A 72,089-nucleotide genomic window follows, 5' to 3' on the forward strand; every position below is an offset into this window, starting at 1 on the left:
CCAACAGACACACCACCGTACTATCAGGGGCCCTGTGCCAGTGCCGTCGCCAACGAGTGGGCCCCCCCTGCTTGCCCAGGATCACAGCACTTGCAAAGTTGAAATACTGTGCAGTGAGATGGAAGATGGGGACGACGAGGAGTCCAGACAAGTACAGGGATTCCCTAGCGAGGAGACTTATTTGATTGTTTTCAATGTTGGGACAGCAATTTTTGGGGAGCACTATACTCTGGAGAATGATAGATGGGGCCCACCATACACTGGAACATTCCAAAGGTGGACATCAGACACTGGAGCAGCATTTACAGGGCCCATTATACACTAGAGCATTAGAAATGAGGCCCATTATGTTTGGAGCATTATTTGGGCCCATAAGACAGTGAAGCTTCATCCATGGGGACCAACATATACTGTAGCATTATGTGGAGCTCATCATATACTGTTTCAAACATTATATGGGACAAATGATTCTGTATGGAGAAATAGATGGGCCTCGTCATGAGATGTAAAAAGTGAGGTATTTTTCATTGTACTATACCGCTATTTCTCTGCCGTATCGGAGCATGATGAGTTGTGGTATGTGTTAAAGGGGCGCTCTTTCGCCCAGGGCACATGAAAACCTGGAGCCAGCCCTCCCCCCCCCACAGTCTGTAGCCAAATAACCCCCATTTTTCAGTGCGTAACTTGTATTATGAAGTTAATTAAGGTTGACAAGCTTAAGTAAGAAGAATTGATGCTTTTGGCATTCAAATGGGCACTGTTGGTGTGTTTCCTGTCCTCCTCTCACTGCCGACTTTTATTCCCCATTGACTTACATTGGGTTTCGTGTTTCGGGACGACCCCGACTTTTCCCTATAATCGGACGATCTTGCTCGACCCGACTTTTGGAAAAGTCGGGTTTCACGAAACGAAACGCGACCCTAAAAAACCAAAAGTCGCTCAACTCTACAAATCATCCAAAATCGAAGGTGGCATGAAATTCAAAAAGAAAAATTTCCTGATTCTGAGATTAATCTGAAAGAGTTAAAACTATTCTCAAACGTACGTGAGGAATTATCAGTCACTGAAGAACACCTCATTCTTCTAGGTACCAAACTAGTTGTACCTAAGACTTTGCGTAACTTAGTCATACAGATAGCACATGAAGGTCATTTAGGAATTGTTGGCACAAAGAAGTTACTCAGAGAAAAAGTGTGGTTCTCAAATATGGATCACTTGGTGGAAGAAAAGATTAGACGCTGTTCTACTTGTCAATTAATCACTCCATCATCAAACTTAGAGCCTTTACAAATGTCTCCGTTACCCACTGCTGTCTGGGAGGAAGTGGCAGTCAATATATATGGACCATTGCCAAATGGCCAATACATTCTCGTAACAATTGATGAATATTCTCGATACCCTGTCATTTCATTTATCTCTTCAACATCTGCTAATAATGTCATACCAGAGCTGGACGACATTTTCTCGGCATATGGTATTCCAAAAGTGGTCAAAACAGACAATGGACCTCCATTCAATGGACATATGTTTACACAATTTTCTGAATACTTGGGATTCAATCACAGGAAAATCACACCTTGCTGGCCGCAAGCCAGTGGAATTGTGGAACGTTTTATGCGCACTCTGGGGAAACGTATCAAGGCAGCGAGTCTGGAGCACATCCCACTGAAACAGTCATTATACAAATTCATGCGTAATTACCGCAATACGCCACACTCCACTACTAATGCTGCTCCAGCTCATTTAATGTTCAGCAGAACCCTGCGTATACGTCTCCCTGATGTGACCAGCCATCCCCGACCGAGTGACTCCTCAGTGAGATCCACAGATTTCTCCAACAAACAAGCCATGAAACGTTATGCAGACAGAAGGCGAAGGACACAGTCAAGTGCCATCGAAAGAGGGGATGTCGTGGTGGTACGTCAAAGACCAACCAACAAGACCTCACCTGTATATGGTCCTGCAAAATATCATGTTACCAAAAGGAAAGACAGCATGATCACAGCTGAACGAGATGGACACTCCATAACGCGAAATTCTTCATATTTTAAAGTCATACCGCAGAATGATGACAATGAACTCTCTTTGGTGGAAGATTTGGTATCTGATGGTGGAGAGGACCAACAAGAGGTAGCTGGTCCATCAACAATGAACTCTCTCAATGAGCCCAGACGTTATCCTACACGAGAGAGAAGAGCTCCATCGAGGCTTATTGAAGAAGTGTAACTACAGCTTTATTTGTTTTTTTTTTGTTGTTTGTTTCTCTGGTTTTAGAATTGAACAAATAAGACAAAACGGACATATGATTTCTTTGGACGTTTTCATGTTGTTGCATTTATCAGTAATATAGATTATTTATAAAAAAAAAAAAAGAGAGGGGATGATGTAATGTATAATAATTAGATCTGTCTCTTTAAGCAAGCCAGACTTATGGGACTTGGAGGGTGGAGACAAGAGGGATGAGAAGGAAAGTTTCAGTTTCACTTCTGGTAGCATGGGAATGCAAGTGTTATGCTGTGTGCTGGAGGACAAAGAATAAAACATATCTAAAGTTTAATACCTTGAGTTCTTCATAACGTGTGGATATTACAGGCCTCCGAGACCAGCAGGTAGAGTTGAGCGATACCGTCCGATACTTCAAAGTATCGTATCGGATGGTATCGGCCGATCTTTAAAAAAAGTATCGGTATCGCCGATTCCGATACCGGAAGTCCCATTCAAGTCTATGGGACTTCCGGTATCGGAATAAGAAAAACCCTTTCCTGCCCTTGTACAGCCTCTCTGGGGTCTGTACGGGCCTTTCGGGGGGCTGTGCCGGCCTGCCAGGGGGTCTGTGCAGGCTCCGGTGGTCTGTGCCGGCCTGCCGGTGGTCTGTGCAGGCTCCGGGGGGCTGTGCCGGCCTGCCGGGGGGCTGTGCCGGCCTGCCGGGGGGCTGTGCCGGCCTGCCGGGGGGCTGTGCAGGCTCCGGGGGTCTGTGCAGGCATCGTCCGATGGGACTACAAGTCCCATCGGGCGATGCCTGCTACCATGACAGTGATTGACACATTAGCCAATGATGGGACAGTAGTAGTCCCATCATCCGGCTAATGTGTTAAATGTAAAAAAAAAAAAAAAAAAATTACATGCTACATACATACAACATGCATACTACATACATGCTACATTCATACTACATACTACATACATGCTACATTCATACTACATAAATACTACATGCAACATACATACTACATATATACTACATGCATGCTACATACATACTGCATGCTACATACATACCACATATATACTACATACATACTACATGCATGCTACATGCTACATACATAACACATATATACTACATGCATGCTACATACATACTACATGCTACATACTACATATATACTACATGCATGCTACATACATACTACATATATACTACATGCATGCTACATACTACATGCTACATACATACTACATATATACTACATGCATGCTACATACTACATGCTACATACATACTACATATATACTACATTCATACTACATACTACATATATACTACATACATACTACATACATACTACATGCATGCTACATACATACTACATGCATGCTACATACATACCACATACATACTACATGCTACATACATACCACATATATACTACATACATACAATACATTCATACAATACATACATAGACATACAGTACATATAACATAGAGTAACATACTTACCAATACTTGTCACATTGTTCCCCGAAGCCATTGTCTATTCCGGGATAAATATTAACATAACAAACCACAAAAATACTCACCCACGATCCGAAGCAGTCCACGAGTGTGTCCCACGACGATCTTGGGTAGAGAACGGCAGCATCAGATGATGCTGCCGTTCTCTACGGGCTGTAGGAATCCAATGACGGAAGGTAGGTATCCTTCCGCACTGTATTCCTCCGCCACTTAAAAAAAAAAAAGTCCCTAGTCTCACTTTATGCCATTGCTGTGTGGGAAATTCCCACACAGCAATGGCATAAAGTGAGACTAGGGACTTTTTTTTTTTAAGTGGCGGAGGAATACAGTGCGGAAGGATACCTACCTTCCGTCATTGGATTCCTACAGCCCGTAGAGAACGGCAGCATCATCTGATGCTGCCGTTCTCTACCCAAGATCGTCGTGGGACACACTCGTGGACTGCTTCGGATCGTGGGTGAGTATTTTTGTGGTTTGTTATGTTAATATTTATCCCGGAATAGACAATGGCTTCGGGGAACAATGTGACAAGTATTGGTAAGTATGTTACTCTATGTTATATGTACTGTATGTCTATGTATGTATTGTATGAATGTATTGTATGTATGTAGTATATATGTGGTATGTATGTAGCATGTAGTATGTATGTGGTATGCATGTAGCATGCATGTAGTATGTATGTAGCATGCATGTAGCATGCATGTAGCATGCATGTAGTATGTATGTAGCATGTATGTAGCATGCAGTATGTATGTAGTATATATGTAGTATGTATGTAGTATATATGTAGTATGTAGTATGTATGTAGCATGCATGTAGTATATATGTAGTATGTATGTAGCATGCATGTAGTATGTATGTAGCATGTAGTATATATGTAGCATGCAGCATGTATGTAGTATGTATGTAGTATATATGTAGTATGCATGTAGTATGTATGTAGTATGTATGTAGCATGCAGTATGTATGTAGCATGTATGTAGTATGTATGTAGTATATATGTAGTATGTATGTAGCATGCATGCAGTATGTATGTAGTATGTATGTAGCATGCAGTATGTAGCATGTATGTAGTATGTATGTAGTATGTATGTATGTAGTATGTATGTAGCATGCAGTATGTATGTAGCATGTATGTAGTATGTATGTAGTATATATGTAGTATGTATGTAGTATGTATGTAGTATGTATGTAGCATGCAGTATGTATGTAGCATGTATGTAGTATGTATGTAGTATATATGTAGCATGCATGTAGTATGTATGTAGCATGCATGTAGTATTTTTTTTTTTTTTTTTTTTTTTTAACATTTAACACATTAGCCGGATGATGGGACTACTACTGTCCCATCATTGGCTAATGTGTCAATCACTGTCATGGTAGCAGGCATCGCCCGATGGGACTTGTAGTCCCATCGGACGATGCTTGCACAGACCCCCGGACATCAGCACAGCCCCCCGGCAGGCCGGCACAGCCCCCCGGCAGGCCGGCACAGCCCCCCGGCAGGCCGGCACAGACCCCCACAGGGTGCACAGACCACCGGCAGGCCGGCACAGCCCCCCGGCAGGCCGGTACAGACCCCGGGCAGTCCACACAGCCCCCCGGCAGGCCGGCACAGCCCCCCGGCAGGCCGGCAGAGACCCCCGGAAGGCCCGAAATGACGGCGCATCATGATGCGCACACACCGCGCATCATGATGACGTCAGGCCGTCAATCAACTGAACTTCCGATTCCGATGCCGAATTCCGATATTGAAAAAATATCGGAAGTCGGTATCGGAATTCCGATACAGCAAGTATCGGCCGATACCCGATACTTGCGGTATCGGAATGCTCAACACTACCAGCAGGCTCCACTATTTTTTAGTCAACTACCCGTGTCCCTATACTTACATTTTTCTGACAATAGTAGTCTGCAAAACTGATATTTGTGCCACTTGAGCATAAAAGCAGGTTGAGCTGTTGTATGTGTTGTCAGGGCTCAAAGCACAGCAGGCCTACACGGATCCCATCCCTCACCCACCTTGTCTTTATTTGAAGTTCAATTCAAAGCTGTAAATGCTGTTCCAGACCCCGATACCTCATGCTTGGCTGATTGCTGCCATTGTTAAATTTGTACTGTGGGTGAATTGAGGCCACTTTCCTGGTGTCTGGCCATAATTTGATGTGTTTTGGCAGCTCGTGGGACCATTTGAATTGTTAGGAGTCAGATTTCGGCCATTACTAGGCAGGAATCTAGACCCTCACGTTCTGCAGTCTCCTGCTCTTTGTCTAATGCAGAGGACATTGCAGAGGAGATTGCTTTGCAGCAACTCTCTCCGGAGGCTAAGTCCTCATGGGACGATCTCCCATTGGAGTTCGGGAGTCAGGTGCTCAGGTCCTGCTCCAGATTCCATTGGCTCAGCTCAGAGATCTGGAAGCCTCTGGAAGGTCCCGTTTGCTATAAAAAGCGCGCATGGCTGTTCCGCCATGCGCTAGTATAGTCATACTTGCTGCTGTGTGTATGTTGATGGATGCATGATCTGGTGAATGACTCATTTGAAACCCCTTTCCTTGGATATTATGACTGTGTGTGGGATTGAGTTATTTAGCCAGTACCAGCGCCAGCGCGCCATTGCTCCAGGCACACTTGCTAGCATCAGACATTGCGCCTGCTGTTCAGCGGTGTCACTCATAACATGAAGTTGTTGTGCATGGGTTTGTTTTTGCCTCTCTTTGACTCCAATGGCGCTTGGCTATATTCAGCGAATATTTGTTGAATAATTCGTGAATATTGCAAATTCGGTGATCGTAATCCGAACCGAATATTAAAATATTCGCTCATCCCTAGTCAAAACCAAGCAGTTTCCTTCACAAAACGCTCCTTCTTTGAGGATCTTTTGGAGAAGTTTTTTTTTTCCTTAAACAGTTTTTAGGGTATATCCATAGAGAGTTGTTTAATGATGTTTTGGATCAAGACACTCTATAAATATTCCTCCAAAAGAAAACGTAAATCTCCAAAAAACTCAGCTAAAAGATGTGTGACATCTCACTTGCGATTTTTTTCCCATCCGAATTCGGACTGAGAAAAAAATTGCAGCATGCTGTGATTTTCCCTAGAAAATCACCAATGCAAGTCAATGGGTGCGTGCAAAAATCTGACAGCACTTGGACCATGCGAGTGCTGTCAGATTTATATGCACCAGTGTCTTTTGAAAAGCCGGCAATTCATATGCGGCTATACAGTATAATCACACTGACATCTCAGAAAAGAATAGAGAGAATAGATATATACACATAGAATACATAGATATATACATGTCAGTGACACACACACATATACACTCACTGGCCACTTTATTAGGTACACCTGTCCAACTGTGTGTTAAGACTTAATTTCTAATCAGCCAATCACATGGCGGCAACTCAGTGCATTTAGGCATGTAGACATGGTCAAGACAATCTCCTGCAGTTCAAACCGAGCATCAGTATGGGGAAGAAAGGTGATTTGAGTGCCTTTGAACGTGGCATGATTGTTGGTGCCAGAAGGGCTGGTCTGAGTATTTCAGAAACTGCTGATCTACTGGGATTTTCACGCACAACCATCTCTAGGGTTTACAGAGAATGGTCCGAAAAAGAAAAAAATCCAGTGAGCGGCAGTTCTGTGGCCGGAAATGCCTTGTTGATGCCAGAGGTCAGAGGAGAATGGGCAGACTGGTTCGAGCTGATAGAAAGGCAACAGTGACTCAAATTGCCACCCGTTACAACCAAGGTAGGCAGAAGAGCATCTCTGAACGCACAGTGCGTCGAACTTTGAGGCAGATGGGCTACAGCAGCAGAAGACCACACCGGGTACCACTCCTCTCAGCTAAGAACAGGAAACTGAGGCTACAATTTGCACAAGCTCATCGAAATTGGACAGTAGAAGATTGGAAAAACGTTGCCTGGTCTGATGAGTCTCGATTTCTGCTGCGACATTCGGATGGTAGGGTCAGAATTTGGCGTAAACAACATGAAAGCATGGATCCATCCTGCCTTGTATCAACGGTTCAGGCTGGTGGTGGTGGTGTCATGGTGTGGGGAATTTTTTCTTGGCACTCTTTGGGCCCCTTGGTACCAATTGAGCATCGTTGCAACGCCACAGCCTACCTGAGTATTGTTGCTGACCATGTCCATCCCTTTATGACCACAATGTACCCAACATCTGATGGCTACTTTCAGCAGGATAATGCGCCATGTCATAAAGCTCGAATCATCTCAGATTGGTTTCTTGAACATGACAATGAGTTCACTGTACTCAAATGGCCTCCTCAGTCACCAGATCTCAATCCAATAGAGCATCTTTGGGATGTGGTGGAACGGGAGATTCGCATCAGGGATGTGCAGCCGACAAATCTGCGCCAACTGTGTGATGCCATCATGTCAATATGGTCCAAAATCTCTGAGGAATGCTTCCAGCACCTTGTTGAATCTCTGCCACGAAGAATTGAGGCAGTTCTGAAGGCAAAAGGGGGTCCAACCCGTTACTAGCATGGTGTACCTAATAAAGTGGCCAGTGAGTGTATATGTGTTTATATTAGATAGATAGATAGATAGATAGATAGACGAAAAGGCGGTAATTCATATGCGGCTATACAGTAAAATGACACTGACATGTTAGAATACAAAAGATATAACACATGTATACACATAGAATAGGTGAATATATGTCAGTGAGACACACACATATATATATATACACATCTTTATATTTCATAGACAGATACATAGTAGATTAGGTGATAATTCATTTGTCAGCTTCTGTCAAATCACACTGACAGCTCACAAAAGACTAGATATATACACATAATACATACATATATATATATATACAGTGGGGCAAAAAAGTATTTAGTCAGTCAGCAATAGTGCAAGTTCCACCACTTAAAAAGATGAGAGGCGTCAGTAATTTACATCATAGGTAGACCTCAACTATGGGAGACAAACTGAGAAAAAAAAATCCAGAAAATCACATTGTCTGTTTTTTTTTCATTTTATTTGCATATTATGGTGGAAAATAAGTATTTGGTCAGAAACAAAATTTCATCTCAATACTTTGTGATATATCCTTTGTTGGCAATGACAGAGGTCAAACGTTTTCTGTAAGTCTTCACAAGGTTGCCACACACTGTTGTTGGTATGTTGGCCCATTCCTCCATGCAGATCTCCTCTAGAGCAGTGATGTTTTTGGCTTTTCGCTTGGCAACACGGACTTTCAACTCCCTCCAAAGGTTTTCTATAGGGTTGAGATCTGGAGACTCTCTAGGCCACTCCAGGACCTTGAAATCCTTCTTACGAAGCCACTCCTTTGTTGCCCTGGCGGTGTGCTTTGGATCATTGTCATGTTGAAAGACCCAGCCACGTTTCATATTCAATGCCCTTGCTGATGGAAGGAGGTTTGCACTCAAAATCTCACGATACATGGCCCTATTCATTCTTTCATGTACCCGGATCAGTCGTCCTGGCCCCTTTGCAGAGAAACAGCCCCAAAGCATGATGTTTCCACCACCATGCTTTACAGTAGGTATGGTGTTTGATGGATGCAACTCAGTATTCTTTTTCCTCCAAACACGACAAGTTGTGTTTCTACCAAACAGTTCCAGTTTGGTTTCATCAGACCATAGGACATTCTCCCAAAACTCCTCTGGATCATCCAAATGCTCTCTAGCAAACTTCAGATGGGCCCGGACATGTACAGGCTTAAGCAGTGGGACACGTCTGGCACTGCAGGATCTGAGTCCATGGTGGCGTAGTGTGTTACTTATGGTAGGCCTTGTTACATTGGTCCCAGCTCTCTGCAGTTCATTCACTAGGTCCCCCCGCGTGGTTCTGGGATTTTTGCTCACCGTTCTTGTGATCATTCTGACCCCACGGGGTGGGATTTTGCGTGGAGCACCAGATCGAGGGAGATTATCAGTGGTCTTGTATGTCTTCCATTTTCTAATTATTGCTCCCACAGTTGATTTCTTCACTCCAAGCTGGTTGGCTATTGCAGATTCAGTCTTCCCAGCCTGGTGCAGGGCTACAATTTTGTTTCTGGTGTCCTTTGACAGCTCTTTGGTCTTCACCATAGTGGAGTTTGGAGTCAGACTGTTTGAGGGTGTGCACAGGTGTCTTTTTATACTGATAACAAGTTTAAACAGGTGCCATTACTACAGGTAATGAGTGGAGGAAAGAGGAGACTCTTAAAGAAGAAGTTACAGGTCTGTGAGAGCCAGAAATCTTGATTGCTTGTTTCTGACCAAATACATATTTTCCACCATAATATGCAAATAAAATGAAATAAAAACAGACAATGTGATTTTCTGGATTTTTTTTTCTCAGTTTGTCTCCCATAGTTGAGGTCTACCTATGATGTAAATTACAGACGCCTCTCATCTTTTTAAATGGTGGAACTAGCACTATTGCTGACTGACTAAATACTTTTTTGCCCCACTGTATATATACACATGTCAGTGACACACACATATATATATGTAATATATATATGCATAATATATATATATGTAACATATCATATATATATATATATATATATATATATATATATATATATATATATATATATTGGGCGGCACGGTGACTCAGTGGTTAGTCTTGCAGCGCTGGGTTCGAATCCCACCAAGGACAACATCTGCAAGGAGTTTGTGTGTTTGCGTGGGTTTCCCCTGGGCACTTCGGTTTCCTCCCACATTCTAAAGACATACTGATAGGGAATTTAGATTGTGAGCCCCAGCGGGGACAGTGATGATGATGTGTGCAAACTGTAAAGTGCTGCAGAATATGTTGGCGCTATATAAAAATAAAGATTATATATATATAATATATATATATATATATATGTATATATACATATACATACATATATACATATATAATATATATAGTCACATATAATATATGTATATGTAATATATATAAAATATATATACATATCATAAATATAGGTTATATATAATATATATACTTACATAATTTATATACACACAGAATAAGATATAGATAATTTATATGCAATATAGATACAATATATATATATATATATATATTTATATAGCCATACTATATATATAATATATTATATTGAAAACATAGAGAATATATATATATATATATACATGTAATATATATATAGTAATATATATATATGTATCTCATATATTATATACAGTCATATGTAAAAGTTTGGGCACCCCTATTAATGTTAACCTTTTTTCTTTATAACAATTTTGTATTTTGCAACAGCTATTTCCGTTTCATATATCTAATAATGATGGACTCAGTTATATTTCTGGATTCAAATGAGGTTTATTGTACTAACAGAAAATGTGCAATCTGCATTTAAACAAAATTTGACCGGTGCAAAAGTATGGGCACCCTTATCATTTTCTTGATTTGAACACTCCTAACTCCTTTTTACTGACTTCCTGAAGCACTAAATTGGTTTTGTAACCTCATTGAGCTTTGAACTTCATAGCCAGGTGTATCAAATCATGAGAAAAGGTATTTAAAGTGGCCACTTGCAAGTAGTTCTCCTATTTGATTCTCCTATGAAGAGTGGCATCATGGGCTCCTCAAAACAACTCTCAAATGATCTGAAAACAAAGATTATTCAACATAGCTTTTCAGGGGAAGGATACAAAAAGTTGTCTCAGAGATTTAACCAGTCAGTTTCCACTATGAGGAACATAGTAAGGAAATGGAAGAACACAGGTACAGTTCTTGTTAAGCCCAGAAGTGGCAGGCCAAGAAAAATATCAGAAAGGCAGAGAAGAAGAATGGTGAGAACAGTCAAGGACAATCCACAGACCACCTCCAAAGACCGGCAGCATCATCTTGCTGCAGATGGTGTCACTGTGCATCGGTTAACAATACAGCGCATGCATAACGCCTTTTTGTATGACCAAACAACTCAATCTTTGTTTCATCAGTCCACAGGACCTTCTTCCAAAATGTAACTGGCTTGTCCAAATGTGCTTTTGCATACCTCAGGCGACTCTGTTTGTGGCGTGCTTGCAGAAACGGCTTCTTTCGCATCACTCTCCCATACAGCTTCTCCTTGTGCAAAGTGCGCTGTATTGTTGACCGATGCACAGTGACACCATCTGCAGCAAGATGATGCTGCAGGTCTTTGGAGGTGGTCTGTGGATTGTCCTTGACTGTTCTCACCATTCTTCTTCTCTGCCTTTCTGATATTTTTCTTGGCCTGCCACTTCTGGGCTTAACAAGAACTGTACCTGTGTTCTTCCATTTCCTTACTATGTTCCTCACAGTGGAAACTGACAGGTTAAATCTCTGAGACAACTTTTTGTATCCTTCCCCTGAAAAGCTATGTTGAATAATCTTTGTTTTCAGATCATTTGAGAGTTGTTTTGAGGAGCCCATGATGCCACTCTTCATAGGAGAATCAAATAGGAGAACTACTTGCAAATGGCCACCTTAAATACCTTTTCTCATGATTTGATACACCTGGCTACGAAGTTCAAAGATCAATGAGGTTACAAAACCAATTTAGTGCTTCATAAAGTCAGTAAAAAGTAGTTAGGAGTGTTCAAATCAAGAAAATGATAAGGGTGCCCATACTTTTGCACCGGTCAAATTTTGTTTAAATGCAGATTGCACATTTTCTGTTAGTACAATAAACCTCATTTGAATCCAGAAATATAACTGAGCCCATCAGTTATTAGATATATGAAACTGAAATAGCTGTTGCAAAAACCAAAATTGTTATAAAGAAAAAAGGTTAACATTAATAGGGGTGCCCAAACTTTTACATATGACTGTATATAATAGATATTATATATTTAAAATATAAATATATTATATATATACATATCATATATATATAATATTGATATAATCAAAATATTATATATATATATATATATATAGAGTATATATATATATGTTAGTGACAAATACAATTAGTCTAGTGTTGTTTCTAAATTGTGGATATGTAACCCCTTTCTGCCATGAGACGTACTATCCCGTCCATGTGCCCTGGGACTTAATTCCCAGGGACAGGATAGTACGTCATAGCGATCAGCGGCGCTCACGTGGTGAGCGCCGCTGATCGCGGCCGGGTGTCAGCTGATTATCACAGCTGACACCAGGCACGCCCCCGACACGTTAACCCCTTGTACACCGCGATCAAACACGATTGCGGTCTACCGGGGGTTAAAGGGAAGCATCAGCAGGGAGGGGGCTCCCTCCGTGCATCCCTGAGCCCCCCACAGCAGCGCAATGTGCAGCGCTGCTGCAGGGAGCTCTTTCCCTACAGGCCCCCGGATCCAAGATGGTGACGGGGGCCTGTAGGGAGCTGAATTCCTCACTGCCTGCAAAGCGCAGGCATGAGGAAGTCTGCATCTATGCCTGTGACAGATCACTGATCTGTCACAGTGATCTGTGATGTGACAGATCAGCGATCTGTCACAGGACAGTGATGTCCCCCCTGGGACAATATAATAAAGTTAAAAAAAAAAAAAGTGTAAAAATAATTTTAACCCCTTTCTGCCATCCGACGTACTATCCCGTCCATGGGACCCGGGCCCCTATGCCCATGGACGGGATAGTACGTTGGCGCGATCAGCGGCGCCCACGTGGTGAGCGCCGTTGATCGCGGCCGGGTGTCAGCTGATTATCACAGCTGACACCCGGCACAATGTGTCAGGGGCGGTCACGGACCACCCCCGACACGTTAACCCCTTGCACACCGCGATCAAACACGATCGCGGTGTACCGGGGGGTTAAAGGGAAGCATCGGCAGGGAGGGGGCTCCCTCCGTGCTTCCCTGAGCCCCCCACGGCAGCGCAATGTGCAGTGCTGCTGCGGGGGACTCCTTTCCTCCAGGCCCCCGAATCCAAGATGGCGACGGGGGTCTTCGGGGGCCTGCAGGAAGCTGGCTTCCTCAGTGCCTGCAAAGCGCAGGCATGAGGAAGCCTTCTGCAGTGCCTGTGTCAGATAGCTGATCTGTCACAGTGATCTGTGATGTGACAGATCAGCGATCTGTCACAGGACAGTGATGTCCCACCTGGGACTATTTAATTAAGTAAAAAAAAATAAAAAAAAGTGTAAAAATAATTTTAAAAAAAATCGCCAAATATATTAGAAAAAAAAAAAAATATTCCCCCAATAAATCCATTTTTTGGAAATAATAAAAAAAAAACAATAAAAGTACACATATTAGGTATTGCCGCGTCCGTAACGACCCGCCCTATAAAACTGTCCCATTACTTAACCCCTTTAGCGAACCCCTTAAAAAATAAAAATAAAAAACGAAGCAAAAAATAATGATTTATTATCATACCGCCAAACAAAAAGTGTAATAACGTGCGATCAAAAAGACGCATATAAATATCCATGGTACCGCTGAAAACGTCATCTTGTCCCACAAAAAACGAGCCGCCACACAGCATCATCAGCGAAAAAATAAAAAAGTTTTAGCTCACTGAATAAAGCGATGCAAAAATAATTATTTTTTATATAAAATAGTTTTCATTGCATAAAACCGACAAAAACATAAAAAAAGACCTAAATGAGGCATCGCTGTAACCGTACTGACCCGAAGAATAAAACCGCTTCATCAATTTTACCGCACGCGGAACGGTGTAAACGCACCCCCCCCAAAAGAAATTCATGAAACGATGGTTTTTGTTCATTCTGCGTCCCAAAAATCGGAATAAAAAGCGATCAAAAAATTTCACGTGCCCGAAAATGGTACCAATAAAAACGTCAACTCGTCCCGCGAAAAATAAGACCTCACATGACTCGGTGGGTCAAAATACGGAAAAATTATAGCTCTCAATATGTGGTGATGCAAAAACTATTTTTACAATAAAAAGCGTCCTTTAGCGTGCGACAGCCGCCAAACATAAAAACCGCCATAAATAGTAAATCAAACCCCCCGTTATCACCCCCTTAGTTAGGGAAAAATAATAAAATAAAAAAAATGTATTTATTTCCATTTTTCCATTAGGGTTAGGGCTAGGGTTAGGGCTAGGGGTGTGTTGGGGTAGGGTTAGGGCTAGGGGTGTGTTGGGGTAGGGTTAGGGCTAGGGTTAGGGTTAGGGCTAGGGTTAGGGCTAGGGTTAGGGCTAGGGTTAGGGCTAGGGTTAGGGGCGTGTTGGGGTTCGGGTTGGAGTTAGAATTGGGGGTTTCCACTGTTTGGGCGCATCAGGGGCTCTCCAAATGCAACATGGCGTCTGATCTCAATTCCAGCCAATTCTGAGTTGAAAAAGTCAAATGGTGCTCCTTCCCTTCCAAGCTCTGCTATGCGCCCAAACAGTGTTTTACCCCCACATGTAGGGTATCAGCCTACTCAGGACAAATTGCAAAACAATTTTTGGGGTGCAATTTCTCCTGTTACCCTTAGGAAAATAAAAAATTGGGGGCAAAAATATCATTTTTGTGGAAAAAAATGATTTTTTTATTCTCACGTCCGAGTGTTATAAACTTCTGTGAAGCACTTGGGGGTTCAAAGTGCTCACCACACATCTAGATAAGTTCCGTGGGGGGTCTAGTGTCCAAAATGGGGTCACTTGTGGGGAGTTTCAATAGTTTAGGTACATCAGGGGCTCTCCAAACGCACATGACACCCGCAGACCATTCCATCAAAGTCTGCATTCCAAAACGTCACTGCTTCCCTTCCGAACCCCGACGTGTGTCCATACAGTAGTTTTCTCCCACATATGGGGTGTCAGCGTACTCAGGACAAATTGGACAACAACTTTTGGGGGTCCAATTTCTCCTGTTACCCTTGGGAAAATGAAAAAATTGGGGACTAGTTGATCATGTTTCTGGAAAAAATACGATTTGTTTATTTTCATGCCCGGGCATTATAAACTTCTGTGAAGCCCTTGGGGGTTCAAAGCGCTCACCACACATCTAGATAAGTTCCTTGGGGGGTCTAGTTTACAAAATGGTGTCATTTGTGGGGGGTTTCCACTGTTTAGGTACATTAGAGGCTCTCCAAAGGCAACATGACACCCGCAGACCATTCCATCAAAGTCTGCATTCCAAAACGTCACTACTTCCCTTCCGAGCCCCGACGTGTGCCCATACAGTAGTTTTCTCCCACATATGGGGTATCAGCATACTCAGGACAAATTGGACAACAACTTTTGGGGTCCAATTTCTCCTGGTACCCTTGGGAAAACAAAAAAATGGTGACTAAAAGATCATGTTTGTGGAAAAAATACGAATTTTTTATTTTCACGCCCGGCGTTGTAAACTTCTGTGAAGCACTGGGGGGGTCAAAGTGCTCACCACACATCTAGATAAGTTCCTTAGGGGGTCTAGTTTCCAAAATGGTGTCATTTGTGGGGGGTTTCCACTGTTTTGGTACATCAGGAGTTTTCCAAACACGACATGGTGTCCGATCTCAATTCCAGCCAAAAACGTCAAATGGCGCTGCTTCCCTTCCGAGCTCTGCCATGTGCCCAAATAGTGGTTTACCCCCACATGTGGGGTATCAGCGTACTCAGGACAAATTGCACAATAACTTTTAGGGTCCTGTTACCCTTGGAAAAATAAGAATTGAGGGTGAAAAGATAATTTTTGTGGAAAAAATATGATTTTTTTAATTGTATGGCTTTATGTTATAAACTTCTGTGAAGCCCATGGGGGTTCAAAGTTCTCACCACACATCTAGATAAGTTCCTTAGGGGGTCTAGTTTCCAAAATAGTGTCATTTGTGGGGGGTTTCCACTGTTTTGGTACATCAGGGGTTTTCCAAACGCGACATGGTGTCCGATCTCAATTCCAGCCAAAAACGTCAAATGGCGCTACTTCCTTTCCGAGCTCTGCCATGCGCCCAAATAGTCATTTACACCCACATATGGGGTATCAGCGTACTCAGGACAAATTGCACAATAACTTTTAGGGTCCTTTTACCCTTTGGAAAATAAAAATTGGGGGTGAAAAGATCACTTTTGTGGAAAAAATATGATTTTTTCATTGTACCGCTGTACGTTATAAACTTCTGTGAAGCCCTTGTGGGTTCAAAGTTCTCACCACATATCTAGATAAGTTCCTTGGGGGGTCTAGTTTCCAAAATGGGGTCACTTGTGGGGGGTTTCCACTGTTTAGGTACATTAGGGGCTCTCCAAACGCGACATGGCGTCCGATCTGAATTCCAGCCAATTTTGCATTGAAAAAGTCAAACGTCGCTCCTTCCCTTCTGAAGTCTGCCATGCGCCGAAACAGTGGTTCCCCCCCACGTATCAGGTATCAGCGTACTCAGGACAAATTGCACAATAACTTTTGCAGTCCAATTTCTCCTGTTACCCTTGATAAAATAAAAAAAATTGAACCTGAAGTATTTTTTTTGAGAAAAAAAGTTAAATGTTCATTTTTTTTTTAAATATTCAAAAAATTCCTGTGACGCACCTAAAGGGTTAATAAACTTCTTGAATGTGTTTTTGAGCACCTTAAGGGGTGCAGTTTTTAGAATGGTGTCACTTTGGGTATTTTCTATCATATAGACCCCTCAAAGTGGCTTCAAATGTGATGTGGTCCGTAAAAATAAAATGATGTTGCAACAATGAGAAATCGCTGGTCAACTTTTAACCCTTATAACTTCCTAACAAAAGAAAATTTTGGTTCCAAAATTGTGCTGATGTAAAGTAAACATGTGGGAAATGTTACTTATCATGTTTTTTGTGTGCCGTATCTCTGTGATTTAAGGGCATAAAAATTCAAAGTTGGAAAATTGCAAAATTTTCAAAATTTTCGCCAAATTTCCGTTTTTTCACAAATAAACGCAAGTTATATGAATTAAATTTTACCACTAACATGAAGTACAATATGTCACGAGAAAACATTGTCAGAATCACCGGGATCCATGGAAGCGTTCCAGAGTTATTACCTCATAAAGGGACAGTGGTGAGAATTGTAAAAATTGGCCCGGGAGTTAACGTGCAAACCACCCTTGGGGCTTAAGGGGTTAATTAAGGAACAAAATGACGTGGGTCCCCCTATAATTTAGAGGCAGCAACACTATACTAATTGTATTTGTCAATGACATCTCTCTCTATATATATACAGTATATGTATATATATATACCGTATATATATAATATATATACAAATATATATATTTACAAGATATATTAAATATGTCTAGCTTATATATATATATATATACTATATGTATACATATATTATATATCTTTTACATATGATATGTATGTATATTATATATATAATTATATTTAATATAATATATATAATTATATTATATACATCTAATTGCATTATATATATCTAATTATATTTTATATATTTATAATTTATATGTGTATATATATAATATATAAATGTGTAATATACTGTATATATGTGTATATATAATTATATATAATTATATATATAATATATTTTAATATATATATATTATTTATATAATTTATATGTGTGTGTATATATACACTCACTGGCCACTTTATTAGGTACACCTGTCCAACTGTGTGTTAAGACTTAATTTCTAATCTGCCAATCACATGGCGGCAACTCAGTGCATTTAGGCATGTAGACATGGTCAAGACAATCTCCTGCAGTTCAAACCGAGCATCAGTATGGGGAAGAAAGGTGATTTGAGTGCCTTTGAACGTGGCATGATTGTTGGTGCCAGAAGGGCTGGTCTGAGTATTTCAGAAACTGCTGATCTACTGGGATTTTCACGCACAACCATCTCTAGGGTTTACAGAGAATGGTCCGAAAAAGAAAAAAAATCCAGTGAGCGGCAGTTCTGTGGCCGGAAATGCCTTGTTGATGCCAGAGGTCAGAGGAGAATGGGCAGACTGGTTCGAGCTGATAGAAAGGCAACAGTGACTCAAATTGCCACCCGTTACAACCAAGGTAGGCAGAAGAGCATCTCTGAACGCACAGTGCGTCGAACTTTGAGGCAGATGGGCTACAGCAGCAGAAGACCACACTGGGTACCACTCCTCTCAGCTAAGAACAGGAAACTGAGGCTACAATTTGCACAAGCTCATCGAAATTGGACAGTAGAAGATTGGAAAAAACGTTGCCTGGTCTGATGAGTCTCGATTTCTGCTGCGACATTCGGATGGTAGGGTCAGAATTTGGCGTAAACAACATGAAAGCATGGATCCATCCTGCCTTGTATCAACGGTTCAGGCTGGTGGTGGTGGTGTCATGGTGTGGGGAATTTTTTCTTGGCACTCTTTGGGCCCCTTGGTACCAATTGAGCATCGTTGCAACGCCACAGCCTACCTGAGTATTGTTGCTGACCATGTCCATCCCTTTATGACCACAATGTACCCAACATCTGATGGCTACTTTCAGCAGGATAATGCGCCATGTCATAAAGCTCGAATCATCTCAGATTGGTTTCTTGAACATGACAATGAGTTCACTGTACTCAAATGGCCTCCTCAGTCACCAGATCTCAATCCAATAGAGCATCTTTGGGATGTGGTGGAACGGGAGATTCGCATCAGGGATGTGCAGCCGACAAATCTGCGCCAACTGTGTGATGCCATCATGTCAATATGGTCCAAAATCTCTGAGGAATGCTTCCAGCACCTTGTTGAATCTCTGCCACGAAGAATTGAGGCAGTTCTGAAGGCAAAAGGGGGTCCAACCCCTTACTAGCATGGTGTACCTAATAAAGTGGCCAGTGAGTGTATATATATATATATATATATATATATATATATATATTTATTTGGCACAATAAGATAGAACAAAAGACTGTAATTCATTTACCGGCTTCTGTCAAATCATTTCAGAACCCGGCAGGATATGAGACATGGTTTACATATAGTTAACCATTGCATATCCCTATTTTTTATATGTCCCTGACTAAAAATGTTAGTAGTGTGTGTGTTTCAAATTTGTGAGCTGTAGCTCTTAAATTCAAGGGCTAATTCCCGGAAAAAAATAGGGGGACCCCACGGCATTTTGTTCCTTGAAATAATCATGTATTAAATAAATACATATCCATAATTTAGAACCAACATTAGAATAATTGTATTTGTCACTAACGTGAATATATACTGTATGTATTATATATATATATATATATTATATGTAACTATATATATATTATATATATATCATATACAGTATATTATATGTTACATATATAATATATATTATGTATACATATTATATTAGATATATTAGATATATATAGTATGTGTGTGTCACTGACATGTGTACATATATATATATATATATATGTGTGTACCCTACGTGTATATATGTACATATAAAAAAACTAAATGAAATAAAATGGTTTACTGTATGAAAACCATGTCTCATATCCTGTTGGCTTTTGCCATTATTTTACAAAAGCCGACAAATGAATTAACGGCTATTCTGCTATCTTTCTCATATATATATATATATATATATATATATATATATATATATATATATATATATATCCGGCTAAGCGTCACTCTGTCCGAAGCCTTTATAGACTGCGCAAATGCAACGCGCCTGCGCAGTCTGGCTCCAGACAGAAAGAGGCAGCGCGGTGAGGAGTGTGTATGCGTCGGAGATGGCGGTACACATACACACTGCATACCGCTATGTTTGGTGCCATACTTACATACTTACCTGACCGGGAGGAGCGTTGCCGCGGTGCTTCTTTTCAGCCGGAGACCGGGGCAGGAGTGCGTCCGGAATCGCTCATGCGCATAGCGCGATCCGGCGCCATTTTACTGAAGACACATTTGCTATGGGCACACGCATACTCCGGCGCCAGACTCCTCCCCCGGCCTCCAGCAGAACGTGACAGGCAGCGCTGGAGCACAGGGAAGAAGGGTGAGTGTCAGGATCCTGTCAGCGCAGGCAGGACTGCAAGGGGGCGGGGCTTAGCATCCTGCTTTCAGAGATGGCAGGACTCTATACGGAAATACTCAGAGTCATGCAAAACAGAGTTCATACACAGAGATATCAGTAAAGTACCAGGGAAGAGACAGAACAGATAGTCAGGGCCAAGCAGAAGTCAAAACCAAACAGACATAGAAGGTACCAGGCAGAATCCAAAGCAATATCCAGAGAGCAGACCGAGTCATACACAGAGAATCAAGCAACCAGAACACAGCACAAACACACTCAGGGGTCACCACACTATGCCAAGGGCAAGAGTATAACTGACGGGGATGGGAGCATCCTGAGGCTATAAGAAGCTTTCCCAGAACCAATGAGAGGCCACCATAATAAGTCCCAGGTGTGCAGGTAAGAGTCTGCACTGAGATCAAAACATTAACCCCAGAAGTGCCCGTCGACCCAGCATTTACCAGTGCTGGGTCGACGGGCACTTCTGGGGTTAATGTTTTGATCTCAGTGCAGACTCTTACCTGCACATGACATGACCTACCTCATGACAGTGAGTATTTTTATTTTTTTTTGAATGTGTGTAGTTTAATAGGGGTGAGGGGGACCATACATATCAGGATAAGGGGGGTGAGGGGACCATGCATACCAGTATAGGGGGTGAGGGCACCACGCATACCACGAAAGGAGGGTGAGGGTGAGGGGACCACGCATACCAGGATTGGGGGGTGATGGGTAGCATGCATACCAGGATTGGGGGGTAAGGGAACCATGCATACCAGGATGGGGGGGTGAGAGGACCATGCATACCAGGATAGGGGGGGTGAGAGGACTATGCATACCAGGATAGGGGGTGAGAGGACTATGCATACCAGGATAGGGAGGGGTGAGAGGACCATGCATACCAGGATAGGGGGTTGAGAGGACTATGCATACCAGGATAGGGGGTGAGAGGACTATGCATACCAGGATAGGGAGGGGTGAGAGGACCATGCATACCAGATAAGGGGGGGTGAGAGGACCATGCTTACCAGGATAGGGGGGTGAGAGGACCATGCATACCAGGATAAGGGGGGGTGAGGGGACCATGCATGCCAGGATAGGGGGGTGAGAGGACCATACATACCAGGATTGGGGGGTGAGGGGACCACACATACCAGGATTGGGGGGTGAGGGGTAGCCTGCATACCAGGATTGGGGGGTGAGGGGACCATGCATATCAGGATGGGGGGTGAGAGGACCTTGCATACCAGGATAGGGGGGGTGAGAGGACCATGCATACCAGGATAGGGGGGTGAGAGGACCATGCATACCAGGATAGGGAGGGGTGAGAGGACCAAGCATACCAGGATAGGGGGGTGAGAGGACCATGCATACCAGGATAGGGAGGGGTGAGAGGACCATGCATACCAGGATAAGGGGGGGTGAGAGGACCATGCATACCAGGATAGGGGGGTGAGAGGACCATGCATACCAGGATGGGTGGGTGAGAGGACCATGCATACCATGATAGGGGGGTGAGAGGACCATGCATACCAGGATAGGGGGGTGAGAGGATCATGCATACCAGGATAAGGGGGGTGAGAGGACCATGCATACCAGGATAGGGGGGTAAGAGGACCATGCATACCAGGATTGGGGGGTGAGGGGGGCATGCATACCAGGATTGGGGGGGTGAGGGGACTATGCATACCATGAAAGGGGGTGAGGAGACCATGCATACCACGAAAAGAGGGGTGAGGGGACCATGTACACCAGGATTGTGGGCGAGGGGACCATGCATACCAGGATTGGGGGGTGAGAGGACCATGCATACCAGGATGGGTGGGTGAGAGGACCATGCATGCCAGGATAGGGGGGGTGAGAGGACCATGCATACCAGGATAGGGGGGTGAGAGGACCATGCATACCAGGATAGGGAGTGGTGAGAGGACCATGCATACCAGGATAAGGGGGGTGAGAGGACCATGCATACCAGGATTGGGGGGTGAGGGGGCCATGCATACCAGGATTGGGGGGTGAGGGGACTATGCATACCACGAAATGGGGGTGAGCGGACCATGCATACCACAAAAAGGGGGGTGAGGGGACCATGTACACCAGGATTGGGGGCGAGGGGACCGTGCATACCAGGATTGGGGGGGTGAGAGGACCATGCATACCAGGATGGGTGGGTGAGAGGACCATGCATACCAGGATAGGGGGGTGAAAGGACCATGCATACCAGGATAGGGAGAGGTGAGAGGACCATGCATACCAGGATAAGGGGGGTGAGAGGACCATGCATACCAGGATAGGGGGGTGAGAGGACCATGCATATTAGGATTGGGGGGTGAGGGGACCATGCATACCACGAAAAGGGGGGTGAGGGGACCATGTACACCAGGATTGGGGGCGAGGGGACCATGCATACCAGGACTGGGGGGTGAGAGGACCATGCATACCAGGATAGGGAGTGGTGAGAGGACCATGCATACCAGGATAAGGGGGGTGAGAGGACCATGCATACCAGGATAGGGGGGTAAGAGGACCATGCATACCAGGATTGGGGGGTGAAAGGACCATGCATACCAGGATAGGGAGAGGTGAGAGGACCATGCATACCAGGATAAGGGGGGTGAGAGGACCATGCATACCAGGATAGGGGGGTGAGAGGACCATGCATATTAGGATTGGGGGGTGAGGGGACCATGCATACCACGAAAAGGGGGGTGAGGGGACCATGTACACCAGGATTGGGGGCGAGGGGACCATGCATACCAGGACTGGGGGGTGAGAGGACCATGCATACCAGGATAGGGAGTGGTGAGAGGACCATGCATACCAGGATAAGGGGGGTGAGAGGACCATGCATACCAGGATAGGGGGGTAAGAGGACCATGCATACCAGGATTGGGGGGTGAGGGGGCCATGCATACCAGGATTGGGGGGGTGAGGGGACTATGCATACCATGAAAGGGGGTGAGGGGACCATGCATACCACGAAAAGAGGGGTGAGGGGACCATGTACACCAGGATTGGGGGTGAGGGGACCATGCATACCTGGATTGGGGGGTGAGAGGACCATGCATACCAGGATGGGTGGGTGAGAGGACCATGCATGCCAGGATAGGGGGGTGAGAGGACCATGCATACCAGGATAGGGAGTGGTGAGAGGACCATGCATACCAGGATAAGGGGGGTGAGAGGACCATGCATACCAGGATAGGGGGGTGAGAGGACCATGCATACCAGGATTGGGGGGTGAGAGGGCCATGCATACCAGGATTGGGGGGGTGAGGGGACTATGCATACCACGAAAGGGGGGTGAGGGGACCATGCATACCACAAAAAGAGGGGTGAGGGGACCATGTACACCAGGATTGGGGGCGAGGGGGCCATGCATACCAGGATTGGGGGGTGAGAGGACCATGCATACCAGGATGGGTGGGTGAGAGGACCATGCATACCAGGATAGGGGGGTGAGAGGACCATGCATACCAGGATAGGGAGTGGTGAGAGGACCATGCATACCAGGATAAGGGGGGTGAGAGGACCATGCATACCAGGATAGGGGGGTGAGAGGACCATGCATACCAGGATTGGGGGGTGAGGGGGCCATGCATACCAGGATTAGGGGGGTGAGGGGACTATGCATACCACGAAAGGGGGGTGAGGGGACCATGCATACCACGAAAAGGGGGGTGAGGGGACCATGTACACCAGGATTGTGGGCGAGGGGACCATGCATACCAGGATTGGGGGACGAGAGGACCATGCATACCAGGATAGGGGGGTGAGAGGACCATGCATATTAGGATTGGGGGGCGAGGGGACCATGCATACCACGAAAAGGGGGGTGAGGGGACCATGTACACCAGGATTGGGGGCGAGGGGACCATGCATACCAGGACTGGGGGGTGAGAGGACCATGCATACGAGGATTGGGGATGAGGGGGCCATGCATACCAGGATAGGGGGGATGAGGGACCATGCATACCAGGATGAGGAATGGGGTGCCATGCTTACCAGGATTACCAAGCATGCTCATATAAGACATTATTGGAGCACGTTCGCTCATCTCTATTAGGGTTGTAGTATGCATTCAGTTGCTCCTTCGGAGCTTATGTCCAAAACCCTCAAAATGGAATTCAGGCGTACACACTGACAAGGCTATTGACTATAATGATACAGACAGAATCACTGTGCACTCTGTCAGACATAACTTTCAGTGGTCACCAAGACGTAGTTGACTGCGTCTTGGTGTATGCCTCAATTAGGTGTATATGGACATCTGAACATAGCCTTACTTTTTTTCAAATGTTTTGCACCTTTTTCATCTTTAAGGGTGTGTGCACACATTGCGGATTCTGCTGAGGATTTTTCCGCACAGATTTGTCTAAATCCGCAGGTCAAATGACCTGTGGTTTATCTGCAGATTAGCCTGCGGTTTTGCCCTGCGATTTGACATCTGTCATGAAGCAGGTGCCAAACCGCTACGGAATCCGCACAAAGAACTGACATGCTGCAGGTTTAAATCAGCGCGGAAAAATCCGCAACGTGTGCACTGCGTTTTTCTATTTACATAGACTAAAATGGTACTGTACAACGCAGCAGGAACTGCTGCGGAACCCCAGTGCCAAATCTGCTGCGGATCCGCAGGGCCAAATCTGCTGTGGATCCGCAGGGCCAAATCCGCAACGTGTGCACACACCCTAAAGAAGCTCAAAAGCGTGAACATATGAACAAGTCGTTATGACATAGAATTAAATATGCTCATTCTTTTGATTGTTTTTACAATTGATTGCTGCATTTTCCAGCGCCAAAACAAGGCAGAATAAGACGGTGTGAACATGCTTCTTTTGTCCGCTCTTCTTTCTTTACTTTTATTTGCCATGTTTTCCCTTTTTTATTCCCTTTTTTTTCATTTACACTTTAGTTTTTTTACTGTTTCATTACAGACCAGAACTCTGATGACCTGTCCTCTGTTTTTTTCGTCAATTAACCTTTCTACTGCCTGATTTGAGAAGTTAGAAGATTAAGTGCTCAGCAGAGCTTTCAGAATAAGAAATTAAGGAATTGTAGGAGGGGTGTGAACGGGTTTCTCAACCGTAAATTTAAAAGTAGTTTAGAAAAAGGTTGGGGAGTTAGAAAAAGATTAACAAATGCTAAGTTCAGCTTCCAGGAAGCGGTCCAAGTGCACTCTAAACTAGTTCCTTACATAATCTCCATGTGAAAGACACTGCCAAACTTCAGAGCGAGCGTGCAGCATGTCTCACCAACTTCTCTCCCGAGCTCTGGTTTCCATAAACTGGCTCTCTGAGGCCTTGAAAACCTACAAGCCGGGAGCAACCCTACGCATCCTGGATGCTTCCTTCTACTACCCGCCTATCAGAGATGGACGCAAGGAGTATGAAGAAAAACATATACCAGGAGCTTTATATTTTGACATCGATGAATGCAAAGAGAAGACATCTCCATATGAAGTGATGATCCCCAGCGAATCTTACTTTTCGAAATACGTCGGCGATCTTGGCATCAACAACGATACCCACGTCGTAATTTATGACGCTGATCAAGTGGGTGTTTACTACGCCGCAAGGGCCTGGTGGATGTTTAGGGTTTTTGGGCACAGTAAGGTGTCTGTTCTGGATGGGGGCTTCAGAAATTGGGTAAAGCAAGGCCTTCCTGTGACTTCTGAAGTGGAGAAGCCAAAACTTGAGTCTTTTCGAGCAATTCTGAACCCTTCTCTGGTTAAATCCTACGAGGATATTCAGAGGAACAAGAACACAAAAGAATTCCAGCTGGTAGACTCACGTCCTGAGGGCCGATATCTGGGGACGGAGCCAGAACCTGGAGAAGGTGAGACTTAAAATATAATTATTATTTTACTTTTTTCCTTTAAAAAAGGACGTACTGAGTAGATACAGATAGAAACATAAAGGATAAAGTGGTGTGGCTCGTTTAATGGGGTTAGCTCAGGACAGGAGATATCTGCATAGTTATCTGTGTTGCTCAATTGACAGACATTTTTAGAAAAATGAAGCTGTGTATAAGTGATAACTATGTATACAGCCGCAATCCAAGATTAACCCCTAAAGGATATGATGACACTGACATTATTTTGTGCAGACCTCCTGCACCACCCCCCCCCCAAAAAAAAAAATTTAAAAAAAACTTTTTTTTATTCAGGCAGATTCTGCATGAAAAAATGCTGCAAAAAAAATGGGCAAATGTCAAAACGACATTGCTGTGCACATGTTCTGTTTTATGTCATTTTTTAACCGCTCTAGGGATTTGGAAACCCTGAAGACTAGAGGTTAAAAGAAGTAACGTGTTCATTCTTCGGGAGACTTCCTTTTGAAGCCATCCAATCTATCATAGAAGATATAGAAAAAAATGCAGGCTTTTTCCTGATGTGGCTTCGTAGGGAAAAAAAAAATCTCCAGAGGTCCCCATGCTGTTAAATTAATGACGTTGTGTGCACATAGAATTTGGCTTTACACATACTGAGTTTCACTAAGGCCATGTGCACACGATGCATTTTTCCTGCAGATCCGCAGCGGATTTTACCGCGCAGAAACGCTGCAGATCCACAAAGTGATTTACAGTACAATGTAAATCAATGCAAAAAAAACCCGCAGTGCAGACGCTGCGTTTTTTTCCGCACGGTTTTTGTGCGGTACAAAAAATGCAGCATGTCACTTCTTTTGTGCGGTTTTCCACCTGCTCCATTCTCCAAATCTGCAGGGGGAAAACCGCAGTGGAAAACTGCACAAAAACCGCAATAAAAAAGAAATCTGCAGGAAAAATGCAGGTCATTTGACCTGCGGATTTCTTCAAATCTGCGCGGAAAAATCCGCAGGAGGAAAATTTACGTGTGCATTTAGCCTAAGAGTTTTTGGAGCTGAAACTTTCCAAATCCTCATCAGTAACTGAAAACTCCTCAAAAAGTGGAAGGTGTGCACCAAACACTCAGAAATAAAGACTGTGTGCAGTTTGTCTGCAACAAGCCTCCAATTGATTTCAATCAGAAAACGGGCCTTGATTGCGCCTTCCTTTTTTTCCTTGTTAGAAAACTTTTTCTATTAAGTCTTCAGTGAACTTTCTGTGGCGCCCCCAGGGGGTATGGTCGCCACACTGGCTTTGCCTTCCTCCAGGGGAGGGTAATGCCAGGCTTGGAAGCAGTGATGGGTCTCTCCAGCAGTTAACCTATTGCATGCAACACAGTTCCACTCCAGGCCATCAGGGGGAACTCTGAACCAGGATTAAGGGGAGGAGTGCTCTCTGAGGGCCAAGAGGAAGGAGTGGTCAGTTAGTTCGAGGAGGTCCACGTTTGCAGGGAAGTGGAGGTTGAGCTCCGGGTGGAGAGCTCCCTCACTGCAAGAGCGCAAGAACTGGAGCCTGGTCTCCACGGTGGTACGGATACTAACGGTCCTGCCACAGATACCAGAGGAGTAGGTGGCTGTAATTGCCCTGCTCCCACCTAAGACTTGAGGGCACAACAGCAGCTTGGATAGAGAGCCAGGACTCAAGAGATGAGTCCCCGAGAGGGGCTACAGCTGTCTGCCGTGCAAGTGAGGTTCTTGAGAACATTCGTCAGAAGGCATTTCAGAGTAACTAAGTACTGGAGTGCTTCACACCACAAAGCGCTAGAAAGGAGACTGCACAGCCTTCTGCTGAGAGAGAATCCTGATCTGCTTCCAGGCTAACCTGCTCCCATGCCATCTGTAATCAGGACCCTGGACTGCATATACTCAGTAAAGGTACAGAAACTGCAACCGCTGTGTCTTGTCTGTTCCCTACGCTTCCGGCACTGCTACATCCCCATGCCGGCTACATCTACACTGCCCTGGGTCTACAGCTCCACCTGTGGGGAGCTACACCATCTTTGCTGCACCACATCATCAGTCCCAGCGGATCTGTATGCAGCGTTGGCCTAACACCATACTTGCCAAACACCACGGGTGGCGTCACAAACTATTCTACCATTAACTACATCTCCTCATTGCTTGGGCGCCCAGGGCCACGGACCGGGTCACCGCTGCTGTGACACATCCCCCTGACACTGGCCTGGTACTGAGTACCCCACGGCCCTGGGAGGGCGACCCATTTCCATCTGTAAGTTGCAGGAAAAGAAGGGGTTTTTTTTTATCTCGAATGTCCGGTTACCACTGATGTACTAAAGCTCAGGCCACTAATGTTAGCAATTTGTGGCAGTGACTGGCTCCATGTGCTCGTCCTCATCACGGATGTGTGCAGGAGCTGCCTGCTATTGACATGCACTAGCCTAGACTGTAAAACGACGGTCTGTGTTAAAAAACGCAGATGTGCATAAGCAGACAGATTATTATTAGTGATGAGCGAGTATACTCGTTGCACGGGTTTTCCCGAGCATGCTCGGATGTCCTCACAGTATTTTGGCGTGCTCGGAGATTTAGTTTTCCTCATCTCATCTGTATGATTTGCGACTGCTAGACAGCTTGAATACATGTGTGGCATGCCTGTTTGTTAGGGAATTCCCACATGTATTCAGCCTGTATACAAGTCGCAAATCATGCAGCTGAGACGACGAAAACTAAATCTCCGAGCACGCCAAAATACTCGAAGGACACCCGAGCATGCTCGGGAAAACCGGAGCAATGAGTATACTCGCTCATCACTAATTATTATTATTGGATCAGAGTGTGGGGCATTGAGTACACTGCCCGAGAATACGGCCTTCTATACCCAGCCTACGGGCAGAATTGGGTCTATTATTCACTGCTCAAAAAAATAAAGGGAACACTTAACAGAATATAGCGCCAAGTAAATCAAACTTCTGTGAAATCAAACTGTCCACTTATGAAGCAACACTGATTGACAATCAATTTCACATGCTGTTGTGCAAATGGAATAGACAACAGATGGAAATTAGTGGCAATTATCAAGACACCCTCAATAAAGGAGTGGTTGTGCAGGTGGGGACCACAGACCTCATCTCAGCACCAATGCTCTCTGGCTAGAGGCACTACTAGGAGACGTGGAGGGGGCCGTAGGAGGGCAACAACCCAGCAGCAGGTCCGCTACCTCCGCCTTTGTGCAAGGAGGAACAGGAGGAGCACTGCCAGAGCCCTGCAAAATGACCTCCAGCAGGCCACAAATGTGCATGTGTCTGCACAAATGGTTAGAAACGGTTATTTTTTTGAGCAGTGTATATAGTATGAGTCGATATTCTCGAATAACAAGATGGAGAAAAAAAAAATTCTCCATCTTTTCCATTCTGTCAGTACGTGTAGATCAGACAGCACTCAGGTCTCATGCGAGTGCAGTCCAATGTTTTCCACACACTCATTGACTTGCATGACTGAGCGCAATCTAAGTATCAGATCAAACTCGCACACGTTGCGATTTTATTTTTTTTTCTCTCGGACAGAGTAAAAAAAATCAGACATGTGTACGGCCCCATAGAATAACATTGGTCTGAGTGCAATTCTGTGTTTTGTCAGATCACTCTGGCCGAAAATACAGCCATCTGCACGAGCCCTTAGTCACATTGATAAATGGTGCATTTGCCTTGGAAAACCCACAAAAAACATAATTTAAGTGGATGTGAGTTTAGAAAGTCAATGGATAAGAACGTATTTTTAGCTTAAAAAAGTGGATGTTTTATTTATTCAGCTTCTTTCATGCAAAGAAGTCACTGAGGCAAATTTTCATTTGCTGACACTTTTGCAATCAATAGGGCTGTTCCCTTGTTCAAAGATGTTGATCTACCACACCCTGTAATTTTTGGCAGTGAAATTTTTATTAACTCTTTTTAGTCAAAGTTAGAATTTTTTTCCGTTAGCTTCTTAAAGGGAACCTGTCACCAGATTTTTCTCTGGTGACAGGTTAGATTCCTTAAGGAATTAGATTCTTAGATTCCCTTTAAGGAAACTAATATACAGTATAACTAAAAAAAATTCAGACTATCTACATTAAATAATCAGAATATCACACATTGCGCTCGCTGTTTTGAAATCTCAATTGTTTAGCAAGAGCAAACCGTCTGTACATGCTCAGCAGTGTATGGATTCCCACGCATGCTTCATTGCAGTAGACTTGTCCATACAAGTTATCATCTCGTGACTTTAAACAGTGTTGAGCGATTATTGTGCATTTACATGGCTGTAATATGCCCTACTATTAGTATTATTCACATAGAGGGAGAGAGCTGTGTGTGTCTATAATATATATACAGTACAGTGCAAAAGTTTTAGGCTGGTGTGGGATAAATGCTGCAAAAATGCTTTAAAAATAAAAGTATTAATTGATAAAAAGAAATTAACTTAAAAAGTAAAGTGAATGAGAAAAGAGAAATCTAAATCAATAGATGGTGTGACCGCCCTTTGCCTTCAAAACACTATCAGTTCTACCAGATACACTTGCACAAAGTTGGAGATTTTGTATGATTACAGTGAGGTGTATGAGTAACTACAGGTGATAATGTTACTATTGTACATAGGTTGAAACACAATCTTTAACAAAAACAAAAGCAGCTTTGTAGGAGGAGGTGAGGAACAGCCAAGCCCTGCTACAAAGGTGAGGTTGTGGAAGACAGGTTCATGTCACAGGTCATAAACCAGGGCAAGACTGAGCAGAGCAACAAGTTACCAGGTAATTATACTGCATCAGCAAGGTCTCTTCCAGGCAAATCAGAATGGGTCATCAAGAGGTGCTCTTTTGAAGAAGCGCCATAAAATGGGCAACAATGAGGACCGTAGATATATTGGTCAGTTAAGAAAACTTAGTGCAGGAGATGAAAGAAGTATTGTGCTTACTTCCCTTTGAAATTGGAAGATGTTAAACAGTGCCATCAACTCAGAACTGGCAGCAACCAGCGGGGACCCAGGTACACCCATCATCCGATTAGAGAAATCGAAATGAAAAAATTTTGAGCAAAAAACAGGATTTGAACAATTGCAAGCAACTCAGCTGTGCACAAAAGCATAGGAAGTGGACTGCAGAAAAATGGCAGCAGGTGCTCTCGAATGATGAATCAAATTGCGAACCTCCTAAAGCGTTAGCTCAGTACTGTATACCGTATATATATTTTTTAAGTGTTTAGATATATTCCTTAAAGAAGTGGCCATTTTGTCAGGACATCTTGTTAGTGTAAGGCTTCATTCAGACATCGATTTGTCACACACCTATTCAGTCAGTGTTTTTCACAAATGCAACACTCACCCACTATAGTCTATGGCGCTGTTCACATGACCATGGTTTTCAAGTGTGTATTTAACCCCTCCGTGATGTGGCCAATTTCTGTTTTAATTTTTTCCTCCCCTTCTTCCCAGAGCCAAAACTTTTCTATTTTTCATTTTACCACATAGTGAGAGAAATTGTGAAAAAAATACAATTCTGACATTTTTTTTTAGGAACTGTTTTTACGGTGTACAATTGTGTTGTAAAAATGACCTCATAATGTGATTCTTCTCAACAATATGATTCCGGCAATACCCAACACATTCAGTTTTTTATTTTAGTGGTGGGAAAAAAAATCAGAGGTGTGCAAAAATAAAAATTTTTGGTTGTTAACATTTTCCGAGACATGTAACGTTTTCATTTTTTGGTCGATGGAGCTGTGTGATGGCTTATTTTTTGAGTGGTGAGATGACATTTTTATTTATACCACTTTAGGACAGATGTGAATTTTTGATCACTTGTTATATCGTTTTTTTGTGGAATTACTACAGCCAAAACAACGTAATTTCGGTGCTGTTTATTTTATTTCCGTTTACAGTACTTATAGATCGGGTTAACTATTATATTTTGATCTGACTTTTCTGAATGCACGGATACCAAATATGTGTATTTTTTTAAAATTATATCTGTATTTTCAATTATGAAAATTTGACCTTTTATGTCACTTTTTTCATATTTTTTTAAAACCTTTTTTTTTTTTTTAACTTTTTCATTGTTTTTTTAGTCCCCTTAGGGAACTTGAAGCGGCAAACCACAGGGTGGGTTACAAAGGAGGTCTGTAATCACATGAGGTCTTCAATAGACCCCCCGGCTGTCGTAGTAAGGCTGGGGTCAGACTTGCGAGAAACTCGGACAAGTCTCGCACGTCAATACCCGGCTCTGCCGCCGGCACTCGGATCGAAGCATTCAGTTGCATAGAAAGACATGCAGCTGAACGCACCGATCCGAGTGCTGACGGCAGTGGTGGGTATTGACATGCGAGCCTCCTCCAAGTTTCTCATCAGTCTGACCCTGGCCTAGCCCGCAATCACTTCATGAGCGTGTCGAGCGGCGCATAGAATTGACGCACACCCATGCTAGCGTGTGTTAAATGCAGCTATCAGAGATTGGCGGTGGCATTTCATAGGTTAACAATCGCGGGCAGCACTCGACTCCACCTGTGATTGGTAGAGGGAGACACAGCCATCAATTGCCAATTGTTTTTCAGCCACTTTTAAAAAGGACATTTTCACCAAATTTTGTCTTATAAACTGTACATTCGTGCACATAGTAGTAGGAATTTGAATATGAAAACATTTTTTTTTCTCCACTCCATGGTGGACATACACAGCAACAAAAGTATTGGCACCTAATGTGTTTATTTCTTTATCGTTCTACTGTTTCCTACTTATGGACGCTGCCTTTTTATGATTACAAAGCGTCACAGTGGGATGAACGAAAGTAATCGCCCTGTTAAATGCTAAAAAAATGAACACATTGGGCGCCAGTAATTTCAGTGCCCTCCACAATGGAGTGGAGAAAAAATAAAAATTATATCTGATATTCCTGCTACAATGTGATCTTGGAAGAAGGAGAGGAAAGAAAGGAAAATCTGGGTAGCCCTCCTGATCTAATAATAAGGGTGCACACTGCACCACACATACCTGTGTGACTGGCGACCTATACAATCCTCATCTTTGTGCAGTTATAAAACTAAGCATTCCCCCCTCCATGTATTGTTAGGTGTGTGAGTGCTTGTTTCATCAGTATTCTGCACCTGTGCAGCCTGTCTTATGACACGATTCTGGTGCGCTCCATCTAAATGCTGCTGTCAGTGATTGACAGCGTCATTTAACAAGTTAACAGCCGCAGGTGGATTGCGATTCCACCTGCTGTTGTTAAAAGCACATGACAGCTGATCAGATCAGCTGTGATGTGCCAGGAAAGATGCGGGCTCAGTGCCGGAGCCCGCACCACAAGCAGGTTTCATAGTTCTCCAAACTCACTGTCTCTTTATTCTTTACAGTAATATTCCCCGGGCATATTCCTGGATCCTTGAACCTCCCATTTACAAGTTTCTTGACTGAAGAAGGATTTGAGAAAACTCCAGAAGAAATGAAGCAACTTTTTAAAGAAAAAGGAATTGATCTGACAAAGCCATTGACTATAACTTGCCGACGTGGTGTCACTGCGTGCCAGCTGGTATTGGCTTCATTTATTTTGGGCAAGGAAGATACTGCTGTGTATGATGGGTCATGGTTTGAATGGTTCCACCGGGCTAAACCAGAAGATAGAGTTACTCAATGGAAGGATGAGAAGTGACACTATAACAATGTACTATTACCATGACTTTCACATGGTCTTTGAGTACAAATCAGTATAACTATAGTAAAGGAATGGTAAACTGATGTAAGGGGAATTTTTCAGCAGATTTTTCTATGTAATCTGAGAGCAGCATGATGTAGGGCAGAGAGCCTGATTGCAGCGATGTTTCACTTACTCGACTGGGTTTTTGTTTAAAAAAATCATTACTTTATCAGTAAGAGTATAATATCACCTTTATGGTAGCCCAAGTAAAAAAGAAGGGGGCACCATACAATGGTATATCAGTTAAAATATCATGCCTCCAGAAGAAGCAGTGCGAAACGCGTGTCGGGGCAGAGGGACGTCTAGGGATCTCCACCAGCTGCTACTGGTAGGTACTAGAGGCTAGTGCCCTTAAACTTTTTTCACCCCTTTACAATCATTAGCGCCATTATGAGGATTCATAGGGAGCTAGCTGCACACCAGTCACCTTAAGCTATTGCTAAATATGCCTGAGGGTATTTTATTGTATTAGGAGGATAGGATGGATGCTTGCTTTCCCAATACTGGTTTCTGTGCGTAATTTTGTATAATGGCTTTTGTGTTCATTTCACATATGTATTCTGTAGTGGTTTTTCCCATGGAGTCTTAAGTCCCTCTTCTATTTGGTCTAGCCCCTTTCTTTTTATTACTTGGTCTGTTTTGATTAATAAAGAATGATATTTTAACTGATATACACTTGAATGGTGCCCCCTTCTTTTTTACTTGGGTTACCATAAAGGTGATATTGTTGTACTGTGGTATATTATCCTCTATTAAGGATGTATACATTTATTTGGGCGAATTTCTGTGATTATTTTATCAGTAGGAGATTAGGTGTCTCTTTCCTCCTAATCAATGGCTCTGTGTAACCCCGTCACCACTACTGATTGGCAGCTTTCTACCTATGCACAATGTACAAAGAAAGCTACCAATCAGTGGTGAGGGCAGGGTTATAGAGAGCTCCGCATTCTGAGTACTACTATATCAGAGAAAACAGTGATAGATAGTGTATGAAAATGTTAGCACACAGCCCAGCAAGTGACACATTGCTGGAATCAGGGTCTCAGCCCCTACATTATTCAGCTTTGATATTGCATGGCAAAAGCTTTGTGCATATTCCCTTTAAAGAAGATTTCTAACCAAATCTTTAGTAAATCAAACGTTTGAGAATTTGACAAGGTTCAACCACAGGAGATGCAGCCACGTCGTTTTTGATTGCTAAATGTAAAATTACAATTTGAGTGGAGATCAATAAATCAATACATTGGTCTGTAGGGGAAAGCTTTTAGGTAATGGTCAGTTCTCTGGTGTTGGAAATATTTGAGGTGCTTCATACCTACGTGTATCTGTCCTTGAATGCTTAGAAGTGACATGAATAAATGCATGCTAACTATTTAAGCGCCTGAGTGTTTTCATATATTGTACAATATACTTGCATTTAGCTAATAACGGAAATAATATTAATATTGTACGGACTGGGCATTGACTCAGCACAGTACTGCGGAAGGGTCACTAAGCCACTTACAGTAATTAAAAGGCTTGCCTCCTGAAGATGGCCCCGTTCTACATGCCCTATGAGCATATGGCCTCATAGACGGGGGGGATGTAGAGCGGAGAACCTCTAACAAAGCCTGTATCTCTTCTGGCACACCCGGCCTGTTTTCCATGGTTAGCTATTTAGTTGTTGGCTCTCGTTTTAATGGAAATTAAATGGAGCATAACTTAGCAAGATGTCCATTTTCTCAATATAGTTTGTTGCACATTCCCTATACAATCTACACACAACGTCTGCTGTCTCCAAGGCTCCTATATTCCAAAACATTTCTGTAAGATTTCATCATCTTTTTTTCTGAAATATCTTTGCTATTGTAATGAAAAAGAATAGAAAATTGTTTATCTTTATTTGTCCTCCGATAATATAACCTTACAAATGCTTACCAATGCTTTTATGACATATGTTATGGCTGTATTCATTGTCATTTTACTGTATATACAGAGCTACTACATGAATATAAACTTTAAAAATGTTAGGTACTTAGCACTTTTTTATCAAAGAGTGCAAAAGCCATACAACCACGTCAAGGTGACCTTTAAATATGGAAGGTCCCTAACTAGTGCTCTGATAACTTGTTATCCAAGCATGCTCGGGTGTTATCCTAGTATCTTGGGCGTAGTTGGATAATATATTTGAGTCTGCATGTTTTTTTTACAGCGGTAGACAGCTGCAACAAATGCAGGGATTGCCAAACAAACAGGCAATCCCTCCATTTGTTTCGACTGTCTACTGCGGCAAAACAGGCAGCTGCAGAGACTCGATTATATTACGTGAACATGACCAAAATACTCGGATAACATCCGAGCATGCTTGGATAATATGTTATCCGAGCACGTTCGCTCATCACCATCCCTAACCACTATATGTCCTAGCTCTCCATGTGCCAAACCAGATTCATGTGAATGAGGTTTAAAGAGTAAACCAGACATACCTCGCAATTAAAACCTTATTTGGGAAAGGTTGGCGCCTAATGACACCTGGTTAGGAACATGGAGAGGTGGAACACATAACGGTTAGGGACCAACCCTAGTAAAAGGTCACCTTGAAGTGGTTGGATGGCTTTTTGCGTTCTTTGATAAAAGAAAAGCTAATTAAGCACCTTTTACTTTTTTAACGTTTACAGTAATATGGGAGTGCATGTATTCATTAGTCGTAGTGTGCTCACATATTATGTGTGTATATGAATATAAACTTTGATATACTGTGGAAAAAACACCACCAGTAATCATCTGACGCAATGTTATAAAGTTTAATAACTTACAGAGCTTCTATTATTCATTATGTGAAATATTTCCTAGTTCATGGATAACTTTACTTTTTCCATTCTCCCAGAATAGCATTATTTTTCACTAAGTACAGTAAATGCATGCTTATTGGTAATATACAGATTTTGTTAACATAGATTTTTTTTCTTGTACCTTTGTGTCTTTTTTCATCTTTATCTGACCTTCAGTGCATCAAGCTTCACCTAGAATATTTTTAGAGGACTGAGGAGAAGCTCTTGCTTCTCCTCAGTACTGCAGACCCCTCACCCCTCTCCTGTGTGCTCCACATAAGCCGTCCTCTCTGAGTTATCATCAAGCTAATCTAAGTGTAGAATTCCCCTTATGCCTCTGTGCGTTCTCTGCTCCTGTACAGTACCCTGCTTGATCAATTATATCTACTACTATCTACATGACTATAGCTGCAGTGTGGTTTTACATCATTAGCTGGTTCTAGCAGAGCTCAACTCTGCTGCACTTCCCCAGAACAGCAGTACACAGTTGTTTGTTGGCCGTTGCTGATAGATGAGTTTTGTGAAAGTGCAAATGCCATTCTCTTGATACATTTGACAGAGGATTATCTTCTGCTAAATGTATCAATAGAGCAACATTTTCAGTTTCATGGTTTCTTAGAAGCAGATTCAACTAATCTCTGTCTCTGTATGTAGTGCTATAATGCAGTACAGCTCCAAAGCCCAATTCTGCAGTATGTCCTCTCTTCAGCTTCTCTCTATAGAGCACTATCCTACTATAAATTTCTCTCTTCTGTTGTCTATGTACAGCAGAATCTCTCTCCTCACAGCCCCTATATACAGAGCCCCATCCTGCAGTCTAGCACTTTTCTCAGCTCCATGCTGTAGCCCCTGTATACCTAACCCAGTCCTGCATTTTGTCGCTCCTGTTACCAGAACACCGCTTTTTAATTTCATGAGCTCTACACTATAAGGCTATGCTCACACGTTGCGTTTCACTGCTTTTTTCAAAGCAAGTTAAGCTGCCCAAATCTATGAGATTTCAGAAATCTCATGCACACACAAGAATATTTAGAATTTAGAGTCCTCAGTGGTTGATACCTTTTAATGGCTAACTGAAAAGATGGTAACACATTGCAAGCTTTCGAGAATACTCAGGTCTCTTCATCAGACTAGACTAATGCAAAATCTGAAGAATAACATATTTATACACAAGACAGCACATAAATAACTCAATAGATAAGACAAGTGATGTGAAGTGGAATAGTCATTGTGGGAGAGAGATAAGCATAAATATTGGAGCAGTTCATAGATAAGCAGTGTGAAGGTTTTATTGCCCTCTGATTGCCGGTCTGGTTCTGTGTTGTGATGACCCCAGAAGGTCTGAGGGGCAAATTCCTTAATTGATGTAAAAATACATAAATCCATGCGACACATTAATACCTGCACTGAATGTGTCGAAAGTTTTCAAAAATTTGCACTCAGAGATTCTTCTCTCTCTCTGAGAAGTTACCTTTTAATACAAGTAATTTAATGTCCATCATGCTATGACCGGGGATACAAAAATATTTTGCCACAGGTAGATCCATTCTTTTTTCTCTTATTGTGTGACGATGAGAATTCATCCTTGTTCTCAGTTTTTGCCCGTTCTCCCCCACATACAGACCCCCAGTAGGACATTTAGTACAAATAATTAGGTGCACCATATTAGATGTGATGCAGCTGAGCGTACCTGGGATCTTGTAGTCCTGATGTGAGTTGGGGAGCCTTATCTCGTCCGTGGTCATTATAAATGGACAGGTTTTACATTTTTTCTGGTTGCAAGGAAAGGTTCCTGCAGCTGTTGGAGAGGACAGGGAGCTTCTGACAATGATGCTTCTTAAATTTGGGGGCTGCCTAAAACACAGCAGTGGGGGGTCTGGAAATATGGATTGTAATCGGGCATCTTTTTGTAATAAAGGTTGTAATTTCCGTGCAGCTCCCCTTAGCACCTCCAGATTTGGATTGTAGGTTTCCTTCTGTCTGAGTGTTTTCTGAATCTTCTGTATCATTGAAATATTCTTATATTTATAATATATTTATAATATGCTTATCTATGAACTGCTCCAATATTTATGCTTATCTCTCTCCCACAATGACTATTCAGCTTCACATGACTTGTCTTATCTATTGAGTTATTTATGTGCTGTCTTGTGTATAAATATGTTATTCTACAGATTTTGTATTAGTCTAGCCTGATGAAGAGACCTGCGTAGTCTCGAAAGCTTTCAAATTGTTACCATCTTTTCAGTTAGCCATTAAAAGGTATCAACCACTGAGGACTCTCAATCTAATATATAAACCTCAATGTGGGTGTGTATGTGTTAGGCTACTTTCACACTTGCTTTTTTTTGCAGTGCGTTTTTCCCGCAAAAAAACGCATGGAAAAAACGCATACAAATGCTGCGTTTTTTTTCAAGCATTTTTATGCGCATGCATGAAAAACCCGCAGTGTTTTTATGCGTTTGTATGCATTTTTAGTGCGTTTTTACCGCGTTTGCGTTTTTTTCCGACATTAGTTGGCCTCACCAAAAAAATCAAGATAGGGTTAGGATTAACAACCTTAACCCTTAACCAAACCATACTAACCCTAACCCTTAACCAAACCATACTAACCCTAACCCTAAACCCTAACTAACCCGAAACCCTAACCCTTAACCAAACCATACTAACCCTAGCCCTAAACCCCCTTAACTAACCCTAACTCTAACCCAAACACCTAATTTCCATTGTCTAACCAATGGTCAACAAAAAAACGCATGCACAAAAAAACGCATACATGAGCATGCCAATGCGCACATATGCGCACCCATAGACTTACAATGGGTGTCTTGCTGTAAAAAAAGCATTGCGCCCGCATGCGTTTTTTTTGAGGAAAGTCGGACGCCCAAAAAATGCAACAGGATGCATTTTGTGCGCCCGAGCGCACACCACAAAAAACGCATGCGCGTAAAAACGCATACAAACGCATGTGTATATGTAGAGGTGCAGGCCGAGCTGGGGGGTGGTCCCTCATCATACTGCGCAGAGATGAACAGAGACAAATAGAGGCCATTTTCGGGTGCAACAGGTCCAAGCTTTATTCACTCGCTGTCCGCCTGACAGCCTCACAGCACTCCGCAATTTTCCTCAAGGCTCTCCAGTTACAATACACCACAGAACACCGTACTTTCGCCAGGGACGTATATATACGTACCGTCCCTTTACTCTCGTTGACGCTTTTGAAAGGTCCGTCACTGTGGCCGTCTTAGACCCGTAAACCAACAGTAATTTCACTGGTCACAACGTCTTTCTTAACACGGTATCCGTAACCTCTGTGCCTCGTCGATATAACCTCTGTGTCTCGTCTATATTGCGGTATTCCTGTCAGGACCACCCCCCTGACGTTCTCTCTCCTCAGTCCCCCTGGTACGGTTTTCCTCACAGCGCACGAACTGTCTCGTAGTCCTCCTGTCACTGGAGCTCCCCCTGGGGACTGGAACTTTCTGGAACCCTCCCTCAGTATTTATAGCACTCCCGGTCCCCGTCACTGTAACTCCACCCCCCATGACCAACGGTTTCTAAAGCCCTAAGCTGATGTCAAGTCCTTTGCTCACACTCCTCCCTGCCATCTAATGGTCAACCCAAGGTACTGCACGTCCACTACACTTTCCTAGCTGTTTCCCCACTGTAGTAACTGACACCTGTCTAAACTGTGCAAACCTATCTTTCTCTATACTGACACGTCCGTCCGGTCACCTTCCCTACACTCCCCCTTCCTTTGTCCATTGTCGTCCTCGACAATCGTCATCCCTGCCTTCGTCGTTCTGAAGCTTCACCTACACTCTGTTGTCGGACCAGCTATTGGGCCAAACCCACTACCTGCGGGGGCCAAACCATACTGGGAGCACTATGCTCTGAGCAGCCTACTGCTACTCACCAGCGAGCATGCCACATGACAACGTCTTTCAAATTGGGCTAGGTACACCCATATTCTCTCTATGGCGTGTACCTTCCCCTACTCTCCCCTACTGTCACCTTCCACTATTCGGTACGCCATGATCAAGGTATCACACCTACCAGATCATTACCAGCGCCCGCCTTCCTCCTTCAGGGGTGTCCGTGGTGTTGGGGACTGGACCTAGGATGGCTGTCTCTCTCACGTCTTCCAACTCTTGTACCCATCTTTCAGTTACATGTCATGGTCGGCGTCTCAGTCTCCCAGACCCTCTTCACACATAGACCCCTCTTCGGATCTCACACTTCCCGTTGGTCCCACAGACCTTCCCTTACCCGGACCTGTTGCATTTTACTTTGGCATATTATACATTAAACAACTTTATAATAGCACAAGTACCCATTTTTATATTTTTTTTTTCATTTTCCTTTTGCTTCTAAAACAAACATATAACACAAACATTGCATGTCTTCTTTCTCCGCCCTTCCTTGAACCTGGACACTCCTCCACTTCTCCGTATCCCCGTTCTGTCAAGTTTCAAATAAGCAAATAACATCCTGTAAGAGGAACATACTAAAAATAAACTCTGCAACTAAAGCATTTTTTTTTCTTGAAACTAGAACTGTTCTCCCGAACCTGCACTACAGTGCACCGAACTCTCGACAGTCTACTTCACTACGCAGTGGCTAGTAGTGAGGGACCCCACAGCTGTGGAGCCCTCCGGAGATACAGGGAGTGTCCACAACAGTCCTCTTTACGGGGATTCGCTTTCTTTGGGCTCCGCCAGTACTGCCACCGCATAATATCCGCGGGGGCAGTATTCTTTATAGTAGGAAACCAAGTCCCCTTCCTTCAGAGCCCGACCATGCCGTATGGAGGCCACATTCACATACACCTTCTGTCCAGTCGTGTCACGGATGAAGCCGTACCCCCTGTCGACGTTGGTGTATACCAGCCGTCCCCGTGATCTCTGCACCGCCATGCTAGCCTCCCCCTTTGAGTGGAGCAGGCTCCATACCTCCTGCTCCCGAACTTTCTTCTGCTTGATCACCTCCGCGACCCAAACGGAGGGTGCCGCGCCAGTCCCAGAGTCCGGTGGGTGGGACTTTTCTGAAAAAGCGCGTGGGGCATAGGCGGCCGATGATATCTGCAGCCCAGCAGCCGCTGGGGCCAGGTGGCAAATGGGGACAGCCGGGTCCTTGAGGGCTGAAGTCACATGGCCTGCTAAGTCAGCCGCAGCCGGCTCCAGCGCCGGCATAACCGCGGCCTTAGGACAGGCCGCATCCACTACTTCCAACGGAGCCGGAGTAACGGCCGGTTCCAACGATGCAGCTACTATCAGCAGGGGGAACGCAGCAGCGTCTTCTTTGGGTGAGCTCCGCATTGGTGGCTCCGGGCGGGGTAGCTCGGGGACTTGAGCAGGGGCCTCACTCAGCTCTGCATACACCACTGGGTCCAATGTAACTAGGCCATCCGGTGCGCAGGGGGCAGCGTGCTGCGGCAGAATGGTGGGGGCCGCTTGCGGAGGCACTGGTGGGGCCGGGGGTACTCTCACCTTCCCCGGCGCTGCGGCCTCCATCACATCAACACGCGGCTTCCCCCGCAGCCTCCGTCCCTCGCTCCACTGTCCTGCGGGCCTTTCCCCCAGACTCGGGGGCTCCGCTGAGAAGTCCTCTGCCGGTATTGGTGGCGGCCGCTCTCGCTGACTTCGCTCGGGCTCCGCTCCCCAGCTCAGCATCCCGCTACCTGCCCGTGGTCCTGAGGGCGACTTCTGGCACAGCTCCATCTCCCGCCACCATTGCCACTCTTGGCGGCCGATGCCCCGACACCCGCAGCGTCTCATACCGTCCATTGGGCAGCAATCGAATGGCGCCAGACAGCTGCAGCCAAGCTTTTCTTCTGTGCCACTCCTCCTGCTGGGTGGGGCGTTGGCAGGCCTTTCCACCCATCTGCCAGGGTCCAGTACATGGGAGCGTCGACCTCCGGGCACATACTGCTGTCCACGGGGGTACGTTGGAGGGGGCCCCAGTCCATTCAACACGACTGCAAACACCCAGACCTCTCCCCTGCGCTGTAGCAATGCCGCCATCTTGCGCAGCACCTGGTACCACCCCGGATCTTCTGTCAGCACCACTGAGTCACCACAGCGCTCCCAATTTGTAATCCACAGGTAAGCCAGTTGTAATCCACAGGTGTTTGCACTCCACGCAGCATAGTCCAAATCTCTTTCCATTACTTGAGGCAGGCCTGCCGCAGAAGATGGGGTATTAGCGGCGGCGATCCTGCCGACTACGCCAAATGTAGAGGTGCGGGCTGAGCTGGGGGGGTGGCCCCTCATCATAACCGCACAGAGATGAACAGAGACAAATAGAGGCCATTTTTGGGTGCAACAAGTCCAAGCTTTATTCACTTGCTGTCCACCTGACAGCCTCACAGCACTCCGCAATTTTCCTCAAGGCTCTCCGGTTACAATACACCACAGAACACCGTACTTTCGCCAGGGACGTATATATACGTACCGTCCCTTTACTCTTCTTGACGCTTTTGACAGGTCCGTCAAAGTGGCCGCCTTAGGCCCGTAAACCAACAGTAATTTCACTGGTCACAACATCTTTCTTAACACGGTATTCGTAACCTCTGTGCCTCGTCGATATAACCTCTGTGTCTTGTCTATATTGCGGTATTCCTGTCAGGACCACCCCCCTGACGTTCTCTCTCCTCAGTCCCCCTGGTACAGTTTTCCTCATAGCGCACGAACTGTTGTAGTCCTCCTGTCACTGGAGCTCCCCCTGGGGACTGGAACTTTCTGGAACCCTCCATCAGTATTTATAGCACTCCCGGTCCCCTGTCACTGTAACTCCGCCCCCCATGACCAACGGTTTCTAAAGCCCTAAGCTATGTCAAGTCCTTTGCTCACACTCCTCCCTGCCATCTAATGGTCAACCCAAGGTACTACACGTCCACTACACTTTCCTAGCTGTTTCCCCACTGTAGTAACTGACACCTGTCTAAACTGTGCAAACCTATCTTTCTCTATACTGACACGTCCGTCCGTCCATCAGGTCACCTTCCCTACATATGTGCACATAAGCGCATCCCATGCAAAATATAGGAAAAAAAAGCGCATGAGTTTTTTAGCGCTAAAATACAGCACAAAAAAACGCGTGTGAAGCCAGCCTTAGGCGTCAGATTTCTGCGTTTCCTCTGCAGGGATCCAGACCCTCACATTCTACAGTCACCTGCTGTTTATCTACTGCAGAGGAGATTGCCTTGCTGCAAATCTCTCCTGAGGCTAAGTCCTTCTGCCCTCCTACTGAGCATGCTCATGGGACGATCTCCCATTGGAGATCGGGAGTCATGTGCTCAGGTCCTGCTCCAGATCTCATTGGTCCATCTCAGAGATCTGGTGGCTTGCAGAAGGTCCCAGCTGCTATAAAAGGCGCGTATGGCTGTTCCGCCATGCGCTAGTATAGATTTACTTGCTGCTATGTGTATGAGGACAGATGTATGATTCTGGCGACTGACTCATTATAAAACCCCTTCCCGCTGATATTACGTAGGTGGTTAGGGACTGAGTTTAGAATCAGCGCCAGCGCTCCTCTGCTGCAACATCCACAGCTGCTAGCGTCCGACATTGCGCTTGCGTCATAGCTTTGTCGTTTGGCGGCAGTGTCCACGCCGCGCTGCAGTAGCAGCCCTCATTAGCGTCCGCAGCTGCGACGCCGCACACACGGTAGGTCTAGACGGACGTAGTGCCGCCGTCTTGGGCTACTCCTGTGACCTGATACCGTGTATGTATTTATACTGAGTACTGTGACATCAACAGGCTCAGTCTTTGTATTTGTGTTTATTTGGCATCTCTGTGACTTAACAGAGATTGCTCTGCGCACCTGGGTGACGTTTAACCCTGTGCGCATTACCGCCATATTGCCCCTGCCACCACTTAGCAGCGGTTATATCACCTACTGCACGGTGGACCCCGAGCGGCGAACGCACTTTATTATTATTTTTATTTAGTGCGTTCCGCCGTTCCTAACAGTATGTATGTATGTCCGGGATTGGCATCTGCACCGTCGCAGCTACAGCCACAAAAGTTGGCACAGTCACACGTCTGCACCCCGAGAGCGTCATAGGCTATGTTGTGAGGCAAAATTTTAACCCCGCGCATTCCAATTCACCAAAAAATTTTGCCCATATCTACATAATGGGGGAAAAAGTGAAAGGAAAAGTGTTGGAGGCAAATTGACAGCTGCCAGATGTGAACAAGGGGGACTTAAAGATTGAGAGCGATGGCGCCAAACAGTATATACCGTACAGTTGCTAAAGTGGGGCCCTGACGAGGGATACTCACCACACACGGGGATATGAACACACACACAAATTACGACACACACTACCACGTGCTTCAACACCTATACCACCCTCAGCACACATTTCACCACACATACGCCAACCTCGCCACATAAAAGTCGAAACACAAAAGTCGCCACTCAAAACTTGCCACGCTGTCCCAGAGCTGTTTAAAAGATGAAAAATGAGCTGTGATTGGTTGCTATCAGCAACAGTTTTCTTTGTAGATAGTTGTGGAAACTGAGGCCTATTATTCTTATAATTTCTATGGTGTTATCGTCCTTCTGTAAAGCTGGAAATAGCACAATTTATTACCGTGCCACCACAGACCACCCTCTGACACAGACTGCAGGGGGAGCCCAGTATCACACAGGATAGGTTTAGATACATGGCTCAGCAGTCATTATCACACAGGATAGGAATAGATACACAGCTCAGCAGTCGGTATCACACAGGATAGGATTAGGTACACAGCTCAGCAGTCGGTATCACACAGGATAGGATTAGATACGCAGCTCAGCAGACAGTATCACACAGAATAGTATTAGATACACGGCTCAGCAGACAGTATCACACAGAATAGTATTAGATACACGGCTCAGCAGACAGTATCACACAGAATAGGATTAGATACACGGCTCAGCAGTCAGTATCACACAGGATAGGATTAGATACGCAGCTCAGCACACAGTATCACACAGAATAGTATTAGATACACAGCTCAGCAGTCAGTGTCACACAGGATAGGATTAGATACGCAGCTCAGCAGTCAGTATCACACAGAATAGGTTTAGATACACGGCTCAGCAGTCAGTATCACACAGGATAGGATTAGATGCATGGTTTTTATGTGCAATATAATCATTATAATTTGTTATAACTAACCACAGTTGGTTACTATGCCCAGGCAACGCCGGGCTCTTCAGCTAGTTCTAAATATTCTTTGATCTACTGGCTAACACGGTACAAAGATATATATCTTTCATGCACACACAATGCTTTTTTTCCTGACTGAATTGGAAAACTACTGTGCTTTTGCAAACTGCAGCATGTCACTTCTTTCTTTTTCACCCATAAAAAACAAACAATGCAGCAAAAATGTATGCATCAGGATTTGCTGCCTTTTTGGTGCAAAATCCTAAGGAAATTGCATCTTGATTTTTGTTGGGCAAGAGAGAATAAAAATGTAGCAAATACGCTCCAAAACCTGCTTTTTGTTTCTTTATGCCAAGAGAGGTTTTGCCTGTAGAAAAAAACACAGCAACATCTGAACATAGCCTAATGAAGGAATATTCATTATTGTGACTTCACTCTTCATTGTAGAAGCTCCATTCTAGGTTATTCTTGCAGGAAGCAAGCTGGGAAAGACTGCACTGCCGTTAATATACCAGGGCCAGTTGAACTCATAAAGAACTGCACTAATGGCAACTGGCTGGTCATCTCTACGGGGGGTGGTTTGTGCAAAACAACGCAGTTGTAAAAATGGGTTATAGTGGTACAAATGAATAAATATTTGTATACATTATTATAAGACCACATTTTGATTTGCAGAATACCCCTACTAACAAAAATGAACATGGGTGATAGAGAGAAGGCGAAAGAGTCTTCAAGCTTCCTCATTTTGTGGTGGGACGGGAGAAGTATGTGTCTGCTGTAATGGTGTCTAATGCCCCATCTCTGCAGCTGGTTATTGGTACCAGCTGTCACTTGTCGGCACAACCCAAAGCAGAACAGGATGACTGATACCGGATATCAGAACATATTATTATGGTCGCTTCCTACAACTGCTCAGCAGCCTTCATGATAAGGAAAAAAAGTCCCAAGATTGCCCCACTGGTTGGATCTCTAGAAAATGCCTTTCCCTCCCCAGGGTGTAATAGTAAGTCCTGTGTAGAGCCGACCCAGGAGACAAAGGGTTATTCTTACCAGGGCTGTAGAGTCGGAGCCCATTTAGATGGAGAAAATTGAGGAATCGGAGTTGGAGGTTTGGCTGACCGACTCCACAGCCCTTCCAGGGCTGTGGAGTCGGAGCCCATTTTGGTAGAGTTGGAGTCGGTGTCATGGGAATTGAGGAGTCTGAGTTGGAGGTTTGGCTTACCGTCTCCACAGCCCTGATTTTAACAGCTGAACGTCCACTGGAGGCCCTCATTGTCACCATCGGTGTGCTGCTGAGAAGCCCAACCAAACCAAAGGCTGGCCTTCATGTGAGGCTGTGATATTTACTACAATACATAGTACAAGGGATCAAACAATCCCAGGTTCAAGCCCCCTCAGGGGACTAAAAAATAAGAGAGAAAAGTATTTTTTCTAAATATGAAAAAAAAATAAAAAGTCAAATTTTTTTTAACAATAAATAAATTTAAAAAATGCATATTTGATATCACTACATCAGGAAAAGTCCTATCTATAAAAAGGTTAAATTATTTAATCCATAGAATCAATGGCGAACAGAAAAAAATGATTCCAGAATTATTGTTTTTGGTCACTAACCTCCCCCCAAAAATACAATATTTAGGGCCTGATTTCATGAAGGTATTCATGCCAGTTCTCTGGCCATTTTGGCCAGCTTCGCCAAAACGAACGAAGCATGGGCAGAACAGGGAATAGCTAAGCCCTTTTAATTCATAATGGTATCATAAACTTTTCAAATAATGGACTCTAGACCTCGCCTGGAATATACTGCTGGTGGTGGATTATACCAGTGAAGAGATGTGCCTAATTCATTTTGTTTTTCTTATTTGTTTTACTCACACATATAGCACCATTAGTTCCACAGCTCTTTACAGACATTATCTGTACTGTCCCCATTGGGGCTCACAATATACCCCTGATCAGTATGGTTTTGGAGTGAGCGAGGAAACGAGAACTCAGAGAAAACCCATACAAACTCCTTGCAGATGTTGCCCTTGGTGGGATTTGAACTCAGGACCCCATACTGTAGAGCAGCAGTGCTAGCCACTGAGCCAATGTGCTGCCCATGTGTCACAACACAGCTGTCGGGTGACCCGGGACCAGGAGCTCCTTCCCTGGAATGTCACAACACAGCTGTCGGATGACCCGGGACCAGGAGCTCCTTCCCTGGAATGTCACGACACAGCTGTCGGGTGACCCGGGACCAGGTGCTCCTTCCCTGTCCCTAACACTAGCCCTAGCTCGGCCTACTCCCCGGGATACTTCAGATGGTGAAGATGCCAGGGTCTCCGCCCTTGCTTTATCTCCTGAGTTAGCCCTCTATCTGTTCTCTTCCTCCACCCAGGGAAGAGGGGGTGCTACTGTGCACCCTATTACACCAACCTGACAAACAAGACAACACAAACAAGGGTTAACAGAAAACTCCATACAAAATATTCACTCACATATAATAGAAGAATGCATCGGGAGGTGGAGGTAGAGGAATAAACCAAAATAGAGAAGGATAGAGAATTACTACACATACAAACCAAGTAACAGTCACAGATAACTCTTCCAACTCTCTTTCTCATATGTGCTCCTCTCCCTCCGTTAGCCATACAAATGCTAGCTCTGACAAGGATTAGCAACAGAGCCCAGATTATAAAGGGGAAAGGAGTGGATTACCGAGTAAAGCTGTGAGCACTGGGATTTCCAACATGGCCGATTCACCCCTGTTCTGCCAGAAGAAATAAAATATTTAAAATAAAGGAGAAGTGCTTCTTCTTGGCGCCAGAGTAGGAGCCATTAGACGCTGCAGTCTTCTGGCTCCATGCTGTTGTGTTAACCCCGTGACACCACAGCTTGTGCTTTTAAATGAATTAGGTGCATCATACTCCAGCAAGCCCGCTCATTAATACTACTGTTCATATTGCAGGCTTAATGAATCAGGCCCAAAGTGATCAAACATCATAAGGTATGTCCCCCAAAATTGTACCAACAAAAGCTAGAGTTTAACACATAGAGCAAGCATTCGCACAGCTCCATCTCATTAACAAAAAATATATCATTTTTTATTTTATTTTATTTTTTTAAATTCAAGCCTATATATTTGGAATTTCTATAATCGTAGTGACCTGAAGACTCATTTCCACTGTACTGTACATTGAACACCTTAAAAATAGCAAAAACTTGGAATTTTTACGGTATTATCATAAAAAGAATTTTGGCATTTAAAGGGAATCTGTCACCTCCTTTATCGTATACAACCTGCGGCCACCGCCATCAGGGGCTTATCTATAGCATTCTTTAATGCTGTAGATAAGCCCCTGATGTAACGTGAAAGATAAGAAAAATAAGTTAGAAAATACTCACCCGGGGGCGGTCCAGTCCGATGGGTGTTGTGGTCTGGCGCCTCCTATCTTCATGCAATGACGTCCTCTTCCTTGCTGCCTGTCGCAGTTCCTGCGCAGGCATACTTTATCTGCCCTGTTGAGGACAGAGCAATGTACTGCAGTGCGCAGGCACCGGACCTCTCTGACCTTTCCCGGCACCTGCGCACTTCAGTACTTTACTCTGCCCTCAACAGGGCAGATAAAGTACGCCTGCGCAGGAGCTGCGACAGGCAGCAAGGAAGAGGTCGTCATCGCATGAAGATAGGAGGCGCCGGACCGACCCGGCCCTCAGATGACTATAATCTAACTCCTTTTTCTTATCTTTCAGGTTACATCTGGGGCTTATCTACAGCATTACAGAATGCTGTAGATAAGCCCCTGATGACGGTGTCCGCAGCTTATATACGATAAAATAGGTGACAGATTCCCTTTAAAAACAAATTTCACCCCCCCCTAAAAAAGTCCTCATACCAGTATGTCAAAATATAAAAAAAGAAAGTTTTATAGCTTTTGAAAGTAAAATAAAAATATCAGATTCCATAGCAGAAACTTGGTGACAGATTGCTCTTAAAATTATTTTTTTCAGTCTTTAATATTAAATCTACATGTCTAATATTTATAGAAATCCACTGCTGTACTATTGATAAAGTGCTAGAATTTGGGAGTAATTTTCATATCAGAAGAGGTGAAGAGATCGGCACGTCCAGCGGATACGATAATAGCGTTTACTTCATTTCCTAAGTCATAAAACCTGACGTACAAAGATAAAAGACTGACGTGTTTCTGGGGTCCTAGACGTCCTTAATCATAGCATGGTCTGCACCTCCTCTATTTGTTGCTGTGCCACACCAACTGGATACATGGCACCCACCGGTTTCTCCTCCCATGGACTTCTAATCTATAAAGCGTGGTAAGTTCCAACATTTTCCTTTCCATGATGTTATTATTATTTTGCCATATTTTATGCTCTATACATGTGTATTGCCAAGTTTTTAACACTAAGGTTCTGATACAGCTTTAAAGAAGGCTACTACTTGCAATATAACGCAGTTTTACTGCAAAGTACTAAATAAAAGGAATAGTATGGTTGCTTACACTTTTGTATATTTTAACATACAAAAGGTTCATATAAAGTACATATAAAGGTTAAGTACATAACTAGAGTTGAGCGACTTTTGGTTTTTTATGGTCGAGTTTCGTTTCGTGAAACCCGACTTTTCCAAAAGTCGGGTCGAGCAAGATCGGCCGATTATAGGGAAAAGTCGGGGTCGTCCCGAAACACGAAACCCAATGTAAGTCAATGGGGAATAAAAGTCGGCAGTGAGAGCAGGATAGGAAACACACCTACAGTGCTCATTTGAATGCCAAAAGCATCAATTCTTCTTACTTAAGCTGGTCAACCTTAATTAACTTCATAATACAAGTTATGCACTGAAAAATGGGGGTTATTTGGCTAAAGTTGTGGGGGGTAGGGCTGGCTCCAGGTTTTCATGTGCCCTGGGCCAAAGAGCGCCCCTTTAACACATAATACCACAACTCATCATGCTCCGATACGGCAGAGAAATAGTGGTAATAAAGTGGTAGTGGTAAAGTGGTAATAAATAAAGTGGTAATAAATAAAATACTTCACTTTTTACATCTCATGACGAGGCCCATCTATTTCTCCATACAGAATCATTGGTCCCATATAATGTTTGAAACAGTATATGATGAGCTCCACATAATGCTACAGTATATGTTGGTCCCCATGGATGAAGCTCCACTGTCTTATGGGCCCAAATAATGCTCCAAACATAATGGGCCCCATTTCTAATGCTCTAGTGTATAATGGGCCCTGTAAATGCTGCTCCAGTGTCTGATGTCCACCTTTGGAATGTTCCAGTGTATGGTGGGCCCCATCTATCATTCTCCAGAGTATAGTGCTCCCCAAAAATTGCTGTCCCAACATTGAAAACAATCAAATAAGTCTCCTCGCTAGGGAATCCCTGTACTAGTCTGGATTCCTCGTCGTCCCCATCTTCCATCTCACTGCACAGTATTTCAACCTTGCAAGTGCTGTGATCCTGAGTAAGCAGGGGGGGCCCACTCGTTGGCGACGGCACTGGCACAGGGCCCCTGATAGTACGGTGGTGTGTCTGATGGCGGGTGGGCCGAACCTGCACTTTCATCTGCAGCTTCCTCTTTGTCACCGTGTAAGATGGAACTGTGTATGGGAAGGGTAACCTGAGTTTCATCAGGGTCAGATTCAGGCCGGGTAGCGTGCGAGGGGAATGTAGTGGTCTGGGTCAATGTACCAGCAGATTCATCGAGCAGTGGCTGGGCATCAGTGCACTTGTGTCGCCCCCAGGAGTACGGTCGCCACAGTGGCATTACCTTCCTCCTAGGGAGTGTGATGTCATGCTTGGGAGCAACGAAGGATCTCTCTAGCAGGTTAACTGATTGGGCGGCGTTATTCCCACGAGTCATGACCCTCCAAACAGCGTTCATGAAGGCAAAGTATTTGTTTTACGTGGGAAGTATGGTTGCAAAGCTGAACCTTAAAGGAATGTCCAGAAGGGCACCACCAGGAGTGGAGCCTACGGCGTAATTTGACTCAACACGGGCAACCTCAACCATGCCAGCTACAGAACAGATGCACACATTGCAAGCTTAATTCCGTTAACGAACGAGACTCCGTCATGCCCCGCGGTCCGAGTCTGGCTTACTAGAGGGACACGTGAGGCTCTGGCACATGAGATTGGCCAATAACTGGTGTGTCATGCCCTTACATGTCCGTGGCTGCATGTGCGCTACACTGAAAAGGCCAGCGTTTGTCGCTTACAGGTGCAGATAACCCGCTGAACAACGTTAGTGAGGGGGATCATTGATTACAATTATTACTCGCGAACGATGATTTCCCAGTAAGTGCAGGTCAACCGCAGTTCCGGAATTAGGCCTAACCGTCATTCCTGAAAAAAATGAAAAACTTACGTGTGCAAACCACAGGTGCTGTAGCTTGCTTAACAGCTCACCAGCCGTTCTCACGCCCAGTATGGGTTACACGTGATTGCACAAAGGTGAGAAAGGGTACCGTATCCCCGGATAACATGTATGGATAGCGTACACATTCAAAAGATATGTCTATACATCAGGAGGCAGGCTCAGACGGTGTCAGGCACAGTATGGCTTGCAAGTGATTGCACAAAGGTGAGAAAGGGTACCGTATCCCCGGATAACATGTATGGATAGCGTACACATTCAAAATATATGTCTATACATCAGGAGGCAGGCTCAGACGGTGTAAGGCCCAGTATGGCTTGCAAGTGATTGCACAAAGGTGAGAAAGGGTACCGTATCCCCGGATAACATGTATGGATAGCGTACACATTCAAAATATATGTCTATACATCAGGAGGCAGGCTCAGACGGTGTTAGGCCCAGTATGGCTTGCACGTGATTGCACAAAGGTGAGAAAGGGTACCGTATCCCCGGATAACATGTATGGATAGCGTACACATTCAAAAGATATGTCTATACATCAGGAGGCAGGCTCAGACGGTGTCAGGCACAGTATGGATTTGACGGCCCAGACTACACAGCGGAGGAGCAGGGAGAGGTAAAGATTGCAAATGCTGGGGCCCTGCCCAAGCAAGGGGGGCCCACTCGTGGGCGTCGGTACTGGCACTGGGCCCCTCATAGTACGGCGGTGTGTCTGACGGCGGGTGTGCACCACCACCATCAGAGACACTTGATTGCACTATGAGGGACCCTGTGCCAGTGCCCGCGCCCAAGAGTCGGCCTACCCACCTGTCCAGGGCAACGGCACTCGCACGGTGTTGTGCGCTAGGTGGTGACCCCGGCCATGGGGTGGGAGGCAGCACAGTTAGGGAGTTTTAGAAAGTGGCATATGTTGATGTTGGACATTCAGCTGATGCAAAAGGTGAAATAGGTCAAGTCCCAGGAAGAGGTGGACCAAAGCAAGCCATTTTTCTGTCACCCTATGTGTCATCAGGGGAAGGTGGGACAAAATCCTTGGAAACCCATGCGTGGTTCATTTTAATGAAGGTTAGATCATCCACATTTTGGGTTGACAGACGGGTCCTTTTTTCTGTCAGGATTGATCCAGCTGCACTGAAGACTCTTTCCGATAGCACACTTGCAGCTGGGCAAGCGAGCTCCTGTAAGGCATATTGTGCCAATTCAGGCCAGGTGTCCAGTTTAGCAGCCCAATAGTCAAAGGGGAATGACCTGTGTGGGAGAACATCGATATGGGAGGAAAAGTAGTTTGTAACCATAGTTGACAACTGCTGTCTCCTGTCACTTTCCATCGATGCTGTATTACCAGTTGTGTGAGCGGTATTTGAAAAATCAGTCCACAACATTGTCATGAAACCCCTGTCTCCAACGCCACTTCTGCTGTGTGCACCATGAACACCTCTGCCAAGCTGCCCCCGGCCCGTACGGCTCGTGTGAGAACCATCACCGTTGCTGTGTGCTGGGAATGCCTCAAGCAACCGATTTACCAGAGTTGCTTGTTTATTAGCCAATATTAGGTCAAGGTTCTCCTGTGGCATGATGTTTTGTAATTTGCCTTTATAGCGTGGATCCAGGATGCTGGCCAACCAGTAGTCGTCATGGTTCATCATTTTGGCAATGCGGGGGTCCCTTTTTAGGATCCGCAAGGCATAATCTGACATGTGGGCCAATGTTCCCGGTGTCAATGATGCACTGCGAGTGCTGGGTGGAGGAGCACTTTCTGGCAAATCCACATCCCTCCAGTCACGCACAAACCCTGTACCAGACCTTGCCACACCAACATTTTCACTTGCCCCACGAGATGCATCCTCCTCCCCTAAGTAATCATCCCCATCATCATCCTCCTCCTCCTCTTCTTCCTCCAACTCGTCCAGGAGAGGTCCCTGAGCAGACAATGGTTGAATGTCATCAAGGATTCCCTCCACCTCTTCCTCCTCATCAACATTGGCTGCAGACGCCTGCTCCTTAAGGTGCGTCAAAGTTTGCATGAGCAGACGCATAAGTGGGATGCTCATGCTTAGGATGGCGTCGTCTGCGCTTACCAGCCGTGTGCATTCCTCAAAACACTGAAGGACTTTACAGAGGTCTTTCAGCTTCGACCACTGCACACCTGTCAACTCCATGTCTGCTCTCAAAGTGCCTAGCCGTGTATCCTCCCACAAATGCATTATGGCCTGCCTCTGCTCGCACAGCCGCTCCACCATGTGCAGGGTGGAGTTCCACCTTGTTGCAATGTCGATAATGAGGAGGTGGTTGGGAAGGTGGAGCAATCGCTGCAGCTTCTGCATACGAACGGAGTGTACAGGCGACCGGCGGATGTGCGCGCACAGTCTTCGCACCTTATGGAGCAGGGCTGTTAACTCCGGATAATTTTTGAGGAAGCACTGCACCACCAGGTTCAAGATGTGAGCCAAGCAAGGTATGTGGCTGAGTTTGGAAAGGGCTATGGCTGCCACAAAATTACGGCCGTTATCACTAACTACCTTGCCTGCCTCAAGATGTACACTGCCCAGCCATGACTCAGTTTGTCGCTTCAAGTACTCGGCCAGCACCTCGGCGGTGTGTCTGTCGCCCAAACACATCATCTGCAACACACTAGCTGCTCGATAGGGGGACACCTCGTGTGCAACAGTGGCAGCTGCAGATGGAGTGCTCGTACGACTGCGCTCTGTGGACGAGCTTTCGCTTCTGGAGGAGGAGGAGGAGGGTTGAACGCCTACAGCCAACTGTTTCCTATATCGTGGGCTAGGCAGCACTGTCCCACCACCGCTGTCCCCTGTGGACCCTGCATCCACCACATTAACCCAGTGCGCAGTGATGGACACGTAACGGCCCTGGCCATGCCGACTGGACCATGCATCAGTTGTGAGGTGCACCTTTCCACTCACTGACTGCTTGAGTGCATGGACAATGCGGTCTTTCACATGATGGTGGAGGGCTGGGATGGCTTTGCGAGAGAAGAAGTGGCGACTGGCTAGGTCATAGCGTGGTACTGCATAGGCCATGAGTTCGCGGAAAGCTGCGCTTTCCACCAACCGATAGGGCATCATCTCAAACGAGATTAGTTTGGCAATGTGGGCGTTCAAACCCAGTGTACGCGGATGAGAGACTGAGTACTTTCTTGACCTACTCATAGTGTCTGGGAGGGTGAGCTGGACTTGAGAGCTGCATATGGTAGAAGTAGCAGTGGACAGGGCGGACTGAGAGAGGGTTGATGATGGTGATGGAGTTGGTGTTCTTTCTGATGGCCTAGATTCAGTATTTCGTTGATATAACAGTGGGATTCCCTGACTGCTGTGGCCTTGCAACGACACCTCAACATTTGCTGCTGTGCTAACCGGTGGGCGTACAGTGGGGGAAACAATGTAGCGTTGCTGACTACCTTCTTTGTGATCAGTTGCACATGTGGCACTTGAGGTTTGGTGTTGTGTCCACGCTTGCAAGTGCATGCTGGTTAAATGTCTAAGCATGCAACTGGTATTCAAATTTTTCAGATTTTTCCCTCGGCTAAAGGTCTTTGCGCACTTCTTACAGATAACCTTGGCCTGATCATGAGGATTTTGTTCAAAAAAGTGCCACACTGCACTCTTCCTACTTTGGCAGACATTTTGCGGCCTAGCACGCTGTGATGTTTTGACCCTCTGGACAAGCTGTCCAGCAACTCTTTTGATTTTTGGAACCTGTCTTTGGAGTGCTCCGGGCCTGCCAGATAACAGCTGTTGCGATGTCGATGTCTGCTGTGGATGCTCCTCATCTGAGCTATTGGAAGCAGCACCCTCTTCCCCCAATGGATGCCAATCTGGGTCAACAACTGGGTCATCCATCACCTCCTCTTCAATGTCATGTGCACCTTCCTCTGTGTCACCGTGTATGGTGGTATAGTGTGCGGGAAGGGGCACCTGAGTCTCATCAGGGTCAGAATCTGGCTCTGTACACTGCGAGGACAATGTAGTGCTCTGAGTGAATGTACCAGCAGAATCATCTATCAGCGGCTGTGCATCAGTGCACTCCATGTCAGATTCATCTTGGCCTGGGTAATTCACCATTTCACTTGATAATCCAGGCATGGTATGTGAAAACAGCTCCATGGAGTAATCAGTAGTATGGCCTGTGTCATCCTTCAATCTTGGTTGTGGTGAAGGACACAAGGAAAGGTGTGGTTCATGAACATGAGCCTCCAATGACGACTCAGTGCTTTTACTTTTTACAACTTCAGAAGAGGAGGCGATAGAGCTGGAGGCTGAGTCAGCAATGTAAGACAAAACTTTTTCCTGATGCTCTGGCGTTAAAAGCGGTTTGCCAACTCCTAGAAAACTAAGCCTTCGAAGCCTTATGGAGCCAGACGATGACGCAGGCTCAACACCTCCTGCATTCGGTCCTATTTTGCTTTTGCCACTACCATCAGATCCACCACCAACACCATCATTACCAGCTGCCAACCCCCGCCCAATTCCACGGCCTCTTCCACCAGCCTTCCTCATTTTTGGTAGAAATGTAGACAAAATCCAACAAACTATATAGTAATGTAAAACAAGGTACAAGGTGTTTATAGGACAGGGGAGATTTAGATTTTCTGCACACACTAGTGGACACTGGACACTTTTGGATTGTGTGAGGCCCACTGAATATCAGAGCGCTATGTCACAGGCTCGATGGCACAGGTGTGAAAAAAGTGACTACAGGATAAGGGAGATTTTGAATTTCTGTGAGATTTTGAATTTCTGCAGACACTTGTGGACACTGGACATTGGATTGTGTGAGGCCCACTGAATATCACAGCGCTATGTCACAGGCTCGATGGCACAGGTGTGAAAAAAGTGACTACAGGATAAGGGAGATTTTGAATTTCTGGGAGATTTTGAATTTCTGCAGACACTTGTGGACACTGGACACTTGGATTGTGTGAGGCCCACTGAATATCACAGCGCTATGTCACAGGCTCGATGGCACAGGTGTGAAAAAAGTGACTACAGGATAAGGGAGATTTAGATTTTCTGCAGACACTTGTGGACACTGGACACTTGGATTGTGTGAGGCCCACTGAATATCACAGCGCTATGTCACAGGCTCGATGGCACAGGTGTGAAAAAAGTGACAACAGGATAAGGGAGATTTTGAATTTCTGTGAGATTTTGAATTTCTTCAGATACTTGTGGACACTGGACACTTGGATTGTGTGAGGCCCACTGAATATCACAGCCTCGATGCAGCAGGTGTGAAAAAAGTGACTACAGGATAAGGGAGATTTTGAATTTCTGCAGACACTTGTGGACACTGGACACTTGGATTGTGTGAGGCCCACTGAATATCACAGCGCTATGTCACAGGCTCGATGCAGCATGTGTGAAAAAAGTGACTACAGGATAAGGGAGATTTTGAATTTCTGCAGACACTTGTGGACTCTGGACACTTGGATTGTGTGAGGCCCACTGAATATCACAGTACTATGTCACAGGCTCGATGGCACAGGTGTGAAAAAAGTGACTACAGGATAAGGGAGATTTTGAATTTCTGTGAGATTTTGAATTTCTGCAGACACTTGTGGACACTGGACACTTGAATTGTGTGAGGCCCACTGAATATCAGAGCGCTATGTCACAGGCTCGATGCAGCAGGTGTGAAAAAAGTGACTACAGGATAAGGGAGATTTTGAATTTCTGCAGACACTTGTGGACACTGGACACTTGGATTGTGTGAGGCCCACTGAATATCACAGCGCTATGTCACAGGCTCGATGCAGCAGGTGTGAAAAAAGTGACTACAGGATAAGGGAGATTTTGAATTTCTGCAGACACTTGTGGACACTGGACACTTGGATTGTGTGAGGCCCACTGAATATCACAGTGCTATGTCACAGGCTCGATGGCACAGGTGTGAAAAAAGTGACTACAGGATAAGGGAGATTTTGAATTTCTGCAGACACTTGTGGACACTGGACACTTTTGGATTGTGTGAGGCCCAATGAATATCAGAGCGCTATGTCACAGGCTCAAAGCAGCAGGTGTGAAAAAAGTGACTACAGGATAAGGGAGATTTTGAATTTCTGCAGACACTGGACACTTTTGGATTGTGTGAGGCCCAATGAATATCAGAGCGCTATTTCACAGGCTCGATGCAGCAGGTGTGAAAAAAGTGACTACAGGATAAGGGAGATTTTGAATTTCTGCAGACACTGGACACTTGGATTGTGTGAGGCCCAATGAATATCACAGCGCTATGTCACAGGCTCGATGCAGCAGGTGTGAAAAAAGTGACTACGGGATAAGTGAGATTTTGAATTTCTGCAGACACTTGTGGACACTGGATACTTTTGGATTGTGTGAGGCCCACTGAATATCAGAGCGCTATGTCACAGGCTCGATGGCACAGGTGTGAAAAAAGTGAATTGTAGAATTGGGCAGAATAGGAATCTCCCTAGAGTGTAGGTCTGTAAGAAGGGAACAAGTCCTCCACAGTGACACACAGATAGCTTCACTGTGGCTGTGATAACAGCCGTTACACGGTACTGTGTGAGGAGCGTACACCGCTGTATGGTGTGAATAAATGCACGCTCAGTACCTTAGCAGGACAAAAAAAAAATTGGGATTGCTTTTAAAAAAGCAGTTTGCAGAGCAGTGGGGAAACAGCAATGCAGCTGTCAGGAAGAAGGCAGCCTAACAACCAACACCGCTGAGCCACCACAATATAGCCTCCCCTTGCACTGCACACACAGTGACTGGTGTGTTGCACAGGCAAAATCGCTAGCAGCAGAAGCAGTTTTTTTGTCTTCTTCCCTGCCTAACGCTCTCCCTACAGAATCAGCAACCTCTCCCTATGCTAAGATCGGCAGAAGTAAGATGGCGGTCGGCGTGCACGCCCTTTTATAACCCCTGTGACGCCCACCAAAGCAAGCCAATCACTTGCATGCCCTTCTGAAAGATGGTGGCGACCCCTGCCTATGTCATCACGTTGCCCACAGTGTCCGTGGATCCTGATTGGCTGAAAAAGAGTGCTAAACAAACTTTTGAAACGCGATTTTGGCGCGTACGTCGCCGACCTCGTGGCCGACCTTATCCTAGGGTCGGGTTTCGTTTCATGAAACCCGACTTTGCCAAAAGTCGGCGACTTTTGAAATTGTTCAACCCGTTTCGCTCAACTCTATACATAACTATTGGTGAGGTAAAAACTTCAGACAATGGGAGCTAAACAGTTCTCAAGATTGTGTCACTATGAGCATTGTCTATCTGTAAATATATGACCACCCTATTTTGAGCCGTACATTATTTATACAAGTTACCATACCCTAAGGGGACAGTTTTAGCAGATGATTGACATAAGGATAATAATGGAAGCGTACACTGTATACAACAACACAAAAGAATACATGCACAAATTATAGCAAAAATTACTATTGAATGTGAAGTTTTGGGTCATATCTTCTGTAAAAGTGTCGGTATCGCCACCAGACAAGTTTCTAATGTATTTTTTAGCAGTAGCAGTCTTTGTCATACAAAAATGGCTATTGTTTATCGGCTGAGCCAATAAATCCATACATTCTGTTTGATTTTCCCTAGTGCCCCATTTTTCATGGTTGGTCTCTCGACATTTGGTCTGAAGATCTCTTGGGTAATGGCGGAAGTTGAACAGGACCATACACATGGTGGCTGCAACGATGCACCATTTCCAGATTTTGATCTAAAGGAAAAAATATATATTATTCTCTGAGATAACACCTGTCAGTTGGGACGTGTTCCCACTTCTCTTGCCCGGGTTTCATAACTATCAGCACATTATCTGCTCCACGAGCAATTACTTCAGCAGGTTCTGGAGGACCTTTGTCCCCTAGTTGTTTCACACAGATTTTTGCACCATCATTGATAGGATGTGAGAATCTGGTCTGTGCCCATTTTTAAGTAGCTTTTTCTCCCTGGTGTCCACACTTCCGGTGTGCCCACTGAGTCAATCCGAGCAGCCCCTCAGTGGCATCAGTCTTTTTACTGGATTCAGTGAATGTTCATCTGATACACTGGAAAGACTCTTCAACTCAGTATCTGAAGCACAATGACCATCAACATGAAACACAGTCACTTTAATTATTTGTACAATTGCCCAGATATTTTGCCACAACTCTTTTCTCCATACTTCTTTGCTATATATAATAGAACAATCATTACAAGGTACATTGCAGTTGGAAAATTTCCAACCTTTAATGATATTTTTGTCTGAACTGTCTCAATTAACTTTCCTCCTATTCCTGTAATTATAACCTTGCGCCCACTGAATTGTTTTGGATTTCCATAAATCAAACTGGCCTCCGTCCCGTATCTACCAAAGCTTTATCATGTTGCGTGTTTTTAGTTTTCCAGTTAATCACCAAATCTATGTGGGGGCGTCTATCCACTTATGGAGCCTGGCCAGCAAGTCAATCACTCTTATCTATTTCTCCCATCAATCCTCCATTTTAGATGAAGACATCTTGGTAGGGGAAAATCTTGGCCCCTTGTGTTGGGCTTTGAATTCCTGTACCAAGGATTTGACTTTAGTATAAATATCCTCAACCCCGGTGCTGTGGGATTTGACGGAGATGAAGAGGAGTGGGCCCTCTCTCTCTCTCTCTCTCTCTCTCTCTCTCCCTGTGTCCTGTCTCGCCCCTGCTGTTGAGATTCAGAATCTTTTACTGTAACCTTTTTATTATGTGAAACACCTGGCTTTTTATTAATTCCTCTCTTTTTATACAATTTCCACATTTCATCAGTACCAATCCCATCTATTTTATCCATGTGGACGCCATCCTTTATTAAAGGGAATCTGTCACCCTTTTTTTGCCCTATCAGCTGCCGGCATTGACATCAGGGGCTTATCTACAGCATTCTGTAATGCTGTAGATAAGCCCCCGATGTAACCTGAAAAATAAGAAAAACACGTTAGATTATACTCACCGGAGGGGGCGGTCTGGTCTGATGGGTGTCGCGGTCCGGTCCGACGCCTCTCATCTTCATACAATGCCGTCCCCTTCTTCCCTTCCTGTAGTAGCTCTGGCGCAGGCGCACAGCTCTGCCCTGTTGAGGGCAGAGCAGAATACTGCAGTGCGCAGGCGCCAGACCTCTCCCGACGCCTGCGCACTGCAGGACTCTGCTCTGCCCTCAACAGGGCAGAGCAGTGTGCCGGAGCCATGACAGGAAGGAAAGAAGAGGACGGCATCGTATGAAGATGGGAGGCGTCGAACCGGACCACGACACCCATCGAACCGGACCACCCCCTCCGGTGAGTATAATCCAACGTGTTTTTCTTATCTTTCAGGTTACATCGGGGGCTTATCTACAGCATTACAGAATGCTGTAGATAAGCCCCTGATGTCAATTCCGGCAGCTGATAGGGCAAAAAAAGGGTGACAGATTCCCTTTAAGGCCATAAACATATATTTCTGGGTAATACGGGATCTAGGATTGTAGTGACTTTTGATATCGTCATGCTGCTCTTCAGAGGGAAAATTACCCTTTTGTTTGGGACCCCAATCTCCCAGATCCCTTAACTGTCAGTTTGCTTCCAATGTATTAGCAATTGTTTTCCCAGTGTGATTTACCATTAGCGTCATCATGATATTTCTAATGATACAATTTCTAACAGATACGCTTACAACAGCTTGCATATAATCGTCATAGGTGTTTGCTGAAATAGCATTTTTTATTACCTCCTCATTCAACCTCTAAGTTCAATCTTTCAACGTAAACCATGGTTTTTCATTGCGCGGCCACTCCACCTCAGATGGGTATTTATGCTGCAATGCCATAGCCACAACATCAAGCATACTACACACCACCTGTGGTTGCTGGATTATCAAGGTACGGAATGCCTCCTTCACTACTGTAATGTATAATAATTAGATCTGTCTCTTTAAGCAAGCCAGACTTATGGGACTTGGGGGGTGGAGACAAGAGGGATGAGAAGGGAAGTTTCAGTTTCACTTCTGGTAGCATGGGAATGCAACTGCATTGCTGTGTGCTGGAGGACGAAGAATAAAACATATCTAAAGTTTAATACCTTGAATTCTTCATAACGTGTGGATATTACAACTGGCGACGAGGATGGGATATAATCACCTACTGCTGTGAGTACGGACTATATTTTACCGCTTCACACGCCAGCACCACTGAGAGACTCTATCATGGCTGACTACTTGCACACATTCCCACAATTTGATATGACTGATGTCATTAATCTCTCCCATAACTGGAGAAAATGGCTAAACAGATTTGAGAATTTCCTAGAAGCCATGGACATAAAGGAGGAGAAAAGAAAGAGAGCTTTGCTCCTACATTGTGCAGGCACAGGAGTCTATGACATATACAGTACGTTACCTGCAGCAGAAACAGACACATACAGCAACTGCACTAAAGCTCTCACTGGCTATTTCAACCCCAAACAGAACATCAGATATGAAAGATATAAATTCAGGATTGCCAAGCAGCTTCCAGAAGAGTCCATAGACACTTATGTGACACGACTGAAAGAGTTAGCACATGGATGTACCTTTACAGATGTAGATGATGAAATCCTAACTCAAATAATTGTCACCTGCTCGTCTAATAACCTAAGGCGTAAGGCTCTGCAGCAGGATATCTCTCTACATGATTTGCTCAAAATGGCCCGTGCTATAGAAATAGCAGATCATCAGGCTACCGTAATAGAGAATGGGGATAAATTACATGTGCATAATCTCAAACAGAAAAATTTACCAGACAAACAAGCCCAGAAACAGAAGAAATGTTATAGATGTGGACAGGATTTCCCTCACCACCAGAACAAATGTCCAGCTATGGGACAAACCTGCAGTAAATGTGGAAAAGGGAATCATTTTGCAGCTGTTTGCAAATCAGCGCACTACAAGCCTCCGCTGCCTATGACAAAATCTGCAGATGTAAAAGTAATAAATCAGGACACAGAAGAAATGTCTGCGACTGAGAACTATGTGTTCACTACCTCTGTCACTGGTTCAGTACAGTCTCCCTGTGTTACACTCTCAATCTGCAACACTGACATTACCTTTACAATAGATACAGGAGCTTCAGTGGTTATCATAGATGGCACTACATATGAACAATTGAAAACAAGGCCAGTTTTACAACAAGTGCAGACTAAAATCTTTCCTTATGGATCTAAAACACCTCTAGCTATAATGGGACAATTTGATGCTGAAATTAGATATAAAGAAAACAGGCAGAAAACCACTTTCCACACATTACAAGGATCGGGAGGCTGTCTTCTCAGCTATCACACTGCCTTGGAGCTAGGGCTCATCCAGATTATTCATACCATAACTGACCCTGCGGATATGGATGTACAAACTATGGTGAACGCTTTCCCTCCCTATTTAGTGGTTTGGGAAAACTAAAGGACTCTCAAGTACACCTTCATGTGGATGACAATGTTCGTCCAGTAGCCCAGCCTCACAGGCGTATTCCATTTCACCTGAGACAGAAGGTAGAAAAGGAACTCCAATTGCTCATGGATGAGGACGTTATTGAAACTGTTACTGGTCCCACTCCGTGGGTCTCTCCACTTGTGGTAGTTCCAAAACCAAAGACTCCTGATCAAGTGAGACTGTGTGTTGACATGCGCCTGCCCAACACCGCTATCCAGAGGAAAAGACATATCTCACCTACGATTGATGACATCATTCATTTATTAAATGGAGCCACCGTCTTCTCAAAGCTCGACCTCAATAAGGGATATCATCAATTAGAACTGAGTCCAGAGTCCCGATACTTGACCACATTTTCCACCTATGTGGGCCTCAGAAGATACAAAAGATTGACTTTTGGAGTCTGCTCAGCAGCAGAAATTTTTCAGGATGCAATAAGGAGTGTCATTCAACACATCCCAAATGCCTTTAATTACAGTGATGACTAGTGTTGAGCATTCCGATACCGCAAGTATCGGGTATCGGCCGATATCAGCGGTATCGGAATTCCGATACTTAATTCCGATACTTTTTTCATATCGGATTCCGGGATCGGAATCGGAATAGGAAGTTCCCATCATGCTATGAGCCTGCTTGCTTTGATTAAGCCAATGGGAATCCTCCGAAGTGTGGGCACATCCTGTTAGGCATGTAGGCATGTTAACTATTGGCATGGCTGTGATTGGCTGCCGAAATGATGTCATGATGCACTATAAAAGCCACCGCAGCCGCCATTTCTGGTCACTCTGCTGTGAATTCAGTTAGGGACAGGCTGCTGTAGAAGACTGTGAGGGACAGTTAGAAATAGCGATTCTAAAAACAATATTGTGCTTTATCCAGGCTACATAAACCACCACTGTAGCTTGCTTTTCCCTAGCAGCGCTGTTTTCACAGCTGTCTGCAAGGGCTGTGTGAGTGCAGCTCACGCTGTGGAGTGGGTCCTGCAGCCACGTCAGGCTGTAGGCCACCCAGTGTGATCACTGCTGCCTCATACATCTTTTATTTTTTGAGCTGCATTTTTTAAATAATTTCAATCTAGTGTGCTTCCATCCGTATCCATATACGTTGGTTGCAAACACTAGTAGTAGACAGCGGAGCCTTTCTGCAGCCTTTCAGTGCTAGTGTCCACTTTGCTGCACTGTTCACGGCTGTCTGAGAGGTCTCTGACTGTGTGTGAGTGCAGCTCATGCTGAGTAGTGTGTCCTGCAGCTACGTCTGGCTGTAGGACGCTCAGCGTGCGTCACTGCCTCACACATATTTTTATTTGAGTGCAGCTCATTTTTTCTTCTATTAGTGTGCATCCATCCGTCTCCATCTACGGTGGTTGCAAACACTATATAGGAGTACACAGCGGAGCCTTTCTGCAGCCTGTCAGTGCCAGTGCCCACTTAGCTGCACTGTTGACGGCTGTCTGAGAGGTCTCTGACTGTGTGTGAGTGCAGCTCACGCTGAGTAGAGTGTCCTGCAGCTACGTCTGGTTGTAGGACGCTCAACGTGCGTCACTGCCTCACACATATTTGTCTCTGAGTGCAGCTCATTTTTTCTTCTCCTATTAGTGTGCATCCATCCGTATCCATCAACATTGGTTGGTTGCAAACACTATATAGGAGTAGATAGAGGAGCCTTTTTTTCTGGCTTGTGCCCTGCCGGCGCAGCCAGATTAGTATTACCCAATTTTTTTGGAGCCTCATCTTTTGCATTGTAGGTTACCTGCCTGCATTGTAATAGCTCCAAAAAGTTGGTGATACTATCAGTTTCAATTCTTTGTTCTCATACTTTGAGTTTGTTTCAAACAAAGAAACCACATAAAAAGTTCACCAAACACTACATTTTGAACTTGTGTAGGCCACATCAGCTCCTATTAAAGTCTAGTCCACACACACACACTTCATAAAATTAGTGTTTCTTGTACCTGTAACCAGCTGTTCAGGAATAAGCACACTAAGGCCCCCCTTTGTCCTTTTTTGCCTATCTTAAGCAGTCTTGCAAGATGAAGAAGGCAGGGAGTAAGGCGCGGGGGCGTGGGCGTGGGCGTGGAGTTTCAGCAGGGAGAGGACGTGGGGATTCTGCAGGGAGAGGACGTGGGGATTCTACAGGTAGAGGACGTGGGGATTCTGGGCCTGCTGCGGGCACCAGTGGATCAGCATCCCCCAGTTTTAGCAGGCAACAGTCCTTTATGCGCAGCTTTGTAGGACCTCAACGTACCCCACTGCTGCGGGAGGAACAAATTGAAGCCGTTGTCGGATGGATGGCAGCTAACGCATCGACTTCAATTACTTCCGCATCCTCTCAGGGTCAGAGCACCGAAGAGCAACCATCTGTCTCTTCACCACCTGCCAAAGTGCCCAGGCAGTCAGAGAGACATGGACAGGAGCCATCACAATCTCTACTTCTGTTCTCGGAATCTGTTGGCTTGGAAAGAGGGGGCCAGCCAAGCAGCATTCCTGAATGTGAAGAAGAGGGAGTATGCAGTGATGCGCAACTTCTTTGTCCCTCTGAATCTGAAGAGGCGAGTGGGCCAGTGCCTATGGTCAGCACACCTCAGTACGCATCAGATGATGACGAGACTCAGTTGCCACTTTCTGGTGCGTACGGTGCTGGCGAGACAACCCCGGAGAAGCAGCTGTTTGAAGAGGGGAGGGAAGATGATGAGGTCCTTGACCCATCATGGCGTGAGCAACAGGAAGGTGGTGGGAGCAGCTCGGAGGAAGAGATTCCCCTACCGGCCAAAACAGGAGGCAGAGGGAGGGGGAAGACTTGGTTGCCTGTACCCTCCACTTCGGCACCCGTTAGGAGCATTCCTCCTTCCAAAGGCAAACCGGGCGCTCACAAGAGTTGCAGTGCGTGGTCCTTTTTTGACACAGTTGCAGATGACATTTGCTTTGTCAAATGCAAGCTGTGTCATCAGAGAGTCAAAAGAGGGAGAAATGTCAGCAACCTCAATACCACAAATATGTGGAAACATGTGCGCACCAAGCACGAGTTGGAGTTGCATAGACACCCTCAAGACGTAGGCCAACGTACAGCACCACCTACCACCTCTTCAGTTCGTGTTGGGCCCTCTTCCTCCAGCTCACACACTGCTGGTTCGGCTTCCTCACAGGATCGCCAAGGAAGAACCTCTGCCACTGTTGTCCGGAGACCCTGTCAGATTCCACCCATAACAGCACGTTCCCATCCATCACAGCCATCGGTAGCACAGGCATGGGATAAAAGGCGCCCTTACTCGGCAAACCATCCCCGAGCACAGTCTCTGAATGCTGGCATTGCCAAACTTCTGGCAGTTGAAATGCTGTCATTCAGGCTGGTGGACACTGACACCTTCCGGGACTTAATGGCATTGGCAGTCCCCCAATACAACGTGCCCAGCCGCTTTTATTTCAGCAGGCGAGCCGTCCCTGCCCTGCAGAAACATGTTGAGGGCAAAATAAAACATGCGCTACTAAACGCCGTTAGTAGCAAGGTCCACCTGACCACCGATGCGTGGACCAGTAACCATGGACAGGGACGATACCTTTCCCTCACTGCCCACTGGGTCAATGTTGTGGAGCCGGGTACGGATCTGGAGAGTGGCGCTGTACGTGTTCTTCCAACGCCACGGATTGCAGGACTCCAGTCTGTACACATAGACTCCTCCTCCTACTCAAGTTCCTCAGAAACAGCAGAGCAGGAGCCTGTTACGACCGATATGAGCACAGCCGTGGCCAAACGTCAACAGGCTGTACTCAAATTAATTTCTTTGGGGAATCGAAGCCACACAGCGCAGGAGCTCTGGAATGCTATCAAGCTGGAGAGCGATGTGTGGTTTGGGCCAGCGAATCTCCAGCCGGGCTTGGTAGTGTGTGACAATGGCCGAAATCTGGTGGCAGCTCTTGGCCTAGGCAACCTCACACACATCCCATGTCTGGCACATGTTCTTAACTTGGTCGTGCAGAGCTTTCTGAGGGACTATCCGGATCTTGATGCACTGTTGCACAAGGTCCGCATAGAGTGCGCTCACTTGCGACGTTCCAGCACGGCAAGATCGCGCCTCGCTGCTCTGCAGCGACGATTTGGCCTTCCAGAACATCGCATCATATGTGACCTACCCACCCGGTGGAATTCAACGTTACATATGTTGGAGCGGTTGTGTGAGCAGCAGGCAGCAGTCATGGAGTACCAGCTGCATCAGGCGCAAACAAGTCGCACTGTGCGCCGTTCACACTTCAGCACCATTGAGTGGGCCTCTATGAAGGACATCTGCCTCGTTTTGCGTGCCTTCGATGAATCCACGCGGATGGCGAGTGCAGATGATGCACTAGTCAGCATGACTGTCCCCCTTATCTGCCTGCTTCAACAAACACTGCAAGCACTAAGGGATGAGGTTTCAGAAGAGGTGGAGGATGAGGAGTCCCAAATGCCATCTGCTTCTGGACAGTCTGCGCTACGTGTTTCCTCACAAAGGCCTAGGCAGGGGACACTTTGTGAGGAGGATGAGGAGGAGTCGATGGAGGAGGAAGACATCTCTCCAGAGGAGGGAGGTACACAAACCTCTACTCAGTATGTACAGCGAGGGTGGGGTGATGCAGAGCAGGTCGAGGTCACGCCTCAAACAGGGGACAGCGGTTCTTTGGCAGTTGGGAGTCTGCAGCACATGGTTGATTTCATGCTGCAGTGCCTGAGAAACGACCGCCGCATCGCCCACATTCTCATCTCGGCTGATTATTGGGTGTACACCCTCCTAGATCCTCGCTACCGGGACAGCGTACAAAGGCTCATACCAACGTTGAACCGGGAGCGTAAAATGCGGGAGTACGAAGAGTCACTGGTGCAGTCCATAATGTTTTCCATTCCACCCGACAGCATTGTTGCAAGTGCTTTACAAAGCAGCTCTGTGCGTCGAGGCAGTGGAGGAAACTCTGCACAAAGAGGGAGCAGAGGCAGTGCCGCAGCACAAGGCAAGACCACTATGGCCCAAATGTGGCAAAGTTTTGTGTGTCCACCACAATTGTCTACACCATCAGCGACGCCTCGAGTCAGCAGGAGGCAACGCTTCCGTCAGATGGTGTCAGACTACATGTCTTGCCCTGTCGCTGTACTCCCAGATGGCTCTTCCCCCTTCAAGTTTTGGGTCTCTAAGCTGGATACATGGCCAGAGCTTAGCCAGTATGCATTGGAGGTGCTGGCTTGCCCTGCTGCCAGTGTATTATCGGAACGTGTCTTTAGTGCCGCAGGTGGTGTACTAACAGACCGTCGCACGCGACTATCTTCCGATAATGTTGACCGGCTGACTTTTCTGAAAATGAACAAGGCCTGGATCTCCAAAGACTTTGCCATTCCTCTTACAGACTAAATTAGTGGTTGGCAACTGTATCCAGGTCTGCTGGTGTGTTCATTTTTCTACCACCTGAACTATAATCCCTGTGCTTCAACACAGCCAGTTGTCGCTCAGATGTGTCGTCTGCACAGAGAAACACACTAGCTCCTGTGTTACTGGGGTTCAGTAATGCCAGCTGATCCCCTGCTGTGTGGACGGCAGAGTCACCAGCTCCATCAACATTCAAACCACTACTGATTTTTAACCGTGCCCAACTTAGGTCTCTGGCTCCACTGTCTCTACTATTTCCCCTGACCTCCAACCCCGCCATCTACATCTCTGAAGTGGCGTCAGCACAATCTACACTTGTTCCTGTGTTCCTGTGGCTCAGTCCCATCAGTTTATCCCCTGATGTGTGTCCGGCAAGGTCTCCTGCTCTGTCCACATTCCCATAACCAGTAGTGGGAATGAGGACAGAGCTGGCGAACTTGCCGGACAAACATCAGGGGATCAACTGATGGGACTGAGCACCAGTAACACAGGAACAAGTGTAGATTGTGCTGACGCCACTTCAGAGATGTAGCTGGCGGGGTTGGAGGCCAGGGTAAATAGTAGAGACAGTGGAGCCAGAGGCCTAAGTGGAGCATGGTTAGAATCAGTAGTAGTCCACAACCTCCATAAAAACCGCTGCCCATTGGCCTCTGCATGCGGCATGCGTAATCCTGGGCACCAACAGCGTCAGTTGGTGTTCAGAAGTGTCGTCTCCACAGAGCCAAACACATTCGTTCAAGTGTTAGTGGGGTTCAGCACTGCCAGCTGTTCCCCTGCTGTGGAGATGGCAAGTCTCCTGCTGCCTTCACCTGCCCAAATCCAGTAGGCCCCAGCCTGCTCCTCGCCTAATCCTGGGCTCCAACAGCGTCAGTTGGTGTTCAGAAGTGTCGTCTCCACAGAGCCAAACACATTCGTTCAAGTGTTAGTGGGGTTCAGCACTGCCAGCTGTTCCCCTGCTGTGGAGATGGCAAGTCTCCTGCTGCATTCACCTGCCAAAATCCAGTAGGCCCCAGCCTGCTCCTCGCCTAATCCTGGGCTCCAACAGCGTCAGTTGGTGTTCAGAAGTGTCGTCTCCACAGAACCAAACACATTCGTTCAAGTGTTAGTGGGGTTCAGCACTGCCAGCTGTTCCCCTGCTGTGGAGATGGCAAGTCTCCTGCTGCCTTCACCTGCCCAAATCCAGTAGGCCCCAGCCTGCTCCTCGCCTAATCCTGGGCTCCAACAGCGTCAGTTGGTGTTCAGAAGTGTCGTCTCCACAGAGCCAAACACATTCGTTCAAGTGTTAGTGGGGTTCAGCACTGCCAGCTGTTCCCCTGCTGTGGAGATGGCAAGTCTCCTGCTGCCTTCACCTGCCAAAATCCAGTAGGCCCCAGCCTGCTCCTCGCCTAATCCTGGGCTCCAACAGCGTCAGTTGGTGTTCAGAAGTGTCGTCTCCACAGAACCAAACACATTCGTTCAAGTGTTAGTGGGGTTCAGCACTGCCAGCTGTTCCCCTGCTGTGGAGATGGCAAGTCTCCTGCTGCCTTCACCTGCCCAAATCCAGTAGGCCCCAGCCTGCTCCTCGCCTAATCCTGGGCTCCAACAGCGTCAGTTGGTGTTCAGAAGTGTCGTCTCCACAGAGCCAAACACATTCGTTCAAGTGTTAGTGGGGTTCAGCACTGCCAGCTGTTCCCCTGCTGTGGAGATGGCAAGTCTCCTGCTGCCTTCACCTGCCAAAATCCAGTAGGCCCCAGCCTGCTCCTCGCCTAATCCTGGGCTCCAACAGCGTCAGTTGGTGTTCAGAAGTGTCGTCTCCACAGAACCAAACACATTCGTTCAAGTGTTAGTGGGGTTCAGCACTGCCAGCTGTTCCCCTGCTGTGGAGATGGCAAGTCTCCTGCTGCCTTCACCTGCCAAAATCCAGTAGGCCCCAGCCTGCTCCTCGCCTAATCCTGGGCTCCAACAGCGTCAGTTGGTGTTCAGAAGTGTCGTCTCCACAGAGCCAAACACATTCGTTCAAGTGTTAGTGGGGTTCAGCACTGCCAGCTGTTCCCCTGCTGTGGAGATGGCAAGTCTCCTGCTGCCTTCACCTGCCAAAATCCAGTAGGCCCCAGCCTGCTCCTCGCCTAATCCTGGGCTCCAACAGCGTCAGTTGGTGTTCAGAAGTGTCGTCTCCACAGAGCCAAACACATTCGTTCAAGTGTTAGTGGGGTTCAGCACTGCCAGCTGTTCCCCTGCTGTGGAGATGGCAAGTCTCCTGCTGCCTTCACCTGCCAAAATCCAGTAGGCCCCAGCCTGCTCCTCGCCTAATCCTGGGCTCCAACAGCGTCAGTTGGTGTTCAGAAGTGTCGTCTCCACAGAACCAAACACATTCGTTCAAGTGTTAGTGGGGTTCAGCACTGCCAGCTGTTCCCCTGCTGTGGAGATGGCAAGTCTCCTGCTGCCTTCACCTGCCAAAATCCAGTAGGCCCCAGCCTGCTCCTCGCCTAATCCTGGGCTCCAACAGCGTCAGTTGGTGTTCAGAAGTGTCGTCTCCACAGAGCCAAACACATTCGTTCAAGTGTTAGTGGGGTTCAGCACTGCCAGCTGTTCCCCTGCTGTGGAGATGGCAAGTCTCCTGCTGCCTTCACCTGCCAAAATCCAGTAGGCCCCAGCCTGCTCCTCGCCTAATCCTGGGCTCCAACAGCGTCAGTTGGTGTTCAGAAGTGTCGTCTCCACAGAGCCAAACACGTTCGTTCAAGTGTTAGTGGGGTTCAGCACTGCCAGCTGTTCCCCTGCTGTGGAGATGGCAAGTCTCCTGCTGCATTCACCTGCCA

The 72,089-nt window shown here is 45.5% G+C and overlaps 1 protein-coding gene across 1 annotated transcript; it reads left to right on the forward strand.

Moving 5' to 3' along the window:
- Window positions 1–25,711: 25,711 nt before the first annotated feature.
- Window positions 25,712–35,487, forward strand: LOC141088315 (thiosulfate sulfurtransferase-like). Its single transcript, XM_073574354.1, has 2 exons — window positions 25,712–26,405; window positions 33,775–35,487. Exons 1-2 carry the CDS (start codon window positions 25,814–25,816, stop codon window positions 34,068–34,070), a joined length of 888 nt encoding a protein of 295 aa, XP_073430455.1. The 5' UTR covers window positions 25,712–25,813; the 3' UTR covers window positions 34,071–35,487.
- Window positions 35,488–72,089: the final 36,602 nt, after the last annotated feature.

Source organism: Dendrobates tinctorius, unplaced genomic scaffold (assembly GCF_039654945.1).
Source record: "Dendrobates tinctorius isolate UK_male_01 unplaced genomic scaffold, ASM3965494v1 ptg000038l, whole genome shotgun sequence".
NCBI classification, from domain to species: domain Eukaryota; kingdom Metazoa; phylum Chordata; class Amphibia; order Anura; family Dendrobatidae; genus Dendrobates; species Dendrobates tinctorius.

Coding starts and splice junctions, on each gene's coding strand:
- LOC141088315 (XM_073574354.1), top strand. CDS start 25,814: ATGTCTCACCAACTTCTCTCCCGAGCTCTGGTTTCCATAAACTGGCTC. Junction 26,406..33,774: donor GGAGCCAGAACCTGGAGAAG/GTGAGACTTAAA, acceptor TATTCTTTACAG/TAATATTCCCCGGGCATATT.